The sequence below is a fragment of the Callithrix jacchus genome, chromosome 18 (assembly GCF_049354715.1).
Source record: "Callithrix jacchus isolate 240 chromosome 18, calJac240_pri, whole genome shotgun sequence".
In the NCBI taxonomy this organism is placed as follows: Eukaryota; Metazoa; Chordata; class Mammalia; order Primates; family Cebidae; genus Callithrix; species Callithrix jacchus.
Window position 1 is genome coordinate 18,467,973 of NC_133519.1, and position 72,089 is coordinate 18,540,061.

The 72,089-nt window shown below is 41.4% G+C and overlaps 2 protein-coding genes and 2 pseudogenes across 4 annotated transcripts; 3 read left to right on the top strand and 1 right to left on the bottom strand.

Annotated features, from left to right (window-relative positions):
• Positions 1 to 10,545: 10,545 nt before the first annotated feature.
• On the top strand, positions 10,546 to 14,254 carry LOC100398733 (T-cell surface glycoprotein CD1a-like; annotated as a pseudogene). The gene is made up of 6 exons (XR_013529212.1): positions 10,546 to 10,748; positions 11,096 to 11,360; positions 12,014 to 12,292; positions 12,786 to 13,064; positions 13,423 to 13,516; positions 13,685 to 14,254. The product of XR_013529212.1 is annotated as a T-cell surface glycoprotein CD1a-like (transcript).
• Positions 14,255 to 20,329: 6,075 nt separating this feature from the next.
• Positions 20,330 to 23,891, top strand: LOC100398240 (T-cell surface glycoprotein CD1a-like; annotated as a pseudogene). The gene is made up of 4 exons (XR_013529213.1): positions 20,330 to 20,396; positions 21,652 to 21,930; positions 22,423 to 23,153; positions 23,322 to 23,891. The product of XR_013529213.1 is annotated as a T-cell surface glycoprotein CD1a-like (transcript).
• Positions 23,892 to 43,472: 19,581 nt separating this feature from the next.
• Positions 43,473 to 46,039, top strand: CD1C (CD1c molecule). Its single transcript, XM_078355331.1, is given in 6 exon segments — positions 43,473 to 43,582; positions 43,858 to 44,148; positions 44,829 to 45,110; positions 45,327 to 45,349; positions 45,352 to 45,607; positions 45,942 to 46,039. Coding segments are annotated over 6 exon segments (1,011 nt in total). The 5' UTR covers positions 43,473 to 43,521.
• Positions 46,040 to 60,130: 14,091 nt separating this feature from the next.
• On the bottom strand, positions 60,131 to 64,460 carry CD1B (CD1b molecule). The gene is made up of 6 exons (XM_002760142.5): positions 64,295 to 64,460; positions 63,727 to 63,993; positions 62,784 to 63,062; positions 62,309 to 62,587; positions 61,859 to 61,952; positions 60,131 to 61,187 (listed from the first exon to the last, which is right to left on the bottom strand). Exons 1-6 carry the CDS (start codon positions 64,353 to 64,355, stop codon positions 61,166 to 61,168), a joined length of 1,002 nt encoding a protein of 333 aa, XP_002760188.3. The 5' UTR covers positions 64,356 to 64,460; the 3' UTR covers positions 60,131 to 61,165.
• Between the last annotated feature and the right edge of the window lie 7,629 nt (positions 64,461 to 72,089).

The window sequence follows — 72,089 nt, forward strand, 5'->3', positions numbered from 1 at the left end:
TTGATTTGGCTCTCTTTAAGTCTGTTATTGGTGTAGAGGAATGCTTGTGATTTTTGCACATTGATTTTATTTCCTGAGACTTTGCTGAAGTTGCTTATCAGTTTCAGGAGTTTTTGGGCTGAGGCGATGGGGTCTTCTAGGTATACTATCATGTCGTCTGCAAATAGAGACAATTTGGCTTCCACCTTTCCTATTTGAATACTCTTTATTTCTTTTTCTTGCCTGATTGCTGTGGCTAGAACTTCCAGTACTATATTGAATAGGAGTGGTGTCAGAGGGCAACCTTGTCTAGTGCCGGATTTCAAAGGGAATGCTTCCAGTTTTTGCCCATTCAGTATGATATTGGCTGTTGGTTTGTCATAAATAGCTTTTATTACTTTGAGATACGTTCCATCGATACCGAGTTTATTGAGGGTTTTTAGCATAAAGGGCTGTTGAATTTTGTCAAATGCCTTCTCTGCATCAATTGAGATAATCATGTGGTTTTTGTTTTTGGTTCTGTTTATGTGGTGAATTTCGTTGATAGACTTGAGTATGTTGAACCAGCCTTGCATCCCTGGGATGAATCCTACTTGATCATGATGAATAAATTTTTTGATTTGCTGTTGCAATCGGCTTGCCAATATTTTATTGAAGGTTTTTGCATCTATGTTCATCATGGATATTGGCCTGAAGTTTTCTTTTCTTGTTGAGTCTCTGCTGGGTTTTGGTATCAGGATGATATTGGTCTCGTAGAATGATTTGGGTAGGATTCTTTCGTTTTGTATTATTTGGAATAGTTTCAGAAGAAATGGTACCAGCTCCTCTTTGTGTGTCTGGTAGAATTCGGCTGTGAACCCGTCTGGACCTGGGCTTTTTTTGTGTGGTAGGCTCTTAATTGCTGCCTTGACTTCTGCCCTTGTTATTGGTATATTCATAGTTTCAGCTTCTTCCTGGTTTAGGCTTGGGAGGACACAGGAGTCCAGGAATTTATCCATTTCTTCCAGGTTTACTAGTTTATGTGCATAGAGTTGTTTGTAATATTCTCTGATAATGGTTTGAATTTCTGTGGAATCTGTGGTGATTTCCCCTTTATCATTTTTTATTGCATCTATTTGATTGTTCTCTCTTTTATTTTTAATCAATCTGGCTAGTGGTCTGTCTATTTTGTTGATCTTTTAAAAAAACCAGCTCTTGGGTTTATTGATTTTTTGGAGGATTTTTCGTGTCTCAATCTCCTTCAGTTCAGCTCTGATCTTAGTTATTTCTTGTCTTCTGCTGGGTTTTGAGTTTTTTTTGATCTTGCTCCTCTAGCTCTTTCAATTTTGATGATAGGGTGTCAATTTTGGATCTCTCCATTCTCCTCATATGGGCACTTATTGCTATATACTTTCCTCTAGAGACAGCTTTAAATGTGTCCCAGAGATTCTGGCATGTTGTGTCTTCGTTCTCATTGGTTTCGAAGAACTTCTTTATTTCTGCCTTCATTTTGTTTTTTATCCAGTCAACATTCAGGAGCCAGTTGTTCAGTTTCCATAAAGCTGTGTGGTTCTGGGTTGGTTTCTTTATTGTGAGTTCTAACTTGATTGCACTATGGTCTGAGAGGCTGTTTGTTATGATTTCAGTTGTTTTGCATTTGCTGAGCAGTGCTTTACTTCCAATTATGTGGTCAATTTTAGAGTAGATATGATGTGGTGCTGAGAAGAATGCATATTCTGTGGATTTGGGGTGGAGAGTTCTGTAAATGTCTATCAGGTTTGCTTGCTCCAGGTCTGAGTTCAAGCCCTGGATATCCTTGTTGATTTTCTGTCTGGTTGATCTGTCTAATATTGACAGTGGAGTGTTAAAGTCTCCCACTATTATTGTGTGGGAATCTAAGTGTCTTTGTAAGTCGTTAAGAACTTGCCTTATGTATCTGGGTGCTCCTGTATTGGGTCCATATATGTTTAGGATCGTTAGCTCTTCTTGTTGTATCTATCCTTTTACCATTATGTAATGGCCTTCTTTGTCTCTTTTGATCTTTGTTTCTTTAAAATCTATTTTATCAGAGATGAGGATTGCAACTCCTGCTTTCTTTTGCTCTCCATTTGCTTGGTAAATCTTTCTCCATCCCTTTATTTTGAGCCTTTGTGTATCCTTGCATGTGAGATGGGTTTCCTGGATACAGCACACTGATGGGTTTTGGATTTTTATCCAATTTGCCAGTCTGTGTCTTTTGATTGGTGCATTTAGTCCATTTACATTTAGGGTTAATATTGTTATGTGTGAATTTGATACTGCCATTTTGATGCTAGCTGGCTGTTTTGCCCATTCGTTGTTGTAGATTCTTCAATATGTTGATGTTCTTTAGCATTTAGTGTGATTTTGGAATGGCTGGTACTGGTTGTTCCTTTCTATGTGTAGTGCCTCTTTCAGGAGCTCTTGTAAAGCAGGGCTGGTGGTGACAAAATCTCTGAGTGCTTGCTTGTTCGCAAAGGATTTTATTTTTCCTTCACTTCTGAAGCTCAGTTTTGCTGGATATGAAATTCTGGGTTGAAAGTTCTTTTCTTTAAGGATGTTGAATATTGGCCCCCACTCTCTTCTGGCTTGTAGAGTTTCTGCCGAGAGATCTGCTGTGAGTCTGATGAGCTTCCCTTTGTGGGTGACCCGACCTTTCTCTCTGGCTGCCCTTAGTATTTTCTCCTTTATTTCAACCTTGTTGAATCTGACAATTATGTGCCTTGGGGTTGCTCTTCTTGCGGAATATCTCTGTGGTGTTCTCTGTATTTCCTGCATTTGAGTGTTGGCCTGTCTTGCTAGGTGGGGGAAATTTTCCTGGATGATGTCCTGAAGAGTATTTTCCAGCTTGGATTCATTCTCTTCATCACATTCGGGTAAACCTATCAAACGTAGGTTAGGTCTCTTCACATAGTCCCACATTTCTTGGAGACTTTGTTCATTCCTTTTTGCGCTTTTTTCTCTAATCTTGGTTTCTCATTTTATTTCATTGAATTGATCCTCGACTTCTGATATTCTTTCTTCTGCTTGGTCAATTCGGCTATTGAAACTTGTGCATGTTTTGCGAAGTTCTTGTATTGTGTTTTTCAGCTCCTTTAATTCATTCATATTCCTCTCTAAGGTATCCATTTTTGTTATCATTTCCTCAAATCTTTTTTCAAGGTTCTTAGTTTCTTTACGTTGATTTAAAACATGTTCTTTTAGCTCACAAAAGTTTCTCATTATCCACCTTATGAAGTCTAATTCCGTCATTTCGTCACAGTCATTCTCCGTCCAGCTTTGTTCCCTTGCTGGTGAGGAGTTTTGGTCCTTTCTAGGTGGCGAGGTGTTCTTGTTTTGGGTGTTTTCCTCCTTTTTGCGCTGGTTTTTTCCCATATTTGTGGATTTATCCACCTGTCGTCTGTGTAGTTACTGACTTTTTGATTGGATCTCTGAGTGGACACCCAGATTGTTGATGATGGAGTGTTTCTGTTACTTGGTTTTCCTTCTACCAGTCTAGCCCCTTCGCTCTACGGCCGCTGAGGTCCACTCCAGGCCCTGCTTGTCTGGGGTGCACCTGTAGCGGCTGCGGAACAGCGAGGGATGCTACCAGCTTCTTTTTCTGCTATCTTTGTCCCAGGATGATGTCTGCCAAATGTCAGTCTTATGGATATAGAGGGGTCAGGGAGTTGCTTGAGGAGACAGTCTGTAGGAGCTCAAGTGCTGAGCTGTGAGCTCTGTTGTTCATTCAGGGCTGCTAGGCTGCTATGTTTATTCCTACTGCAACCTAACTCGTAAGAAAACCCCTTTTTTTTCCTCAGATGCTCTGTCGGGGGGGGGGGTCGGGGCTTTCCTTGTGAGTGTCCGCCTCACTGTCCTGCCCAGCTAGGAGGCAGTCTAGTCACTTTTTGCCTGCCGAGGCTCCGCCCTGCTGGTGTGAGGTTCGCCCTTTTCCTGCAGGCTCCGCCCTTCTGCTGTGGTCTCCGCCCTGTTGCCTCGGGCTACGCCCTGCGGCCGAGTCTCTCTGTTGTACAGCGGCAGGCTGCATCAGCAATGGGCGTGTACCTCAGTAGGGGCTGATTGCCTCGGGAATGGCTGACGCCCCTCCCCCGCGGAGCTGCACTTTAAAAAAAAAACCTATTCACCGGGAGCGTTTGGAATCACCGTTTTGTTTGTCGCACTGCGCTCCCCCAAACGCTGAGTCCCTGGGATTTCCTGGGCTGGGTCACAGTTCAAGGCCCGTTCAGTCTCAAGTTCAGCCCTCTCAGGTCTTAGTTTGCCAGTTCAACAGGGCACCTGTAACAGTACGCTTTTGTATGGAGCGCTGTGGAGCGCCTCTGCGCTCCGGCGCGGGCCGGAGCCTCACCGGCTGCCGGCTACGCCAGCGGAGACCTCTGCCTGGCGTCCCGCTCTTTTTTATACCTGGGAAATTCCCCGTTCTGTGGGCAACTAAGATCCGTCTGGAAATGCTTCCCCGACTCACCCTCTCCGTGCGTCCAGCGAGAGCTTCAATCTTTCTTTTCTTTTTTATCAGCCTGGCTAGTGGTCTGTCTATGCTGTTGATCTTTTTCAAAAAACCAGCTCTTGGATTTATTAATTTTTTTGAAGTGTTTTTCGTGTCTCTATCTCCTTCAGTTCTGCTCAGATCTTAGTTATTTCTTGTCTTCTGCTAGGTTTCGAATTTTTTTTATCTTGCTCCTCTAGCTCTGTCAATTTTGACGATAGGGTGTCAATTTTGGATCTCTCCACTCTTCTCATATGGGCACCTATTGCTATATGTTTTCCTCTAGAGACTGCTTTAAGTGTGTCCCAGAGATTCTGGTATGTTGTGTCTTTATTCTCGTTGGTTTTGAAGAACTTCTTTATTTCTGCCTTCATTTCATTGTTTATCCAGTCAACATTCAAGAGCCAGTTGTTCAGTTTCCATGAAGCTGTGCAGTTCTGAGTTAGTTTTTGAATTCTGAGTTCTAACTATATTGCTCTATGGTCTGAGAGACTTTTTGTTATAATTTCAGTTGTTTTGCATTTGCTGAGGAGTGCATGACTTCCAAGTATGTGGTCAATTTTCTAGTAGGTGTGATGTGGTGCTGAGAAGAATGTATATTCTGTGGATTTGGGGTGGAGAGTTCTGTAAATGTCCATCAGTTTTGCTTGCTCCAGGTCTTAGTTCAAGCCCTGAATATCCTTGTTAATTTTCTGTCTGGTTGATCTGTCTAGTATTGACAGTGGAGTGTTAAAGTCTCCCACTATTATTATGTGGGAGTCTAAGTCTCTTTGTAAGTCATTAAGAACTTGCCTTATATATCTGGGTGCTTCTGTATCGGGTCCATATATATTTAGGATCGTTAGCTCTTCTTGTTGTATCAATCCTTTTACCATTATGTAATGACCTTCGTTGTCTCTTTTGATCTTTGTTGCTTTCAAGTCTATTTTATCAGAGATAAGAATTGCAACTCCTGCTTTTTTTGCTCTCCATTTACTTGGTAAATCTTCCTCCATCGCTTTATTTTGAGCCTTTGTGTATCCTTGCATTTGAGATGGGTTTCCTGGATACAGCACACTGATGGGTTTTGGTTTTTTATCCAACTTGCCAGTCTGTGTCTTTTGATTGGTGCATTTAGCCCATTTACATTTAGGATTAATACTGTTATGTGTGAATTTGATACTGCCATTTTGATGCTAAGTGGCTGTTTTGCCCATCAGTTGATGCAGATTCTTCATTTTGTTGATGCCCTATAGCATTTGGTATGTTTTTGGAATGGCTGGTACTGGTTGTTTCTTTCTATGTGTAGTGCCTCTTTCAGGAGCTCTTGTAAAGCAGGCCTGGTGGTGACAAAATCTCTGAGTACTTGCTTGTTTGCAAAGATTTTATTTTTTTTTTACTTATGAAGCTCAGTTTTGCTGGATATGAAATTCTCAGTTGAAAGTTCTTTTCTATAAGGATGTTGAATATTGGCCCCCACTCTCTTCTGGCTTGTAGAGTTTCTGCTGAGAGATCTGCTGTGAGTCTGATGGGCTTTCCTTTGTGGGTGACCCGACTTTTCTCTCTGGCTGTCCTTAGCATTTTCTCCTTCATTTCAACCTTGATTAATTTGATGATTATGTACCTTGGGGTTGCTGTCCTTGCAGAATATCTTTGTGGTGTTCTCTGTATTTCCTGGACTTGAATATTGGCCTTCCTTGCTAGGTTGGGGAAATTTTCCTGGATAATATCCTGAAGAGTATTTTCCAGCTTGGATTCATTCTCTTCGTCACATTCTGGTACACCTATCAAAGGTAGGTTAGGTCTCTTCAATAGTCCCACATTTCTTGGAGACTTTTTTCATTCCTTTTTGTGCTTTGTTCTTTAATCTTTGTTTCACGTTATATTTCATTGAGTTGATCTTTGACTTCTAATATTCTTTCTTCTGCTTGGTCAGTTTGGCTGTTGAAACTTGTGCATGCTTTGCAAGGTTCTCTTTTTGTGTTTTTCAGCTTCTTCAGTTCACTCATATTCCTCTCTAAGTTGTGCGTTTCTGTTATCATTTCCTCGAATCTTTTTTCAAATCTTTTTTCAAGGTTCTTAGTTTCTTTGCATTGATTTGGAACATGTTCTTTTAGCTCACAGAAGTTTCTCATTATCCACCTTCTGAAGTCTGATTCTGTCATTTTGTCACACTCATTCTCCGTCCATCTTTGTTCCCGTGCTGGTGAGGAGTTTTGTTCCTTTGTAGGAGATCAGGTGTTGTGGTTTTGGGTGTTTTCCTTCTTTTTGAGCTGGTTTCTTCCTATCTTTGTCGATTTATCCACCTGTTGTTTGAGCAGTTGCTGACTTTTCGATTGGGTCTCTGAGTGGACACCCAGATTGTTGATGATGAGGTATTTCTGTTACTTAGTTTTCCTTCTAACAGTCTAGCCCCTCTCCTGTAGGACTGCTGAGGTCCACTTTTGGCCCTGCTTGTCTGGGGTACACCTGTAGCAGCTGTGGAACAGTGAGGGATGCTACCAGTTTCTTCTGCTATTTTCGTCCTAGAATGATGCCCGCCAAATGTCAGTCTGATCAGTCCTTTTTGAGGTGACTCTTTGAATATACAGGGGTCAGGGAGCTGCTTGAGGAGATGTTCTGTATTTTATAGGAGCTCAAGTGCTGAGATGTGAGCTCTGTTGTTCATTCTGGGCTGTTAGGTAGGTGTGTTTAAGTCTGCTGCAGCAGAACTTATAAAACCCCCTTTTTTTCCTCAGATGCTCTGTCTCGGGCAGTTAGGGCTTTCTTTATGAGTATCTGTTGCACTGTCCTCCCCAGCTAGGAGGCAGTCTAGTTACTATTTGCCTGTCGAGGCTCCGCCCTGCTACTGTGGGGTCTGCCGTGTTGCCATGGGCTCTGCCCTGCTGCCATGGGCTCTGCCCTACTGTTGTGGGTTGTGCCCTGTTGCCATGGGCTCTGCCCTATTGGCGGAGTCTCTCTGTTATGGCGGGTTGCCTCGGCAATGGCAGGCTGTGTCAGCAATGGGAGTGTACCTCAGTAGGGGCGGAATGCCTCAATAATGGTGGACGCCCCTTTCCCACTGAGCTGCACTATCCTGGATTCAGCTGTGCCCACAGTGAAACTCTCAACCCTGAGCGTTTCAAATCACCATTTTGTTTGTCCCTGTGGGGGTGGGACCCGCCGAGACTGATCACCTGGATCTCTGCCTCAGAGCCCTTTTTCTTTTTCTTTTTTTTAAGTTGAACAGTTGAGTCTCTCTCAGGTGTTTCAGTCACCTGCTGATAGGGCACCAGGATCTGTGTAATTTCCCGTGCAGTTACCCACTGAGCCGGCTCAAATGTTGCTTCCCAGGTATCTCCTGGTCTGGCTCACTGTCCAAGTCCTGTTTAATCAGATGGATATGCTAATCTGCCTTCCAAATTCTCAGATTGCTGATTTAACAGGGCACCCAGACCAGTGCGTTTTGTGCAGAATGCTGCTGCACAGTGGCGCCAGCCGAAAGGCTGCGCTGGCATCCCATGTCTCTCCAACACCTGGGAATTTCCTTATTCTGTGGGCAACAAAGATTTGTGTGGAAATGCGGCTTGGACTGACCCTCTGTGACTTCACTGAGAGCTGCAATTTTGAGTTGTTCCTATCATGCCATATTTTTCCCTCCTCCACAATTAATTCTTAAAGGTATAAATAATGATTGCTGGGGTGGGGGCTGGAGGCGACCGGCTGGCTGCTGAGGCTGATGGCTGGCTGTCTGCATTTACAGCGTGGGGCTGTCTCTCCAGCTGGGATAGGAGATGGTGGTGGCAGCAGAGAAAGGTAGGAGGCCTGATTGCTCTTCTTATGGCTGGTATAGCATCTGGCACCTGTCCCAACTAAACAAGGGTTTGTGTTTCATCTGTCCTTGGAGGAGTGTCTCTCTCTTTATATTCTGAGTTAATTGGTTGCCTTGATATTTCAGTTCTTTGATAAAATCGTGTTGTGATTTTGACATTCTAGCTTCAAAAAATTATAAGTATTAAAATGAAGCTCTTTCCAGCTTTTTGCATGTTATATTAACTTTAAAAAATTTATCTGTAACCTCAGCCCTTTGGGAGGCTGAGGCAGGTGGATCACCTGAGGTCAGGAGTTTGAGACCAACATGGTGAAACCCTGTCTTTATTAAAAATACAAAAGTAAGCCAAGCATGGTGTCCCATGCTTGTAATCTCAGCTACTCAGGAGGTCAATGTAGGAGAATTGCTCGCAACCAGAAGGTAGAGGTTGCAGTGAGCCGAGATTGTGCCACTGCACTCCAGTCTGGGTGACAGAGTGAGACTCTGATTCAAAAAAAAAAAAATTATTTGCAGGCTAGGAATGATGGCTCATGCCACTAATCCCAGCACTTTGAGAGCCTGAGACAGAAAGATTGCGTGAAGCCATGAACTTGAGGTTACAGTAGCTATGATCATTCCACTGCAATTCAGCCTGAGTAACAGAGTGGAACCCTGTCTCAAGAAATTTGTTTTCACTTATTCATTTCAGATTTTTTAACCCCCGAAATAAATAGTTAAAACGCATTTATATGGATGATACCTACAGAGAACAAACATATATTTAGAAGCACTTGAACAGTTAAAGCAGCATAAAGAGGAATGTAAATCTGTCCAGCAGAGACCATTTATGACAAAACATCTCTGAAACATACAAGTAGGACTGATAAGAAGGGATCCTGGGATACAGACTTTGGAATACTCCATTAACTTCACTGCTCACAAGTTCTGACTAGTTTCTTATAAGAGGAAATTTATAGCAAAATCCTACACATTAGTCTCACGCTAGTAACTTGTACTTTTTTCCTAAATAAAACTGTATAACTCTCATCTAACTACATAGAATTTCAAATAATCTTTATATCTTTGAAAAGATTTATGTTGAATATCACCCCCAGAATTAAAAAAATGAATGCATAAACTGAATTCCTTCATTCATTTGACAAACATTCACTGAGTACATGGCAAGTGGTAGGTGCTTAGTTAGGTGGGGAGACAGTGTGATAACGGCTTGGAACTAACACTCCAAGTCAACCACTGAAGTAAAAATTCTGAGCTGGCTAACATTAGTTAAGAGTCCCCAGTTTAGCATTTTCTCCTTCATTTCAATGAGACCACATGGACATGGGACTACAAACTGGGGTCTATTGTGGGGAATAAAGAAGGGACAGTGGTGGGGGAGTTGGGGAGAGATAGCATGTAAAGAAATGCAAGATAAAGGTGAAGGGGAGAAAGGCAGCAAATCACACTGCCACATGTGTACCTATGCAACTATCTTGCATGTCCTTCACATGTACCCCTAAACCTAAAATGAAATAAAAAAAATAAATAAAAGAAAGATTCCCCAGTTTAGAAAATATTATTTCAAGCAGGCTTGTTTTTATCCAGAGAGTGTATAAAATATAATAAAACTCTGTACACCAAGATTTATCATTCTTGGTGTGTGTTTCTTCCTAAGTAAAGTAAAAGCTCCTTGAAAAAAGTGATTGTGTTGTCAGCCATGAAGCTCTCATATTCTTTGGTGTAGTAAGATGCTTGGCTCCAGGCAGGTGCTGAGAGAGACTGTTGGGTCAGTGAATGTATATCAGTGAACATCAAACAGAGGACATTTTCTTCATACGTTTTAGTGCTCCTGTGTTTTTTTGTGATGGTAACTGGCTCTTCTCCAAGAATAATGGAGAGAAGGTGTTAGTTTACACTGTCACACGGGGCAGTCACAGGGGATTCTGAAACAGCAAAAGAACTGATGTTAAGTCAGAAATGTGAAGGTAGTGGGGTGGGGGGATGAGACAAGGGAAGAGAATACATGGGAAAGTATTGGAAAGGACAGAGTGATCAAAAAGCGCAGGGACATGGGAACATTGGGCAGCACACTGGGAGCCATTTAGTTTTATACTTTTATTGTATGAATGGGAAAAAAACGTTCTTTGTGGTTAAGTGGCTTCTCAATGCCACGTAAGACTCGTTCCAGAGAAGTTGAATTCAGGGAAGGTGAACTGATTGGAAGTTGGTAACAAAGAGAAAAGCTGCAAACTAGAGAAGAAAGTCAGAACCAGAGGGAAATGAGAGACTGAGTAGGCATCTCCTGGTTTGTGAAGGAGCAGATTTTCTTTGTTGCAGTCAGGGGAGGTTTGTCTGCTGGTTGCAGAAAGAAGTCAGACTAGAGATACCGTGGGGTTGGTTTGTTTGGAATGGAAATCAAAGACCAATTTTTGCGAGAGAAGGAAGTAACATCTGCAAATGACATGCTGTTTCTGCTGCTTCCATTGCTAGCTGTTCTCCCAGGTGGTGAAAATGCAGACGGTAAGAACTCTGAGAACTTTGACAACTGCCCAGTTGGGTGGATGATGTCTGTGTGTGTGTGTGTGTGTGTGCGCGCACACACACGGGAATGCGCGCGCACTTCCTAGCACATACTTGGAAAGTGAGAGGGCCAGTCTGGTTCCACTCTGATGTTCATGTCTCCAGGTCCCCGCGCTCTTATGAAGGAAGGTGCTTGATAATGCATGGGACACTGTGGCAAACAAGCATCTGCTAAGATTATGATGGATCCCCTCTTCTCCAGATTCTGAATTCCCCCACTCTGGCACCTTCTCTCTCCATTCTGTTTCTCAATGCCTTTCTCACATTCTAGTGTACTTTCACCACAGGGTTCAAGGAGCCTGTCTCCTTCCGTGTCATCCAAATCTCATCCCTTTACAACCATTCCTGGGAACGAAATCTGGTCTCAGGTTGGCTGGGTGATTTGAAGACACATCTGGGACAGCAATTCCAGCACCATCATTTTCTTGTGGCCCTGGTCCAGGGGAAACTTCAGCAGTGAGGAGTGGATGGACCTGGAAACTTTATTCTGTATACACTTTATTCAGTTTTCTGAGGAATTTCATGGACCCACCAGTGAATCAATATTTGAATGTGAGTACAGTTTTCCCCAAGGGGACTGAAGAGTTGGGAGAGAGGGGATGTCTCAATGTTTCTTATTCCTGTAGGAAACAGCCTGACTCTTTTCTGTAGCTTATTCTATTCCTCCCACCATAAAACAGCAATTGCAAACTTTTGGGCAAGGTCTATCATCCAGACCCTAATTCTTCAAACACTTCTGCCACTTATGAACTCCTGTTTCATTGATTGCAGGGTTGTGCTTTATTACCTTTTCCACAGGTATCCCATGGTTACGCTTTTTTCTGCCTAAATACAGCTAAATGCCTCCAGCTTTCTCACTTTGTCATTCATTCTCTTCAGCAGTCTCTGCATAGACTCATTGGAACCCGTTGCGTGCCGTTCAACCTAAGTTGTTATAATCCCAGTTCTCTTACACCAAGCCCTTCCTCAACTACAGCATTCAATCATTGTCTTTAATTTTCCCTCTTCCTCATGTTACTAATCTTTTCCTCCACCTTTTCCCCTTTGCTCCCACAAATTTCCCTTTCTCTGAATCCCTGACCAAATCACATTTTATTCCATCCCATCAAACCCTGAAGACTCCCCCCTTCTCCTTCTACAATCTTTGCTTCTACACATTTCATTTTATGTTTTTTGTCCCTCTTTTGTCTATTTCATAACCCCAGATCCTTTTGAGATACAGATGACAGAAGGCTGTGAGGTGCACTCTGGAAAGCTCTCAGGAAACTTCTTTCAGGTAGCTTACCAAGAATCAGATTTCATGAGCTTCCAGTACGAGCCATGCCTGCCATCTCCACTGGCTGAAAATGCAACGAAGCGTGTCTGCAAAGGGTTCTATCAGCATCAGTTTGACAAGAACAGAATAAGCCATCTCATCATTGACACCTGCCCACGATTCCTCTTGGGTCTTCTTGATGCAGGAAAGCCACATCTCCAGCGGCAAGGTCAGTCCTATACCCTTCCTCCAAGAACTTTTGATTTGAAAAGAATACCCTGCCACCACCCCCTACAAATTCAGAATAAGGAGGAGCTGCCCAGAAGTGGGAGAGGCTGGGTGCAGTGGCTCATGTCTGTAATCCCAGTGCTTCGGGAAGTTGAGGCTGGAGTACCACTTAAGGGCAGGAGTCCCAGCCCAGCCTGAGCAACATAGTGAGACCACTGTCTCTGAGAAATAAAAATAAATTAGCTGGTCAAGGTGGCACACACCTGTAGTCCCAGTTACTCAAGAGGCTTTGGCAGGAGGATGGCTTGAGCACAAGTGTTTGAGATTACAATGAGCTATAATTTAAAATTATGCTACTACACTCCAGCAGAATGACAGAGACTCTGTCTCAATAAAAAGAGAAATAGGAAAGATGTGTATATCTAAACTTCTAAACTGATGTGGTGATATGAAACTCCAAGTCTGTAACTGAATATCTCTTCTGTCCTTTGCAGTGAAGCCTGAGGCCTGGCTGTCCCGTGGTCCCAGTCCAGGCCCTGGCCATCTGCTGATGGTGTGCCATGTCTCAGGATTCTACCCAAAGCCTGTGTGGGTGAGGTGGATGCAGGGTGAGCAGGAGCAGCCGGGCACTCAGCGAGGGGACATCCGGCCCAATGCTGATGGGACATGGTATCTCCAAGCAACCCTGGAGGTGGCCGCTGGGGAGCCAGCTGACCTGTCCTGTCGGGTGAAGCACAGCAGTTTAGAGGGCCAGGACATCGTCCTCTACTGGGGTGAGAAGGAGCTGGGGCCCAGGCTGGAAATGCCAGGAGGTGGTCCTCAGCATAGAGGGAGGGCAAGCTGAAAATTCTAGAATACTTGGGATAATAACCCCAACATGAATAAAAACAGGTAATCTAAGCAATACAAGTTTTGAAAATGAGGGCCCTGTAGACACAGGAGGATGCTGAGGGTTAGTTGAAAACTCCATCTCTGAGCAGGGATGAGAGAAAAGATAGAATGTAAGGAGATTGGTAAGGTGGACACTCAACTGAAAAAAGGAAGCCCAGGGTAATGCAGTGAAACAGGAAGTGGATGAGGGAAAATGGGGTGGATTTAAAATAACATCCTTGAATCTCCCCAAATTCACAGAACGTCACAATTCCGTGGGCTTGATCATCTTGGCGGTGATAGTGCCTTTACTTCTTCTGATAGTGTGTCTTGCACTTTGGTTCAGGAAACGCTGGTGAGTTCTTTGCATGTGTCTTCCCTACTCCTACCCCCACCCCACTTGTCTTCCCATGTTTCTTGTTTCTCTCTCCTCTGTTCTTCTCTCCCCAGCCCCCTTCCCTCTTACTCCTCAATGCTCACCTCTACCTTATTCAGAGTGGCTTCTACCTCTGTTCTCATCCAGTTTCCGTTAAGACACGTCATGAGCCTTCTCGTCACTGTTCTCCTTTTGGGATGAGAAACCAGCAGCCCAAGGGCTCAGGACACAGCTGAACATGTCATGGTGATGACGTCGTTTCCACTCTCCTTGTTAATTTTGCTTGTTTCTGTTTAATGATCATTTGTCAATATATGCTCAATTTAATTTTGCAGGATTTGTTGTTCTGACCTGGGTTTTGGGACTTTAAAATTCAAATTTTATCTGTAAATGGAATGGGGTCCTAAAAAACTCCACATGCTCGACCACTAATGTATCATCAGGCCCTTTTAGATTCCCTTCCTCCAGAGGCCTTCCCTGACTCACAGGTGGGAAGCAGTCTCGCCCTGCTCTGAACTCCCGCCACATTTCAGTCGTGTTTGCTGACTGTACTCCTCACTTCCTCTCCTTCATTGCAGTTATTTAGGTCCTGCTTTTCCTTCTAATTTTTCAGCTACTTCAATGCAAAGTACATGTGTTTTACATCTACGTATTCCTGGTGAAGGATCTTGCCTGCATGAAACATGTTCTCAATAAAACTGTTGAATTTATGCTCAATTTGCAGTCTTTTCTGATTCCTTTCCCTCCTGGTACTTGGAAGTTATCTAGTCATTTGAAATTTTTCTGGTGTAAAGTCTGCTCACTTGGAGGAGGTTTTACACATCCCTAGTTCTATAGTGTTTTAGCTCCAGAGGAGAAACACCATTTTGCCTCTCATCCTACTGTCACTGAACTATAGAGAGCTATTAGATTAATTTACTGTTCCAAAGATGCAGGCAGGATGCGAGTCTTTAGTATTCAGTGGTTCAGAGACGAGTAGCAGAGTTATCACACTGGAGCTTGATAGAAAGGTCGAAATTGGACCTCACTTTAGATTTACTGAATTATAATTTGCATTTTGGAAAACCAGCAGAATACTCAACAAGTTTATTAGAATTTGAGTGACACTCATGCGTGTGATGCCTGAGATATAGTACAAGTGTGTCACTGAAGAGAAAATGACCCAGCAATCCCATTACTGGGTATATCTTCAAATACTCAGTAATGGGTATAAATTGTTCTATTATAAAGACACATGCCCACGTATGTTCATTGTGGCACTGTTCACAATAGCAAAGGCTTGGAACCAACCCCAATGTCTGTCAATGACAGATTTGATAAAGATTATGGCACATATACACCATGGAATATTACACAGCCATAAAAAACAATGAATTTGTGTCCTTCGTAGGGACAAGGATGAATCTGGAAACCATCATTCTCAGCAAACTGTTACAAGAACAGAAAACCAAACACCAAATGTTCTTACTCATAGGCAGATGTTGAACAATGAGAGCACATGGACACAGGGAGGGGAGCACCACACACGTGGTCAGTTGGAGGTGTTAGGGGAGGGACAGCAGGGAGTGGGGAGGTTACACATAAATTTTTGTGGGCAAATTAGCAAATGTAACATTTTTGAATAATGATGATTTACTATTGACCCCAAATAAAAGTATTTGTCAAGATATTCATTACTAGACTTCAATTATGAATTAATTTAAAAAATATTTGTCATGATTCTGTGTTGTGCCATTTCATTTTTTGTTATTTCTCAGTTTTCTAGTATAGTTACCTATTTGAGTTGAACTTTGGGAAAGGGACTTGGCTCTAATTTGTTTAGGAAACTGAGAAGAGGCGCCCAAGGCAAGGGAAACATCCAGGCAGACCAGGTGCCGTTGGAAGCAGCTGCATATATGAAAATTTTTGGAAAACGAAGTTGTGATGGGAGAAAGAAAATAAAAATATGGGATAGAGGAGAGCAAAGAATGGGACTGCTGCAGTCTTTCTATCTGGGTTAGACATGATTGGTTCCAACCCATTTCGGTTTCAATCCGCCTTGCCACATTTGCATAGCAGTCATCTGGCTGATCAGCCTAAGGCAATCATGGGAACTCCTCCTTCACAATGTGATAGGCTAAAGGATGGGAGGTAATCTGGGATTTAAGCCAACCACCGTATAGATCCCACTTATGCTTGTTCAGAGTGGTGGTTCACGGCCAGGGACCTGTTCTAACATGACATCGTTTACATGATGCGTGATTCTTGTGTTTGACAATAGGGAAAAGTGATCCTGTCTCTTGTCCTGCATGGTGTAGTGTGAGGAATAAAGCTTGAAACAGCTCAAGTCATTTTTGTGAGCACTAGAGAAATCACACAGGGAAGAATGTAGAGGAGACAGGTGTGGTTGGGACTTACTACCTTGCAGTAGCTGCTCTCATATTCAGGCCCACATCATGAGGTAGGATGTATCTGGTCTATATCTCTGACCCTAATATTTCAGAAGACCCTGGTGAGGTTCATGGAAGAGGGATGAGAGACTGATGTGAATTTCCTTGTTTCTATGACTCCCGGGGCTTCTATAGACTCATGCTAGCCTTTAGTAAGTTGTTTGAAATTTTAGCTGATTGCTCTTCTTATGGCTGGTATAGCATCTGACACTTGTCCCACGTAAACAAGGGTTGGTGTTTCATCTGTCCTTGGAGGAGTGTCTCTCTCTTTATATTCTGGGTTAATTGATTGCCTTGATATTTCAGTTCTTTGATAAATTCACATTGTGATTTTGACATTCCAGCTTCAAAAAATTGTAAGTATTAAAATGAAGCTGTTTCCAGCTTTTTGCATGCTTATATTAACTTTAAAAAAATTACCTGTAATCCCAGCCTTTTGGGAGGCTGAGGCAGGTGGATCACCTGAGGTCAGGAGTTTGAGACCAACATGGTGAAACCCTGACTCTATTAAAAATGCAAAAGTAAGCCAGGCGTGGTGTCCCATGCTTGTAATCTCAGCTACTCAGGAGGCCAAGGTAGGAGAATTGCTCGCACCCAGAAGGCAGAGGTTGCAGTGAGCCGAGATCATACCATTGCACTCCGGTCTGGGTGACAGAGTGAGACTCTGATTAAAAAAAAAAAAATTATTTGCAGGCCAGGAATGGTGTCTCATGCCAATAATCCCAGTGCTTTGAGAGCCTGAGACAGAAAGATTGCTTGAAGCCATGAACTTGAGGTTACAGTAGCTGTGATCGTTCCACTGCAATTCAGCCTGAGTAACAGAGTGCAACCCTGTCTCGAGAATTTTTTTTTCACCTATTCATTTCAGATTCTTTTAACCCCCCAAATAAATGGCTTAAACACATTTATATAAATGATACCTACAAAGAACAAACATATATATTTAGAAGCACTTGAACAGTTAAAGCAGCATAAAAGAGGAATGTAAATCTGTCCAGCAGAGACTGTTTATGGCAAAACAACTCTGAAACATACAAGTAGGACTGATAAGAAGGGATCCTGGGATACAGACTTTGGAATACTCCATTAACTTCACTGCTCACAAGTTCTGACTAGTTTCTTATAAGTTATAGGAAATTTATAGCAGGATCCTACACATAAGTCTCACACTAGTAACTTTTACTTTTCTTTTTTCTTTTATTATTTTTTTTTATTGCATTTTAGGTTTTGGAATACATGTGCAGAACATGCAAGATAGTTGCATAGGTACACACGTGGCAGTGTGATTTGCTGTCTTCCTCCCCTTCACCCACATCTGGCATTTCTCCGCATGCTATCCCTCCCCAGGTCCTCCCCACCACTGTTCCTCTCCTATTCCCCCCAATAGACCCCAGTGTGTAGTGCTCCCCTCCCTGTGCCCATGTGTTCTCATTGTTCATCACCCGCCAATGAGTGGGAATATGCGGTATTTCATTTTCTGTTGTTGTGTCAGTTTGCAGAGAATGATGTTCTCCAGCTTCATCCATGTTCCTACAAAGGACACGAACTCATCGTTTTTGATGGCTGCATAATATTCCATGGTGTATATGTGCCACATTTTTCCAGTCCAGTCTATCTCCGATGGGCATTTGGGTTGGTTCCAGGTCTTTGCTATTGTAAACAGTGCTGCAATGAAAATTCGTGTGCATGTGCTTTTATAGTAGAATCATTTACAGTCCTTTTGGATATATACCCAGTTATGGGATTGCTGGGTCAAATGGAATCTCTATTTCTAGGTCCTTGAGGAATCACCACACTGTCTTCCACAATGGTTGAACAAATTTACACTCCCACCAACAGTGTAAAATTGTTCCTATTTCTCCACATCTCTCCAGCATCTGTTGTCTCCAGATTTTAATGATCGCCATTCTAACTGGCGTGAGATGATATCTCAAGGTAGTTTTGAATTGCGTTTCTCTGATGACCAGTGATGATGAGCATTTTTCATGTTTGTTGGCCTCATGTATGTCTTGTTTTGTAAAGTGTCTGTTCATATCCTTTACCCATTTTTGAATGGGCTTGTTTGTTTTTTTCTTGTAATTCTGTTTGAGTTCTTTGTAAATTCTGGATATCAGCCCTTTGACAGATGGGCAAACTGCAAAAATGTTTTCCAATTCTGTTGGTTGTCGATTCACTCTAGTGACTATTTCTTTTGCCGTGCAGAAGCTGTGGAGTTTAATTAGGTCCCATTTGTCTATTTTGGCTTTTGTTGCCAATGCTTTTGGTGTTTTGGTCGTGAAGTCCTTGCCTACTCCTATGTCCTGAATGGTTTTGCCTAGATTTTCTTCTAGGGTTTTTATGGTGCCAGGTCTTACGTTTAAGTCTTTAATCCATCTGGAGTTAATTTTAGTGTAAGGTGTCAGGAAGGGGTCCAGTTTCTGCTTTCTGCACATGGCTAGCTAGTTTTCCCAACGCCATTTATTAAACAGGGAATCTTTTCCCCATTGCTTGTTTTTGTCAGGTTTATCCAAGATTGTATGGTTGTAGATATGTTGTGTTGCCTCCGATGCCTCTGTTCTGTTTCATTGGTCTATATTTCTGTTTGGTTCCAGTACCATGCTGTGTTGATTACTGTAGCCTTGCAGTATAGTTTGAAGTGTGGTAGTGTGATACCTCCTGCTGTGTTTTTTTTGCTTAGAATTGACTTGGCTATGCGGGCTCTCTTTTAAGGTGGTTTTATTGGTGTGTAGGAATGCTTGTGATTTTTGCACATTGATTTTATATCCTGAGACTTTGCTGAAGCTGCTTATCAGTTTCGGGAGTTTTTGGGCTGAGACGATGGGGTCTTCTAGATATACTATCATGTCATCTGCAAATAGAGACAATTTGGCTTCCACCTTTCCTATTTGTATACCCTTTATTTCTTTTTCTTGCCTGAATGGTCTGGCTAGAACTTCCAGTACTATCTTGAATAGGAGTGGTGAGAGAGGGCATCCTTGTCTAGTGCCAGATTTCAAAGGGAATGCTTCCAGTTTTTGTTTATTCAGTATGATATTGGCTGTTGGTTTGTCTTAAATAGCTTTTATTATTTTGAGATACATTCCATCAATACCAAGTTTATTGAGGGTTTTTAGAATAAAGTGCTGTTGAATTTTGTCAAATGCCTTCTCTGCATCAATTGAGACAATCATGTGGTTTTTGTTTACTTGTACTTTTCTCCTAAATAAAACTGTATGACTCTCATCTCACTACATAGGATTACAAGTAATCTTTATGATATCTTTAAAAAGTTTTATGTTGAATATCTCCTCCATCATTAAAAAATGAATGCATACACTGAATTTCTTCATTCATTTGACAAACATTCGCTGAGTACCCGGCAAGTGGTAGGTACTTAGTTAGGTGGGGAGACAGTATGATAATGGCTTGGAACCAACACTCCAAGTCAACCACTGAAGTTAAAATTCTGGGCTGGCTAACATTAGTTAAGAGTCCCCAGTTTTGAAAATATTATTTCAAGCAGGCTTGTTTTTATCCAGAGAGTGTATAAGATATAGTAAAACTCCATACACCAAGATTTATCATTGTTGGCGTGTGTTTCTTCCTAAGTAGAGTAAAATCTTCTTGAAAAAAGCGATTGTGTTGTCAGCCATGAAGCTCTCACATTCTTCAGTGTAGCAAGATGCTTGGCTCCAGGCAGGCGCTGAGAGAGACTGTTGGGTCAGTGAATGCATATCAGTGAAAATCAAACAGAGGACAATTTCTTTATATGTTTTAGTGTTCCTGTGTTTTTTTGTGATGGTTACTGTCTAGCCTCTAAGAATAATGGAGAAAACGTGTTAGTTTATACTGTCACACAGGGCAGTCACAGGGGATTCTGAAAAAGCAAAAGAACCGATGTTAAACCAGAAATGAATGTACTGGAGTGGGGGAATGAGACAAGGGAAGAGAATACATGGGAAAGTATTGGAAAGGACAGAGTGATCAAAAGAGCAGGGACATGGGAACATTGGGCAGCACACTGGGAGCCATTTAGTTTTATGCTCTTATTGTATGAATGGAAAAAAAATGTCCTTAGTGGTTAAGTGGCTTCCCAATGCCACGTAAGACTTGTTCCAGAGAAGTTGAATTAGAGGAAGGTGAACAGGTTGGAAGTTAGTGACAAGGAGAAAAGCTGAAAACTAGGGAACAAAGTCAGAACCAGAGAAAAATGAGAGACTGACTAGGTGTCTCCGGTTTTGTGAAGGAGTGGATTTTCTTTGTTGCAGTCAGGGGAGGTTTGTCTGCTGGTTGCAGAAACAAGTCAGACTAGAGATACCGTGGGGTTGGTTTGTTTGGAACGGAAATCAAAGACCAATTTTTGTGAGAGAAGGAAGTAACATCTGCAAATGACATGCTGTTTCTGCTGCTTCCATTGCTAGCTGTTCTCCCAGGTGGTGAAAATGCAGACGGTAAGAACTCTGAGAACTCTGACAACTGCCAGGTTGGGTGGATGATGTCTGTGTGTGTGTGTGTGTGTGTGTGTGTGTGTGTGTGCACGCACTTCCTAACACACACCTGGAAAGTGAGAGTGTCAGTCTGGTTCCACTTTGACTGTCCATTACTCCAGGTCCCTGCGCTCTTATGAAGGAAGGTGGTTGATAATGCATGGGACAGTGTGGGAAGCAAGGATCTGCTAAGATTATGATGGATCCCCTCTTCTCCAGATTCTGAATTCCCCCAATCTGGCACCTTCTCTCTCCATTCTATTTCTCAATGTCTTTCTTACATTCTAGTGTACTTTCACCACAGGGTTCAAGGAGCCTGTCTCCTTCCATGTCATCCAAATCTCATGCTTTTACAACCATTCCTGGGAACGAAACCTGGGCTCAGGTTGGCTGGGTGATTTGCAGACTCACACCTGGGACAGTAATTCTGGCACCATCATTTTCCTGTGGCTCTGGTCTAGGGGAAACTTCAGCAATGAGGAGTGGATGGACCTGGAAACGTTATTCCATAAACACTTCATTCGTTTTTTTGAGGCAGTTTATGGACTCGCCAGTGTATTAATATTTAAATGTGAGTACAGTTTTCCCCATAAGGACTGAAGAGTTGGGAGAGAGGGGATGTCTCAATGTTCCTTATTCCTGTAGGAAACAGCCTGACTCTTTTCTGTAGCTTATTCTATTCCTCCCACCATAAAACTGCAATTGCAAACTTTTGGGCAAGGTCTATCATCCACACCCTAATTCTTCAAACACTTCTGCCACTTATGAACTCCTGTTTCATTGATTGCAGGGTTGTGCTTTATTACCTTTTCCACAGGTATCCTTTTTTGGTTACGCTTTTTTCTGCCTAAATACAGCTAAATGCCTCCAGCTTTCTCACTTTGTCATTCACTCTCTTCAGCAGTCTCTGCATAGACTCATTGGAACTCGTTGCGTGCTGTTCAACCTAAGTTGTTATAATCCCGGTTCTCTTATGCCAAGCCTTCCTGACCTACAGCATTCACGTCATTGTCTTTAATTTTCCCTCTTACCCATGTTACTAATCTTTTCCTCCACCTATAGCTCCCACAAATTCCCCTTTCTCTGAATCCCTGACCAAATCAAATTTTTTTCCATCCCATCAATCCCTAAAGACTCCCCCTTCTGCTTCTACAATCCTTGCTTCTATGCATTTCATTTTATGTTTTTTGTCCCTCTTTCCTCTAATTCATAACCCCAGATCCTTTTGAGGTACAGATGACAGCAGGCTGTGAGGTGCACTCTGGGAAGCTCTCAGGAAGCTTCTTTCGGGTAGCTTACCAAGGATCAGATTTCATGAGCTTCCAGTACGAGTCATGCCTGCCATCTCCACTTGCTGGAAATGCAACCAAGCATGTCTGCAAAGGGTTCTAACAGCATCAGTGTGACGAGGATGGAATACATCATCTCATCAGTGACACCTGCCCACGATTCCTCTTGGGTCTTCTTGATGCAGGAAAGCCACATCTCCAGCGGCAAGGTCAGTCCTATACCCTTTCTCCAAGAACTTTTGATTTGAAAAGCATACCCTGCCACCACCCCCTTCAAATTCAGAATAAGGAGGAGTTGCCCAGAAGTGGGAGAGGTTGGGTGCAGTGGCTCACCTCTGTAATCCCAGTGCTTTGGGAAGTTGAGGCTGGAGGACCACTTAAGGGCAGGAGTCCCAGCCCAGCCTGAGCAACATAGTGAGACCACCATCTCTGAAAAATAAAAATAAATTAGCTGGTCATGGTGGTGCACACCTGTAGTCCCAGTTACTCAAGAGGCTTAGGCAGAAGGATGGCTTGAGCACAAGTGTTTGAGATTACAATGAGCTATAATTTAAAATTAAGCTACTGCACTCCAGCAGAGTGACAGAGACCCTGTCTCAATAAAAAGAGAAATGGGAAAGATGTGTATATGTAAACTTCTAAACTGATGTGTGATATGAAACTCCAAGTCTGTAACTGAATATCTCTTCTGTCCTTTGCAGTGAAGCCTGAGGCCTGGCTGTCCCGTGGCCCCAGTCCAGGCCCTGGCCATCTGCAGCTGGTGTGCCATGTCTCAGGATTCTACCCAAAGCCTGTGTGGGTGAGGTGGATGCGGGGTGAGCAGGACCAGCCAGGCACTCAGCAAGGGGACTTCCTGCCCAATGGTGATGGGACATGGTATCTCCAAGCAACCCTGGAGGTGGCCGCTGGGGAGGCAGCTGACCTGTCCTGTCGGGTGAAGCACAGCAGTTTAGAGGGCCAGGATATTGTCCTCTACTGGGGTGAGAAGGAGCTGGGGCCCAGGCTGGAAATGCCAGGAGGTAGCCCTCAGCATAGAGGGAGGGCAAGCTGAAAATTTTAGGATACTTGGGATGATAACCCCAACATGAATTAAAACAGGTAATCTAAGCAATACAAGTGTTGAAAATGAGGGCCCTGTAGATACAGTAGGATGCTGAGGGTAAGATGAAAACTCCATCTCTGAGCAGAGATGAGAGGAAAACATAGAATGTAAGGAGATTGGTAAGGTGGACACTCAACTGAAAAAGGAAGCCCAGGGTAATGCAGTGAAACAGGAAGTGGATGAGGGAAAATGGGGTGGATTTAAAATAACATCCTTGAATCTCCCCAAATTCACAGAATGTCACAATTCCGTGGGCTTGATCATCTTGGCGGTGATAGTGCCTTTACTTCTTCTGATAGTGTGTCTTGCACTTTGGTTCAGGAAACGCTGGTGAGTTCTTTGCATGTGTCTTTCCTACTCCTACCCCCACCCCACTTGTCTTCCCATGTTTCTTGTTTCTCTCTCCTCTGTTCTTCTCTCCCCAGCCCCCTTCCCTCTTACTCCTCAATGCTCACCTCTACCTTATTCAGAGTGACTTCTATCTCTGTTCCCATCCAGTTTCCATTAAGACACGTCACAAGCCTTCTCGTCACTGTTCTCCTTTTGGGATGAGAAACCAGCAGCGCAAGGGCTCAGGACACAGCTGAACATGTCGTGGTGATGACGTCGTTTCCAGTCTCCTTGTACAACTTGTAAATTTTCTGGTTTCTGCTTAATGATCATTTGTCAATATATGCTCAATTTAATTTTGCAGGATTTGTTGTTCTGACCTGGGTTTTGGGACTTTAAAATTATCTCCTAATGGAATGGGGTCCTAGCAACCTCCACATGTTCAACCATTAATGGGTCATCAGGCCCTTTTAGATGTCCCTTTCTTCATCAGGCCTTCCCTGACTCACAGGTGGGAAGCAGTCTCGCCCTGGTCTGAACTCTCACTGCATTTCAGCTGGTCTTTGCTAACTGTACTTCTCACTTCCTCTCCTTTGCTGTAGTTATTTAGGTTCCCCTTTTTCTTGTAATTTTCCAGCTCCTTCAATGGAAAATACATGTGTTTTCAAAATATGCATCCTTGGTGAAGGATTTTGCCTGCATGAAACACGTTCTCATTAAAACTCTGTGTTGAATTTATGCCATATTTGTAGTTTTTTCTTATTCTTTTCCTTCCTGGTGCTTTTGAAGTAATTGAGACCTTTGATATTCTTTGGGTTAAAAGTCTTCTTACTTGCAGGAAACTTTACACATTCCTAGTTTCATAGTTTTTTTAGCTCCAGAGGAGAAACACAATTTTTCCTCTTCTTACTACTATCATTCAACTATAAAGAGGTATTACAGTTAATTCACTGTTCCAAGTATGCACGGCAGGATACATGCATCTACTATTCAGTGGCTTAGGGACAAGCAGCAGAGTTATCACATTGGAGCTTGATAGAAAGATAGAATTTGGGCCTCGCCATAGATTTGCTGAATTATAATTTGCGTTTTGGAAAATGAGCAGGTTACTCAACAAGTCTATTAAAATTGGAGAGACAGTCATGTGGGTGATATGTGAGATGTAGTACTAATGTGTCACTGAAGAGAAAATGATCAAAAAAGGGAACAAGCGTGTTGCTTGTCAAGACTGAAGTGAGATCAAGGCAAGTAGTGTACCCACTGTACATGCTCATTATTCACGGCAGTTATGACCATGCAGTTGCTGCAAACACTGAATTCACGAGCACTGAGCCATAGTCCCCAGGGGAAGTACGGATGTTCAGTTCTAGTGAGATTTGTCACATTTTTGTTAACTGATGAATGCATAAGCTTGTTTTATGTATGTTTCTTTTAAAAATCATCTTATTTTATATATGTATATATTTACAATTACTTCGTTATATGCAGTAATTCTGTAAAATTCTGTAAAACACTATCTGAGAAATGTTTAATATTTTCCTGACCTTGGTTAACATGATCACAAATTTATTTGGTGATAAATAAATAAATTTGCTTAAAAAAAGTTTGTCATTTCATGACTCCACAAATGTAGCTATTTTCCCAAAGCTTCAGCATAGTACATAGATATTACTTTCCCAAGCAGCCTCACCCACACATGGGTGAATTTCCTCCTTCCATTTCCTGCGTTTACTAAACTGTTGATTTATTAACATTGAACTCACAGTCAGAAACCCTGTACCGGTAACAAAGCTTTTCTAACACACGTCTTTTTCTCTGTAAGGCAAGTCACGGCCTTCTTATGCTTAGGAAAATGAGACAGCACTTAAGCACTACACTTGGGAACTTTTTAAGATTGTGAAGTCACCACCAAAAAACACAAATCTGTGAAAAAGTTGGCATTACCGAGGTCACAGAAAGGGCACCTTTTTACTGTGTGAGAGCTGGAACATGAAGGCAGAGCACCACCTTTTTTGCCCGTAGTTGAGAACATGTTCTTTGGGGGACTCAAATTTTGTACCTCTCTGCACGTGTTCATGAGTGATTGTGAAACTGCTATGAATATAGATCTAATGGTTACAAATGAATTTTAACAAGCAGACAAATTAGCAAATACCACATTTTTGAATGATGAGGATTGTCTATTGACCCCCAAATGACAGTATTTGTTAAGATATCCATCACTAGACTTCAATTACTTTAGGATTCATGAGCTAATTCAATGAATATTTCCTATGATTCTGCTGTTTGCCATTTTCATTCTTGTTGTTTCTTTCTCAGTTTCCTAGTATAGTAATTTATTTGAGATGAACTTGGGGAGAGGGATTTAGCTCTAATTTTTTTAGGAAACTAAGGAGAGGGGCCCAAGGCAAGGGAAACATCCATGCAGACCAAGTGCAGTGGGAAATAGCTGCATATACAGAAATTTTTGGAAAATGAAGTTGTGATGGGAGAAGAAGAAAAGAAAAATATGGGCTAGAGGAGAGTAAAGAATGGGACTGCTGCAGTCTTCTATCTGGGTTATACATGATTGGTTCCAATCCATTTGGGTTTCAGGACTCATCTGTCTTTTGGTTGGTCAATACCACTTTCAGTTCTAGTGATCAGCCTAAGGCAATCATGAGAACTAATCCTTCACAATGTGATAGGCTAAAGGGTGGAAGGTAACTTGAGATTTAAGCCAATCATTGCACAGTTTCCGCTTACCCTTGCTCACAGTGGTGGTTCAGGGCTACGGATCTGTTTTTAAATGACATTGTTTATATGATGCTTATTCTTGTGTTTGACAGTGGGGAAAAGAGATGCTCTCTCTTGTTCTAGATTTTGTGGTGTGAGATATGAAGCCTAAAACTGCTTAAGTCATTTTTTTTCAGCACCAGAGAAATTGCACAGGCCAGAAGGTAGAGGCAACAGTCCCTGAGAAGAGCCAGATCAAACTGTATCCAAAGCCTGCATGAACCCTGGACTTCTCAGTGATGTTAGATGATACATTTCCTTTACATTCCTTTCACCCATCAATTTGGGTTTTCTCTTGTTTGTGATTGAAAGCATCCTCTCTGATGTACATGGACCCCAGGGGACACTTAGCTGATTTCACTTTTGGTTGAAGCATTCCTCTTTAATTCCCTATTACTCCTCCTTCCTTCTTGGGATTGGCTATAATTGAAAATTGATTTTTTTTCTTTCATAGTTTGAGCATTCTTTATCTGAAGTGCTTGGAATCAGAAGTGTTTAAGATTTCAGATTTTTAAAAAACTTTTAGAATATTTGTATATACCCACCCGCTGAGCATCTCTAATTGGGACATCTGAAATTTGAAATGCTCCAATGACTGTTTTCCTTCAGCATCATGTCAGTGCTCAAAATGTTTTAAATTCTGGAGTATTTTGCATTTCAGATGCTCACATTAGGAATACTTGGCCTTTCATTTTTTTCTTATATGTGTCATTATCTTTTTCAAACTCTTACATTGTCCTGTTTTTAACTATGCCTTCTGGATTAATTCCTCTCCTGAACTTTTCTTATACTTCTGGCCGGGAATGAAAGTGCTGGTTCTGCGTTGAGTGAATGACTTTGGAACAGTTCCTTGATCTTCATTCTTTTCTTCGGTTAAATGGGGGCAAAAATATACACTCTTAGGATTTTCATAGGAATGCAAAAGCAATTTAGTGTTATTAAAACGCTAGGAGTTTGGTCTATGCCTGGCTGCTTGCCACATAGAAAACCAGTAACTGAGGCAGTAAGTATTGCCAGGGAAGAGTGTTTTAATTGAGTTGCACAGCAGAGAAGATAAGAAATCAATCTCACATTTACTTCCTTGATTGACTAAAATTAGGGATTTATATGGCAGGGAAGTAATGGAATCCTGTGTGGCAAAATAGGAATTAGGGAGAGGTAAGGAAGAGGAGTTGTTGCTTAAGCACTTGCTAAAGTGGGTGACAGGTGCGGGGTCTGGCATCTCATTGTCCAGATGCAATAATTTAGGTTTCGTTTTTTTTGACAAGGTTTTGGTTCCTTGGCCAGGAATGTATTGCTAGTGGTTTGGCTGTTGTGGGCTAGGGGAGTCTCAAGAGCCCTCCTAAGCAGCTGTTGGGAAGGTCTTCAAGAAAGTGCTGAATGCAATGCCTCAATACATGAAGCGTATAGTAAAACACCTGTATTGTAATTAGAGTTGTACACATCAAATAATAACACTTTTTTTATAGTTGAGACTTTTATTGGTTGTGTTGAAGTTCAGTACACAGATATTTCAATTCTTAAGTACTGAAAATCTAAAAAACCATATATTTGCTCCTGAAAAAGTAGAAATGAAGCTGGAAAAGGCAGCAGGAGTCCCAGTGTGGTGGCTCAGGCCTGTAATCCCAGCACTTTGGGAGGCTGAGGTGGGCAGATCACCTGAGGTCAGGAGTTTGAGACCAGCCTGGCCAATATGGTGAAACCCTGTCCCTACTAAATATACAAAAATTAGCCGGTCATGGTGGTGGGTGCCTGTAATCCCAACTACTTGGAAGGCTTAGACAGGAGAATCACTTCAACCTGGGAGGTGGAGGTGCAGTGAGCCAAGATCTTTCTACTACACTCCAGCCTTGGTGATGAGCAAGACTCCATCTCAAAAAAAAAAAAAAAAAAAAAAAAAATGCAACAGGAAAGAACATATCTTCAGACAAAAAGTTACAAACAAAAGAGGAAAGGAAAAGGGAGCAAAGGGAAAACAGGCCAACATGGGTAATCAAGAAACTAAAGAAGATTTACTTTAGAAAACAAAGAAACTAAAACCAATAGTCCAGCCTCTGAAGTTGCAGAGAAAGAAGCCAAGTCTGATTAGTATTATATTCCATGTCTCATCTGCCGTCCCTGTCTCCTTTCTTGTACAACCCAGTGGAATATTCTGTAAATGCACAGTTTTTGATAGCTCTAGAAACATTTTTAAGAAGGAGCGAATCACAACCCACTTTTTTTTTTTTTTTTGAGACGGAGTTTCACTCTTGTTACCCAGGCTGGAGTGCAATGGCGCGATCTCGGCTCACCACAACCTCTGCCTCCTGGGTTCAGGCAATTCTCCTGCCTCAGCCTCCTGAGTAGCTGGGATTACAGGCACGTGCCGCCCTGCCCAGCTAATTTTTTTGTATTTTTAGTAGAGACGTGGTTTTACCATGTTGACCAGGATGGTCTTGATCTCTCGACCTCATGATCCACCCGCCTCAGCCTCCCAAAGTGCTGGGATTACAGGCATGAGCCACCGCCCCCAGCCCACATCCCGTTTTTTAAATGCAAGTGTTTTTTTTTTTAAAAGGTGAAATCATTCTCTGATTGTTTATTTTTTGGTAGAACCAGAAAATAATATGGAATACCGAATGATGGGAGGCTTTGACTGTCTTGGGTGTCAGCTTCATATTCCGTGGATGGGGGATTAGTTTTTATATTCTACAATACAAAACTTACTAGCTGGCAATACAGAATCACAGTCGTGCCTCTAATGTCTTGAACATTGTAAATTACGTCCAGTCCCATGTTGTTTTTTAATAGAATTGTTTCATAAAGAAAACCACTCCTCGATCATGGCTCTCCCTGTCAGAATTGTGTGTACTCTGTAACATCTTCGGTCATGGTAGTCTCATTTTTCTAATAACTTTGTTAATGTGCTGTGAAATACTAAAAATTTGACTATGTAGTGTATATGCTATGCAATTGTGAATTCGTGGGATGTCTGTAACAATTTATCAACATGTTAAGACACTGGTATTTGATAGTCTCTTAAGGAAAATTTGCTTCCAAATTTTAAGCTGTAAAGTCACTGGAATAACTTTAAAAAATAATTACAATACATGGCTTTTTACATTTTCAGTACATATGTTAAGAATTGAAATATCTGTGTACCAACCTTCAACACAACTAATAAAATCTCAATTGTAAAAGAAAAAAGGTGGTGTTATTTGATGTGTACAACTCTAATTGCAACACAAGTATTGTACTGTATGCTTCGTGTAGTGATGCATGGCATTCAGCACTTTCTTGAAGACCTTCCCAACAGTCTAGTCTGTTCTCTCTGTGTATGTATACACAATCAACAAACATCTCCAACTTTATATATGGTTGTATATCTCATGTATGTTATATATACCCTTGTTAAAATTTCAAATACTTTCCTCAATTGTCTACATATTAACTTTGCCAGTGTTACCTTGTTGAAGAGAAATTCTTAATTTTATAAAATAAAACTGAGCGATTTTTTTTTTGAGACAGAATTTCACTTCTGTCATCCAACCTGGAGTGCAGTGGCACAGTCTCAGCTCACTGCAACCTCCATCTCCTGGTTTTAAGCTATTCTCCTGCCTCAGCCACCTGAGTAGCTAGAATTACAGGTTCCTGTGACAACACCCAGCTAATTTTTGTATTTCTGGTAGAGACAGGGAGTGGGAGAAAATATTCATAAACTATGCATCTGACAAAGGACTAGTATCCAAATCTACATATAACTCAAATAAGTCAGCAAGCAAATGACCAATAATTATACCAAAAAGTGGGCAAATAACATGAATAGACAATTCTCAAAAGAAGACATACGAAGAGTCAACAAACATGGAAAAAATGCTGAACTTCTCTAATCATCAGAGAACTGAAAATTAAAACCACAGTGAGATACCTCCTTACTCCTGCAATGATAGTCATAATTAAAAAGTAAAAAAACAATAGATGTTGGTGCAATGCGGTAAAAAGGGAAAACTTCTACACTGCTGGTGGGGAAATAAGTTAGTACAACCACTATGGAAAACAGTATAGAGATTCCTTAAAGAACTCAAAGAAGAGGGACTGAGATTCAAGATGGCACTGTAGGAGCAGCTCAGGATTGCAGTTCCCAGTGAAAGTGCAGAGGGTGAGTGGACACCACATTTCCAGATGAATCTCTTTATTGCCCACAGACCAGGAGATTTCCAGGCGGAGAAGACCCATGGGTTACCAGCACGGCTGTTTCGGCCTGCGTGGCTGTTTCGGCCACTGGTCTGGTTGCCCTGTTAAACTGGTAATTGGAAATCCAGGAAGGCAGATTAGCCCATTCATCTGATTAAATGGGACTCAAACATAAAGCAGGCCAGGAGCTTCCCGGGCAGCCACGTTGTTTCAGCCAGCGCAGTGGGTCACCACATGGAATATCACACAGATCCCAGTGCCCTTTCAGCAGGCAACTGAAACACCTGGGAAAGAGTCAACCATTCAACTTAAAAAAAAAAAAGGGCTCTGAGACAGGGAGCCAGGTGATCAGGCTCGGCAGGTCCCACACCCACAAAAACAAAAAAACAAAAACAGCAATTGGAAATGCTCAGGGTTGAGAGTTTCATGGCAAGCACAGCTAAACCTGGGATGGTCCAGCTCTGTGGGTAAGAAGCGTCTGCCATTACCGAGGCACTCCACCCCTATGGAGGTAGTCTGCCATTGCTGATGCAGCCTGCCATTGCTGAGGCAACCCGCTGTCGCTGAGGCAACCCACCATAACAGAGAGAGTCTGCCATTACAGAGGTGGTCCACCATTGCCAAGGCAGTTCTAACCACACCCATATAAACTGGACTGCAGGGAAATACACATGGCAGCAGGGCAAAGCCAATGGCAGCAGGGTGGACCCCACAGCATATCAGCAAAGCCTCTGCAGGCAGACAGTGACTAGGCTGCCTCCTTGCTGGGCAGGACAGCCATGGGAGAAAAAAAAAAGGTAGCAGTGCAACAGATACTCATAAATAAAGCCCTAACTCCCTGGAACAGAGCCCCTGGGGGAAAAAAAGGGGGGTTATGAGTTCTGCTGCAGCAGACTTAAACATACCTGCCTAGCAGCTCTGAATGAACAATAAAGCTCACAACTCAGCACTTGAGCTCCTGTAAAGAACAGACTGCCTCCTCAAGCAGCTCCCTGACCCCTGTATATCAAAAGAGTCACCTCACAAAGGACTGATCAGACTGACATTTGGCAGGCATCATTCTGGGACAAAGATACCAGAAGAATAATCTGACAGCAACCCTTACTGTTCTGCAGCTGCTGCGGGTGATCCCCAGGCAAGCAGGGCCTGGAGTAAACTTCAGCAGTTCTAAAGCAGAGGGGCTAGACTGTTAGAAGGAAAACCAAGAAACAGAAATAACTTCATCATCAACAATCTGTATGTCCACTCAGAGACCCAATCTGAAAATCAGCAACTACACAGATGACAGGTGGATAAATCCACAAAGATGGGAAGAATACAGCGCAAAAAGGAGGAAAACACCCAAAACCAGAACACCTGGCTTCCTACAAGGGATCACAACTCCGCACCAGCAAGGGAACAAAGCTGGACAGAGAATAAGTGTGATGAAATGACAGAATCAGATTTCAGAAGGTGGGTAATGAGAAACTTCTGTGAGCTAAAAGAACATGTTCTAACTCAATGCAAAGAAACTAAGAACCTTGAAAAAAAGATTTGATGAAATGATAACAAAAATGGAAGACTTAGAGAGGAATATGAGTGAATTGATGGAGCTGAAAAACACAACACAAGAACTTCACAAAGCATGCACAAGTTTCAACAGCTGAATTGACCAAGCAGAAGAAAGGATGTCAGAGGTGGAAGATCAACTCAATGAAATAAAACAAGAAGGCAAGATTAGAAAAAAAAGTGCAAAAAGAAATGAACAAAGTCTCCAAGAAATGTGAGACTATGTGAAGAGATCTAATCTACGTTTGATAGGTGTACCTGAATGTGACGAAGAAAATAAATCCAAGCTGGAAAATACTCTTCAGGATGTTATCCAGGAAAATTTCCCCAACCTAGCAAGTCAGGCCAATATTCAAGTGCAGAAAATACAGAGAACACCATAAAGATATTCCTCAAGAAGAGCAACCCCAAGGCACATAATCTTCAGATTCACCAGGGTTGAAATGAAAGAGAAAATGCTAAGGGGAGAGAAAGGTTGGGTTACCCACAAAGGGAAGCCCATCAGACTCACAGCAGATCTCTTGGCAGAAACCCTACAAACCAGAAGAGAGTGGGGGCCAATATGCAACATTCTTAAAGAAAAGAACTTTCAACCCAGAATTTCATATCCAGCCAAACTAAGCTTCATAAGAGAAAGAAAAATAAAATCCTATGTGAATAAGCAAGTACGCAGAGATTTTGTCACCACCAGGCCTGCTTAAGAGCTCCTGAAAGAGGCACTATACATAAAAAGGAACAACCAGTACCAGCCACTCCAAAAACATACCAAATGCTAAAGGGCATCAACAAAATGAAGAATCTGCATCAACTAATGGGCAAAACAGCCAGCTAGCATCAAAATGGCAGTATCAAATTTACACATAACAATATTAACCCTAAATGTAAATCGGCTAAATGCACCAATGAAAAGGCACAGACTGGCAAATTGGATAAAAAGCCAAAACCCATCAGTGTGCTGTATCCAGGAAACCCATCTCACATGCAAGGATACACAAAGGCTCAAAATAAAGGGATGGAGGAAGATTTACCAAGCAAATGGAGAGCAAAATAAAGCAGAAGTTGCAATTCTCATCTCTGATAAAATAGACTTTAAAGCAACAAAGATCAAAAGAGACAAAGAAGGACATTACATAATGGTAAAAGGATCAATACAAGAAGAGCTAACGATCCTAAATATATATGGACCCAATACAGGAGCACCCAGATATATAAGGCAAGTTCTTAATGACTTACAAAGAAACTTAAACTCCCACACAATAATAGTGGGAGACTTTAACACTCCACTGTCAATATTAGACAGATCAACCAGACAGAAAATCAACAAGGATATCCAGGGCTTGAACTCAGACCTGGAACAAGCAAACCTGATAGACATTTACAGAACTCTCCACCCCAAATCCACAGGATATACATTCTTCTCAGCACCACATCACACCTACTCTAAAATTGACCACATAATTGGAAGTAAATAACTCCTCAGCAAATGCAAAAGAACTGAAATCATAACAAACAGTCTCTCTGACCACAGTGCAATCAAGTTAGAACTCAGAATTCAGAAACTAACTCAGAACCACACAGCTTCATGGAAACTGAAAAACTGGCTCTTGAATGTTGACTGGATAAAAACAATGAAATAAAGGCAGAAATAAAGAAGTTCTTCAAAACCAACAAGAACAAAGACACAACATACCAGAATCTCTGGGACACATTTAAAGCAGTCTCTAGAGAAAAATATATAGCAATAAGTGCCCACATAAGAAGAGTGGAGAGATCCAAAATTGACACCCTATCATCAAAATTGAAAGAGCTAGAGGAGCAAGATAAAAAAAACTCAACACCTAGCAGGAGACAAGAAATAACTAAGATCAGAGCAGAACTGAAGGAGATAGAGACACGAAAACCCTTCAAAAAATCAACAAATCCAAGAGCTGGTTTTTCAAAAAGATCAACAAAATAGACCACTAGCCAGATTAATTAAAAGAAAAAGAGAGAATAACCAAATAGATGCAATAAAAAATGATAAAGGGGAAATCACTGCAGATTCCACAGAAGTTCAAACCTTCATCAGAGAATATTACAAACAATTCTATGCACATAAACTAGTAAACCTGGAAGAAATGGATAAATTCCTGGACACTTGTGTCCTCCCAAGCCTAAACCAGGAGAAAGCTGAAACTATGAATAGACTTCAAGGTCTGAAGTTGAGGCAGCAATTAAGAGCCTACCACACAAAGAAAGCCCAGGTCCAGATGGGTTCACAGCCGAATTCTACCAGGCACACAAAGAGGAGCTGGTACCATTCCTTCTGAAACTATTCCAAATAATCCAAAAAGAGGGAATTCTTCCCAAATCATTTTATGAGACCAACATCATCCTGATACCAAAACCCGGCAGAGACTCAACAAGAAAAGAAAACTTCAGGCCAATATCCATGATGAACATAGACGCAAAAATCTTCAATAAAATACTGGCAAGCTGATTGAAACAGCACATCAAAAAACTTATTCATCACGATCAAGTAGGATTCATCCCGGGGATGCAAGGCTGGTTCAACATACACAAGTCTATAAACGTAATTCACCACATCAACAGTACCAAAAACAAAAATCGCATGATTATCTCAATTGTCACAGAGAAGGCCTTTGACAAAATTCAACAGCCCTTTATGCTAAAAACCCTGAATAAACTCGGTATTTATGGAACGTATCTCAAAATAATAAAAGCTATTTATGACAAACCAACAGCCAATATCATATTGAATGGGCAAAAACTGGAAGCATTCCCTTTGAAATCCGGCACTAGACAAGGATGCCCTCTTTCATCTCTCCTATTCAATATAGTACTGGAAGTTCTAGCCAGAACAATCAGGCAAGAAAAAGAAATAAAGGGTATTCAAATAGGAAAGGTGGAAGCCAAATTGTCTCTATTTGCAGATGACATGATAGTATAACTAGAAGACCCCATCGCCTCAGCCCAAAAACTCCTGAAACTGATAAGCAACTTCAGCAAAGTCTCAGGATATAAAATCAATGTGCAAAAAATCACAAGCATTCCTATACACCAATACCAGACTGAAAGAGAGCAAAATCAAGAATGAACTGCCATTCACAATTGCTACAAAAAGGATAAAATACCTAGGAATACAACTTACAAGGAACATAAGGGACCTTTTCAAGGAAAACTACAAACCACTGCTCAACGAAATAAGAGAGGACACAAACAGATGGAGAAACATTCCATGTTCATGGTTAGGAAGAATCAATATCATGAAAATGGCTATACTGCCCAAAGTAATTTACAGAATCAAAGCTATCCCCATCAAGCTATCATTGACTTTCTTCACAGAACTGGAAAAAACCACCATGAACTTCATATGGAACCAAAAGAGAGCCTGCATAGCCAAGTCAATTCTAAGCAAAAAGAACACAGCGGAAGTCATCACACTACCGGACCTTAAAGTATACTACGAGGCTACAGTAATCAAAACAGCATGGTACTGGTACCAAAACAGAGATATAGACCAATGGAACAGAACAGAGCATCAGAGGCAACACAACCATACAATCTTGGATAAAGCTGACAAAAACAAGCCATAGGGAAAGGATTCCCTGTTTAATAAATGGCGTTGGGAAAACTGGCTAGCCATGCAGAAAGCAGAAACTGGACCCCTTCCTGACACCTTACACTAACACTAACTCCAGATGGACTAAACACTTAAACATAAGACCTGGCATCACAAAAACCCTAGAAGAAAATCTAGGCAAAACCATTCAGGACATAGGAGTAGGCAAGGACTTCATGAACAAAACACCAAAAGCATTGGCAACAAAAGCCAAAATAGACAAATGGGACCCAAAAAAACTCCACAGCTTCTGCATGGCAAAAGAAACAGTCATTAGACTGAATCGGCAACCAACAGAATGGGAATAAATTTTTGCAGTTTACCCATCTGACAAAGGGCTGATATCCAGAATCTACAAAGAACTCAAACAGATTTACAAGAAAAAAAAACAAGCCCATTCAAAAATGGGCAAAGGATATGAACAGACACTTTACAAAAGAAGACATACATGAGGCCAACAAACATATGAAAAAATGCTCATCATCACTCGTCATTAGAGAGATGCAAATCAAAAAACCACATGGAGATACCATCTCACACCAGTTAGAATGGCGATCATTAAAAAATCTGGAGACAACAGATGCTGGAGAGGATGTGGAGAAAAAGGAACACTTTTACACTGTTGGTGGGAGTGTAAATTAGTTCAACCATTGTGGAACACAGTGTGGAGCTTCCTCAAGGCCTTAGAAATAGAAATTCCATTTGACCCAGCAATCCCATTACTTGGTATATATCCAAAGGAGTATAAATCATTCTACTATAGGGACACAGGCACACAAATGTTCATTGCAGCACTGTTTACAATAGCAAAAACCTGGAACCAACCCAAATGCCCATTGATGATAGACTGGATTTGGAAAATGTGGCACATATACACCATGGAATATTATGCAGCAATCAGAAATGATGAAATCGTGTCCTTTGTAGGAACATGGATGAATCTGGAGAACATCATTCTCAGCAATCTGACACAAGACCAGAAAATGAAATACCGCATATTCTCACTCATAGGTGGGTGATGAACAATTAGAACACATGAGCACAGGGAGGGGAGCACTGCACACTGGGGTCTATTGGGGGGATTACGGGAGGGACAGTGGGGGGGCAGCTGGGGAGGCATAGCATGGGGAGAAATGCCAAATATGGGTGCAGCGGAGGAAGGCAGTAAAGCACACTGCCAAGTGTGTACCTGTGCAACTATCTTGCATGTTCTCCACATGTAACCCAAAACCTAAAATGCAATAAAAATAAATAAATAAAGAGGTGCCATGATACCCTATGCTCTGGTTAGATGTGGGTCACACGTTGTTAGAGGACCATGATGATTACGACAGTATCAGTTACATACTCACAATGTCTAGAAGATAGACAACAGGTTGTTTAGAAGAATTACCATTATTCCTGGTCCTGAGGCCACAAGGACATTTCTTCCATCAGCCCCTATAGAGGAGAAATTGCTTAACGCAGTAAACAATGTTTTCAGAAAAGTTCTTTCAGTAAACTTTATGAGGCCCATAGGTCTTTTTGTGATTAAGTCTGTTAAAGTAAGAAGAGAATGTCAGTCTATGACAAAGACTGGGAAAAGAATTTCTATCCAACATAACAGGACCTAGTTCAGACGTACAGCTTTCTGATGCTGTAGCAAAGCCAAGGGTAGATTTTGTCATCTGTCAGAAGGAATAGACTTCACAGCTCTCAAAGACACTATTTACGTTGAATTTGTTTGAATTATTTTTAAAGCAGCAGCAACTTTTAGGTTATGTACTCTAACATATACCTGATATAAAACTATTTTCTATCATCTGTTAAATACAGAACAGTAACTTTAACAATAGGCTGTCCTACAAGTAGAGTTGGCAGTTGGACATTTCTTGTGGCTTTTGCAAATCTACTCAAGACTTCTGCTTGAATCTTAGGCTGGCTTTCAGGAGGCTTATAGCACCCATACAGAGCACCAAGATTCTTCCTGCGATATAATTCTGTTTTTTTTTTTTTCCTAATACAAAGGTACTAGTTGACACAATTGCCACCCCCTTCATCCAAATGCACAACTAACTGTACTTCACAGAGAATGCCCGATAGGGCTTTCGACAGGAAAGTATTTGAAACAGATATGAATCTTAACATGAATATAAAGTCAGAAAAGAGAATAATATGGGTATAAAGTGAGAAAAGAAGCCAGGGGTCTTGGAGCTGTTTCCAGATAGCCCATTCTAGTAAAACTGGTTACTAACTATAGACCTACATAGCTAACTGGATAAATGGCTTGCCAAATGGGTGACATGGCAGGGAACACTGGCTGTCTCCCAGGATATGTTTGTCACTTCCTCTAGAATAGCTGAAACCTGCTCATTATTAGTAGGGCAGAATAAAAGCTATGTTTCTTGGCCACCCTTTGAGCTGGTTGTGGTCGTGTGATTACAATCCGACAAATGTGATGTATAACTTCTGCAGAAAGCAGCTCTGAAATCCTGGGATGTGGGTGTGCTCCTTGTTCCCTTCCTCTTATCGCTGGCTGAAAGGTGGATTTGATGGAAAGAACTCTGGCGGTCGTCTTAGAGTGTGGGATGACCACTGGAATGAGGACTGACTGTGGTAAAGACCAAACAAAACCAAAAAATGAAACTCCCCCAAAACAAAAAAGGAAGCTGGGAACTGAGTTCCTGACACCATGGAATGCCACATTTACCCTGCATTGCCTACTCCGGATTAGTTAAAATTAACTTTGGCTGTGAGCGACAGAAAATTCCAACTGACAATATCTTTAAAAAGATGTAGCCAGGTGCAGTAGGTCACCCGGTAATCCTAGCACTTTGGGAGGCCAAGGTGGGCAGAAGTGATCCTGAGTTCAGGAGTTCTAGATCAGCCTGGAGGCCAACAGGCTGAAACCCCACCTCTACTAAAAATATAAAAATTAGCCAGGCTCGGTGGTGGGTGCCTGTAATTTTGGCTATTCAGGAGGCTGAAGGAGAAGATTTGCTTGAACCTAGGAAGCAGAGGTTGCAGTGAACCAAGATTGCGCCACTACACTCCAGCTTGGGCAACAGCGAGACTCCGTCTCAAAAAAAAAAAAATGCAACCACATTTCTCTCTCTTATCCAGAGCATAAGGTGACCACAGGATTCCTTCCTGTCTTTTGGTTCAGTTTTTTTTCCCCCGGCTAGTTTTACTGAGGATACAGTAGATGATTTCTCATTCAACTTGCACTTTTATTTGATGGAGTCAACATGATTTCATGACCTATGTGGATACTGTGGTCAAAGCCCTCAGGAACTGACTCTTGGCAATGCCTTGCGAAGCTCAAGTGTTAGCTTCTATTTCCCTATCGAGTTTTTAGTTTCTTATTTTTTTGTTTCTTGCTGATTTTCTTATCTTGTGAGTTTAATGTATGCAAGTATAAATAATTTTTAAAAGTATAGCTTACCCAGTAGATCTATGTGTTTTGTAATTTGTTTGTTTTTTTGTATTTTATCTTGAGATATTAATGTCTTATCTGTGGTTCATATATTTACACACAGAAATCTAAGGATCAGGGGAAAGGCAATACTTTAGGCTTCAAAATTTAGTCAGGGTGCTGCTTAGAATGAATGGGCAGGGAGTTTAGGTAGAATTGGTGGTAAGATAGAAAGGAGACCCAGGGAACTCAAACAAAGGGTAAGTAGAAAGCAATATGAAATCATAAAAAAGTATGACAGTAAGAAAAAGAAGCAGAGAGGAGAAAGAAAATTCTATGTAAACAGAAATGAACAGAAGCACCGGCCAAGTCAAAGAATAATAAAGTTGAAATGGAATTAGAAAATATCAATTTTTTCCAATTTTGTCATTTTACAGTGGGGGATTGGTGCTTCTAGTAAGTGGTCCATCTAGGAGCTATGAAAACTGCTGTGACCTTTTTGCTGTTGTAGGTGGGAGTGGGTGGAGGATATAGGCTAGCCACAGGAACTATGCTTGTAGGCCAGAAAGAGGGAGTGAATCATTTGAATAAGAGTCGAGGGGGAAATGAAAGGCCTTGTAAGAGTCATGTGGTTGTGGAAGGCTTGAGGGGTTTCTCTAATAGGGAAGTAGGCACAGGGCAAGGTTTGTGCTGGAGGGAAAGTGATGACAGAGCAGTGTGAGACTATGTTGGGTGGGGACGTGATTTCAGAGTTCTGAGGAAAGCTCTCTCTCTCTCGGGGTGCAAAAGTCATCCACTGGAGTGGTCTTAGGGAGGTGACAGGCAAGAAGAGCCCAGGCAAAGGCAAACACAACATTTTTGGTCTGAGGAAAAGGACAAGAAAAGGGAAGTTGAGGAAGGCTGGCGACAGGAAAAGTACTGGGCTCCTTGGGGACAGCCCAGCCCCTCTCTTCAGGCAGGGTTCTAATTACGGGGTGTCCCACCCACTTCAGATTATTCTTTTACGATTTTGTGTGTTCAGAGAGATTAATAACCACTTACTCTTCTCCCCGTTGCATTTTATATCAATTTCAGATTCTTGCATCTATATTTACAAGTACTCACCAGAATGAAGAGTCTGCCAGTTTTCCTTCTTACACTACCTCCACCCTTCCTTCTTGGGGATTGATATATGTAAACTCTTGTGTATAAAACTGTCATACTTAGGAGTCTGGATTATTTTTCATGAAAGCAATTGGAATATTTTAGGCATGAGATAGATGTTCTCAGGATCACATTTCCAGTGGCAACTCTGGGGCAGAGTGCTGTGTGCAGCGTCATGGACTGTGGCACACAGGCTGGAACTGTGGCCGTGATTGCTCATCATGTGTGTCACATGATGAAAGCAGGACTGCATATCAGTCAGGTCAGGGAGGAAAAACCAGGTGGAGGGAGAGAAATGACGTGGTGACTGTGGGGAGCAAAGGAGAGGGAAGTTTCCAGAGAAGAAACGTTTCTAGGGGTCTATTTGGATGGGTATTGCCATGACAAAGGTGGGAGTGGTACTCACTCTTCTAGGTTCTGTCGGGGAATTTCCCCTAAATACTTTTTGTTTCTTGCCTCACCCCTTAATCTTTCCTCTGAAAACAGAGTGATTTATCTCACTGATAAATTCAGGAGGGAAACTGGGCAAGTTTATGTCAGCACCTCCTCCTGCCCTTTACCTCTGTGGGCCAGTTGCTCCCTGACGGCTCGGTCTTGCTCTCCTCCTCCAGGACCTAGCTCTCATGGGAACAGCCGCTCAGATGGGGAAACTTAGGGTTTTATCAGGATTGCCGGAACTAAGTAGTGTATTAGTTTCCCCGGACTGTTCTCACACAAAGCAATAAGCTGGGTGGCTTAAACAACAGGAAGTTATTTTCTAACAGCTCCAGAGGGTAGAAGTTCACAGTCTCCATCTGGAAGACTCAATTTCTAATGAGGGCTCTCTTCCTGGTTTGTACAGACAACCGCCTTCTCACTGTGTGCTCATACGGCCTTTCCGTGGTATATGCACACAGACATACATACACGTGCACATGTGTGCGTGCGTGCATGTGTGCACAGACACAGACACACACACACACAGAGGCAGAGACCTGGAAGAGCACTCCAGTGTCTCCTCTTATAAGGACGCCAACCTTATTGGAGCAGCGCCCTATCCTATAGACATGAGATTGACATTACTTCTTCGAGGCTACATCTCCAAATATAATCGCACTGAGAGTTAGGGCTTCAACATGTGAAGTTTTTTTCTTTGGGAGCGTGTGCAAACTTTCAGTCCATAACACTGAGAAGGCTCCTCCATTTAGGGTCCAGTACGAACAAGATCACTTGGATTACACACTTAAAGCAAATTATCTAGTGGCATTATCAGAAGTCAAGACTGACCACTAGATCCATCTGCCTCATGTTATTTTCTTCTTGTTTTCTTCTGAATTCAGGAGGGCAAAAAGGGTGATACTTACTGGGTTTTTATAATATTATCCAATATAGCTAGGTTACGTTGCAGTTATACATAAACTTTAGAACTTGGAGGCTTAACACAACAAGATTTATTTCTCATATAGGTAAACTGCATGTAGATCAGGCTGCTCCTCTCCATCTCATAGCCTTGCCATTTGGAAATTTGACCACCAAGCTGGTACTGCAGGGCAAGATGATCAGATGTGGTATTTTCAGTGGTCAGGATTGGAGCTGACTCATGCTTCCAGCACCACACATTCCATTGCCCAGAGCTCAGTCCATGACCTTAACCCAACCATTAGGAAATAGGAGGTTTGCATATTTCCTGTAGGCCCATGGGGGAAAAATGTGATAAGCACATAGTATGGTATCGGCTATTGTTTTCTAAAATCACAAACCAAGTATTTGCCATTAACAGCACAAGATGGACAAAGCTGACACCTGGTGCTTATGATTTGGGTAGGGCTTGAACTGGGTATTGCTCTAAAAGATTTTGTAGCTCATAGAAATTGCCAAATATTTGTGGCCATGATAGGAAGAGCTCACTGAGAACGACTTCCAGCCTCACTGTTAACATGGACAAATCTAAATAAGAAATAATGTGTATATCCAAGCATCATGTTTACACTGTAAATATGTAGAATAAAAATAAATCTGAAAAAGAAACAATGTCACAAATGGGATTTTTCTTTTTGAAACAGGGTCTTGATCTGTTACCTAGGCTGGAACACAGTGGCACAAACATGGCTCACTGCAGCCTTGACCTTCAGGGCTCAAAAGATCCTCCTACCTCTCTGCCTCCCATGTAGCTGGGACTACCCAGGTGTGCCACTACGTTCAGCTAACTTGTTAGTTTTTGTTGAGACAAGGTCTCACTTTGTTGCCTGGGCTGGTCTCAAACCCCTGGGCTCAAATGGCCTTCCCAGCTTGGTCTCCCCAGCTTGGTCTCCCAAAGTGCTGAGATCACAAGCATGAGCCACTGTGCCCAGGACAAATTCATGCTCAGCACAAATTCATGCTCAGACTTTAAGTGTCTGCTCCAATGCATTCAGTGAATAATTAATATGATTTAAGAAACACTATAATAATAAATATACTTCCTGGATCTCAAAAAGATTTTGTGGTCATTTTGTGGTTAACACATATTAACCAGCCAGGGTCACTGACAAATCACTGAATACTTCATATAAATTACTTAAATCAAATATTGACAAATGTTTCCCTTTTTATACAATATATTTTGATCAGATCACCAAATTTAACTTAAATATAGATTTTTGTGGTCCCCCATGTATGAGTCCTCTTGAAAAGCTGCATGTTCTGACTACCATAATCCTATACAATTCCATACAGTACAGAATTTAGTCCTTAGTTGAAATGCCTACTATTATTCCAGGACTTTAAATTATGAATTTCCCAGGCTGTCAAAATGCTTCTCTAGAGAATACATTCTAAGTAGATTTAAATCTGGTATTCTACACATTGAAATGAAAATCACAATGCATTTTAATTTTTTGTTTAAATGTCTTCTGCAGTTTAAAACTCTTTGATAGAAGAGATTACATTGTTAATCTCTGTATGTTTATATGCCCAGTAAGATACTGGTACCAACCATGTACTGTGTAATTTTTTAGAGAGTTACTATACAGATCAAATGCAATAGAAGGGCTTCTTCATGTTTGTTAAGGACCTATGGAATCTGAATGACTACAATTTTATCTCTAAGGTTAATATAGAGTAGCCTGTAGTTTATACAGCTGCACAGGGAAATCCTGGAAGATATAAAAAAGCAAGATCTCAAATTTATAAAAGAATCAGTGAGAATAAGGAAATAAGAAAGATGGATCAAAAAGGGCAAAATTGGAAAGAGAAAACTTTGAGGACATCCAAAAGGGGCAAACAAAGAATGGAGTGATGAGAAGAGGGGACACTATGGAGAGCAGAGGCAAAGTTAAGTGGAGAAACTGGAAGAAATGTGATCTGTTCAAGCAGGAACTGGAAAAAGAATGCAGTTTCTCCTTTATATCTTCCAAATGGTATGCAAGGTTCAGAGGATCAAGTGACTTTTCAATGCCACACACTTTGTCTAAGGCGGTTGAGGAAAGAAAGTAGATATGAAGGAGCTTAGTGGGAGAGCAGCTGGAATCCTAAGACAAGAGAAAAACTTCAGTTCAGAGCAGTTGAGGAAATGAGAGACCAAGTAGGAGGCCCAAGGTTGAGGGAAGCAGACCTTCTTAGGTGATGTTAGTGGCCTGTGGGGAAGATGGTCTGTTGGTAGAAGGAAGTCAGAATATACATACAGAGGGGTAAGTTTACTAAGAACAGAGATCAGCAAACAGCTTTGCTGAGAGAAAGGAACATCTGCAAATGACATGCTGTTTCTGCAGTTTCCGTTGCTAGCTGTTTTCCTCCCAGGTGGTGACAATGCAGGCGGTAAGAACGTCTCTGTCAGCTGCAAGGTTACATGTATCTGGGTAGACCATGGCGGGCTTTCCCACGGTGGATCAGGGAAGATGCCGGAATGCTTGCCATCTGAGCATACCTGTCTCTGGGTGTAGTTTACTGTTTTGGAGGATGGTGGCAGAGCATCGGGCTCTGTGTAAGGAACATGCTATAGCAAAAGTAGTCATTAACATTTCTCCGTGGTAACTGGTTCACTTTCCATTTCCTCTCCATTTTTCTTGCCTCTCTTTTTTTTTTCCTTATAGAACTTGGCCTTCTTCCACCAAGAGCAGCCCCGGAACACGTCTCATTCCATGTTATCCAGACCGCATCATTTGTCAACCAATCCTGGGCGCAATGTCAGGGCTCAGGATGGCTGGATGAGTTGCAAACTCATGGCTGGGAGCGTGAATCAAACAGAATAATTTTCCTGCATACCTGGTCCAAGGCCAACTTCAGCAATGAGGAGTTCTTACACCTAAACGTGTTATTTCGTATCTACACCATTGGATTAATGCGGGAGATTCAAGCCCATGCCAGTCAATATCCCATAGAATGTAAGTTCAATCAACTAAATTATGGGAATTCTTCAGGATGTTCTATTTCTGGGAAATATTCTCTCCTAATTTCTGGCCCATCCCACCATAAAATTCTGCATACATGAACCTTTGGGGGAATATTCCAGATGTTGACTCCCTCAAATTTCCTGGGCTTTTGCTATTTTTGGAATATTTTTTTCTTGTGCTTTGGTGTGTTCCTCCTGTGGTCTCCCTCTGTATAACACAATTCAGAGGTACGCAGTTGTCCCACTCTGTGCTTGACTTCCGTAAAATAAAATCTATTTCCTCATTCACTTTATTCAAAGATCTATGTCCACAGTTCAGCAACCATTCTGACTAATTTCATGCATCATGCATGAACTGCTATCCTCCCCCCTCCCTCACACAGGCTCCCCCTTCACCCCATATCCTACATTATGTGGCTCACCTATCATTTTCCCACACCTTCCTCAGCCACTTTTTTTTGGTGTTGTTAATTCAAGGCATTTATCTCTTATTGTCCCGCTTCCCTATCCCCAGCAATTTTTCTCTCTCGTTTCTGATCAAATATATTTTTGGCTCACTCTCACACCCATATAAAACCTTCTTGCCTCACTTCCTGATACAGCCCTAGGTGTTTATGTTGTTGTTTTCACGTTTTTGTTTGAACTCTTTTTCTCATTCCTCCCTTCCTCCAGATCCCTTCGAAGTACAGATGAATGCAGGCTGTGAGCTGCATTCTGGAGACAGCCCAAAAAGCTTCTTTCAGGTAGCTTTCAAAGGAGTAGATTTACTGAATTTCCAAAATACTACTACATGGGTGCCATCTCCAGACAGTGGGAGTTTGGCCCAAAGTGTCTGTGATCTACTGAATCAGTATGAAGGCATTAAGGAAACAGTATATACTCTCCTAAGAAGCACCTGCCCCCGATTTCTCTTGGGTCTCCTGGACTCGGGGAAGATGTATCTACATAGGCAAGGTCAGTAGTTTCAGTTCCTTCATCTAGGATTTTTCTGTTCAAGTCCTGCCCCTTATTCTCCCACCCTTCAAACTTAGGACAAGAAAGAAGACAAGAACAGAGGGATTGCTGGGTGATAGTTTCTTAGAGGCAGGAAAAAGATAACTGCGTATTAATGTGGATGTGTGGATGTGGATGTAAGTTTCTTCATCAGAATACTTTTTCTGCTCTCTGCAGTGAGGCCAGAGGCCTGGCTGTCCCCAGTCGCCCCAGCCTTGGGTCTGGCCGGCTGTTGCTGGCTTGTCATGTCTCTGGCTTCTACCCAAAGCCTGTTTGGGCAACATGGATGCGAAATGAACAGGGGCAACTGGGCACTGAATATGGTGATATTCTTCCTAATGCTGATGGAACATGGTATCTTCAGGTGACCCTGGATGTGGCATCTGAGGAGGCTGCTGGCCTGTCTTGTCGAGTGAGACACAGCAGTCTAGGAGGCAAGGACATCATCCTCTACTGGGGTAAAACTGAAGACTGGGAGTGTCGGTAGTGGTTCTTGAGCTTAGCGGGTAGGGGAGAGGAAATTTTGAGGATAGTAGACTTAGGTGAGGGATCGTAGAAAGAAATGAATAGGGCAATTTAAAAATAGAGGAGTAGGACCCGAGGGACACATGGATACTAGAGATTTAAGGGGAAGTGAGGAATCTGTCCTTGAGTAAATTGGGAACAGAGTGACTGAAATAGGATAATTGATGCAACTCATCCCATGCACATGTCAAGTAAGAAAATCAATAGATGGAGTAGGATCAGCAGTGAGTTTAAAATGGTATCCATGCATCTTTCTAATATGCGCAGGACACCACTTTTCCATGAATTGGATTGCCTTGGTAGTAGTGATGGTGACCTTGATGAGTCTAATAGTCCTTGTGTTATGGTTTAAGAAGCACTGGTGAGTTTTGTATTTCCTCCTCTCCTCTCAGTTTCTTATTTCACATTCCATTTTTATCTCTTTTAGCTTTTATCTATTGGCTACACCATCTTATCCTCAGTTATCACCTCCGACTTATTCAGGGTTTCTCCCATTTCTGTTCCTTCACAGCTCATATCCGGACATTCTATGAGACTCTTCCCTCTGACTCCCCCATTGTAAAAAGAACCCAGCAGCTCAAGAGCCCAAGACAACATAGTGATGCCATCCCTTCTACTCTCCATTTAAATTGTTTCTCTTTCTGCCTAATAAACATTTGTTACTATAAACCAAGTTAGAGTTTAGAATGGCTTTCTTGTAATCTCCATGTTTTTAATAGCGCTCAACCTTCAAAGCCTACTTCTGATGTCATTTCCTCCAGCGATCTTCCTTGACCCATACTGAACCCAGAGAACACTTCAACTGCTATGTGCATGCAACAGTTCCCACCCTGTGTTGCAGCTACCTGGGTCTTTCCCCCCACATTTTAAAGGTTTTTGGAGGAAAGAATCGTGATAAATGTGCCTTTCTAGCACACGATGTGCTCAGCGAAACACAAAACAAAACACCGTATCTAAGTTGGATTAACTGTCATGCTGGCAATTTTTCTCATTGTATTCCTTCTCAATGTTGTTGTGGCATTTGAAATATTGATAATTCTCTTTTCGTGTAAATGCTTCATACCTAGAAGAGGAATTCTACTTTCCTTTAGCTCCCTCATTTTCTCCCTAAACTCTCAAGGAAAAGTGCAGCCTTGCCCCTTGATACACTTATTCGCTAATCACAGAGAGTTACAAATACAAATAGAAGAGTGTGCAAGTTAGGTATGATTAGTGGTGCAGATATGTCACAGAATGCTCAAGAAAGAGGAGCAGGAGAGTTGGTCCTCAGGGTTGGGGTGGGTCAAGGGAACTGTTGCACCACATGTGGAAGACAAATTTCCTAAAGGAGTGTGCTATCTGAGATGGCCTTAGCTAAACTTTAGCTCCTTCAGGTTTCATTCACCAATTCAGCTCATATTTTTTAGGTATGGATTTGAGACAGGCACATACAGCTGCTAAACTGGCGGAGGATAAAACAAATGAGATGGTGTCCACTCTCCGGGAGCTGCAATGTTTGCTTCCTCAATCTGTCAATGTTTCTTTTTCATTGTTTTTATTTTTTTTTTGTTTCTTTAAAATATTTAAATAAATTTTATTGACATATAATTTATAGTAAAATTTTAGTCTTTACGTGTATAAAATAAAGTTCCATTAACTTTGACAATTATATAAGCTGATGTTAATAAAATCACAATCAAGATATAAAATTTCATAACCCCTCATATCTGTTTGTCATCGAGCACACCACCAACCTGGCGTCCTTGCAAATACTGATATACGTTATGCCACTGACGCTTAAATGTGTATTTTCTATGATCTTATTAAGATGGAAATAAACATATATACTTGTATTGGCTTTTTTTGTCTTCAGTTTGGCATTTGGTTGTAAGTAATTCATGCCGCTCAGTGTATGAGTAACCATTCCTTTTTACTGCTGAATAGAATTCCATGTATGGATATAACTTTTTTTGGAGGAGGAGGTGGCTTCCCAGATCTGGCAAGGTCTTTGTCTCCTTGTGCCCACTCGCCCAGCTTGGGTTCTGCCTCCACTGCTCATGTCCTCGGCTCCAGGAAGCCCTTTTTTTTTCTTTTTTTTTTTTTTTGAGACGGAGTTTTGCTCTCGTTACCCAGGCTGGAGTGCAATGGCGTGATCTCGGCTCACCGCAACCTCTGCCTCCTGGGTTCAGGCAATTCTCCTGCCTCAGCCTCCTGAGTAGCTGGGATTACAGGCATGTGCCACCATGCCCAGCTAATTTTTTGTATTTTTAGTAAAGACCGGATTTCATTGTGTTGACCAGGATGGTCTCGATCTCTTGACCTCGTGATCCATCCGCCTTGGCCTCCCAAAGTGCTGGGATTACAGGTGTGAGCCACCGCACCTGGCCTCCAGGAAGCCCTAAGTGACTCTGCCGTACCCATAGTCACCCTGTGACAGGCAGATACTGAGAGATCAGTGGAGAGGATGCTAGGATGCCCAGGAAATGGAAATAAAGCCAAAAGTATATACAAGTAAACTTATTTTTGGGAGGAGAGACAAGATGTTTGACTAGATACAGCCAGGAAGAGCTTCTCCTGCCAAGAGATAATACCATCAAGACGAGCAGCATACTTTGAGCAGATCACTGGAAAGAAGGCATTGAAAGTGGATGGAGGGAGAATGCAGACCCTGGGCTGAAGGGGGAAAGAAGCTGTGAACCCAACACAGGGTTGCCAAGCACCAGGACCTGTTCCTGGTCCTCAGTGGCTTCTAGGGAAAGGGTGAGTTCAATAGGCATGAAGTGGCCTGCTCTCACCGTGAACCTCTGGAATCCTAGTTACAGGAGACCCCGTGATCCACACAGACATTTGAGTTGGCAGAGAGAGCTGCTTACAGAGTTGGCAGGGACAGGACTCCAGCTTCTGTGTAAGCCAGAAGGTTTGGTGTGAGAAGAGCTACAGTGGAGCATGGTTAGGAATATCCATTTCCCAAGGCTTGCCATGTTCCTCTAGGTGGCTTTGACCACTTTGTTGACTATCAGACCTGGACAGAACAAGGTTACCTTGCTAGTTGAATGGGGCTAGCATGATCTGAGCACCCTCATGTCTGCTGGCTTCTCCCAGGATCCCTGTCTGTCCATATCTGCTCGCAGCACAGCCTCAGATGCTCAACTGAGGCAATTCTCAGAGGCCACTGCCATAGCTCTTTCACTGGCTCACCCCAACAAACCACCAGAGAGCTTCTGCTGCTGGCCTCACATCAGTATGCACCTGCTTGCAGCAACCCCAACTGCTTTGCTGGCATGCACACACAGACCTCTCTGCCTTGCCACCACTGGTGTGCACACATGCGTGAAGACCTCACCACTGCTCCCCTATCTCCACTGGCCCACATAGGTGCATGTACCCTGCCACACTACCATTCCTGATGTACAGGTGCATGGAATATGCTACCCTGCTGCCCTGCCACCACCAGCATGTATGTGAGTGTGTACCCCACCATTCCCACTGCTGCCAGTACATGCATGTGAGAGCAGACCCCACTGCCACTACTCTTTTGCTGGCAGCACCCCCACCCCAACCATGAGAGTATTGTTCTAGTGAACCAGGAACACCTTGGCCCCTCTGGTGAAGCAGGGGCTGAATCTCAAGAGGCCAAAGAACAAGGTTCTGGGCCTGGTCCCAGGACCTCAGGGTTAGAGCACATAGCCCAGGAGTGCTGAGCTGAGCCATGCCTGCCTGAAATCATCAAGAAATAAAGCTAGTTGATTGAACCAAACTTATAGCTAAACCTTCAAGGGCATCAAAGAATATAAAAGCAAAAATCCCCATCCAAAGGACAGCAACTTTAAAGGTTAAAGGAAAGTCAGCCCACATAGATGAGAAAGAACAAGTGGAAGAACTCAGGCAGCTCTAAAAGCCAGAGTGTCTTCTTACTTCCAAATGAACACACTAGCTCCCAACAGTGATTGCTAACAAGACTGCAATGTCTGAGATAAGAAACATAGAGTTGAGGATGGATCCAAGATGGCCGACCACTAACAGCTCAGGATTGTAGCTACCAGTGAAAGCTCAGAGAACGAGAGGACGCCACATCTTTAGACAAATTTTCGTCACTCACCGATTAGCCGATTCCCAGTGGAGGAGCCCCACGGGTGGCCAGCGCGACTCTTGTGGCCGCCGCAGCGGTTTTGCTGGTGTCTCGGCACAGCAGCTCTTCATGCAGAGCCAACGGGACTGCTTCCCCTACTGACTGGAGTTTGGAGCTCCGGGAAGTCAGAGCCACTTGTTGCGGACTCAAGAGGGAAGCCAGACCAGAGATTCCCGGGCAGAAGAGCACCATCAGTCTTATCGATGCTATTTAGGCTGCCACAGTGGGTTGCTCGGATCCCAGCACTGGGAATCAATAAGTCAGACATCGACTCAGAAACCTAATTAGAGAGGCGGTTCATCTACAATGAAGGGAAGAAAACAGCCTAAGAAGGCCGAGTATACTCAAAATCAGAACCCATCAGCAACGGAACAAGCCCTGATGGAAAAGGAATCATCAGCAACCGAACAAGCCCTGATGGAAAAGGACTCATCAGTAATGGAACAAGCCCTGATGGAAAAGGACTGTGTTCCATTATCTGAAGTTGGCTTTAAAAGGTGGATGATAAGAAACTTCTGGGAGTTAAAGGAACTCGTTCTAACCCAATGTAAAGAAACTAAGAACTTGGAAAAAAGGTTAGATGAAATGTTGAAAAGAATAGACAATATAGAGAGGAATACAAATGAACTTATGGAGTTGAAAAATACAACACGAGAACTTAGTGAAATATGTACAAGCTTAAACAGCCGAATGGATCAAGCAGAAGAAAGGGTATCAGAGGTCGAAGACCAACTTAATGAAACAAAACGACAAGACAAGAATAGAGAAAAAAGGATAAAAAGGAATGAGCAAAGTTTCCAAGCAATATGGGACTATGTGAAAAGACCTAATATACACTTGATTGGTGTACCTGAATGTGACGGAGAGAATGAATTCAAGCTGGAAAATACTCTCCAGGACATTATCCAGGAAAATTTTCCTAATTTAGCAAAGCAGGACACTATTCAACCCCAGGCAATACAGAGAACACCACAAAGATATTCCTCAAGAAGACCAACTCCAAAGCACATAATCGTTAGATTCACCAAGATCGAAATGAAGGAGAAAATATTAAGGGCAGCCAGAGAGAAAGATCAAGTTACCCATAAAGGTAAGCCTATTAGGCTTACAGCAGATCTCTCAACGGAAGCCCTACAAGCTAGAAGAGAGTGGGGGCCAATATTCAATATACTTAATCAACAGAACTTTCAGCCCAGAATTTCATATCCTGCCAATTTAAGCTTTACATTTGAAGGAAAAATAAAATCTTTTAGGAACAAGCAAGTACTCAGAGAGTTTATTACCACCAGGCCTGCTTTACAAGAACTTCTAAAAGAAGCATTATACACAGAAAGGAACAACCAGTATGACCCTTTCTAAAAATACACCAAAAAGTAAAGAGCATTAACATAAAGAAGAATTTTTATCAATGAAAGGACAAAATAGCCAGTTAATATCAAATGGCAGCAACCCTAAATTTAAATCGACCAAATCTCCCAATCAAAAGATACAGACAAAATCTAACGGTATATCCAAAGATATACATAGACTCAAAATAAAGGGTTGGAAAAAAAAAAACGTACCAACCAAATGGAGAGCAAAAATAAATAAATAAAAAGCAGGAGTTGCAATTTTCACATTTGACAAAATAGATTTCAAAGCTACAAGGATACAAGGGTAAAAGGATTAATGTAATAATAAGAGATCTTAACACCCAGATACATAAGACACATAAGGAGATTTAGATTCAACGAGACAACAAATTGATAACGATATCCAGGACTTGAACTCAGAGCCAGAACAAATAAACACAATAGAGGTCTCCATTTTAAAGACATAAAATATGCATTAACCACTTTAAACACTCAAAATATTGATTGGCCATTATCGAAACCCATTCTAGGAATAAAGTAATATTCCCTTTTCCCTCTTTTTCTTTTTTTCCCCTTCTTTTTCTCTTTTTCCCTCAAAAACAAAAACAAAAACAAAAAGACACAGGGTCTTGCTCCGTCACCCAGGTTGGAGCGCAGTGGCACAATCATAGCTAACTGCAGGCTCAAATTCCTGGGCTCAGTGATCCTCCTGCCTCAGCCTCCCAAGTAACTGGCACTACAGGCTCATGCTGCCACACCCAGCATTTTATTATTATTATTATTTCTTGTAGAGACAGGTTCTTGCTGTGTTGCCCAGGCTGGTGTCAAACTCCTGGCCTCAGAGCACTGAGATTACAGGTATGAGCCACCATGCCTGGCAGTTATTTTATTTTATTTTTTTTAGACAGCTCTAATGAACAGAATGGGGGGTAGGAGTTGAGTGCTAATGTTAATGCCAAGCCTTTACTGAACTTCTACTCTGTGCCATGTAGTATAGTCAGTGTTTCAACTCAGTAGCTCACATGATCCCCACAACCTATGAGGCAGATATATTCATTTATTATCTCTAGTTGACAGATGAGGAAACGGAGACAGTAATATTAAAGGATTTGCTTAGGATTCTTTAGCTACTCAGAATCCTTAGCTAACTAAGTCAAGGAATTGAGATAAAACCAGCACTGAGACTGATTCATAGACCATTACTAAGCATTGAGATGAGAGACAATGAGGGTAGGAACTGGTGGTGGGTAGCCCAGGAGCGACTAGAAAAAGAAAAAAAAAAAAAAAGAAACATAGGTTTTAGAATCTGGATGGTAATGAAAATCATTAGATTTTGGAGAAAGTGGAAACCCAATCTAAATAATCTAAGGAATCCAGTAAAATGATACAATAAATGAGAGAATTGCCATTTTAAGAAAGAAATAAACTGATTTGATAGAGCTAAAAAATTCACTAAATAATTTTATAATACAACTGCAATATTAAAAGCATAATAGACCATAATGAGGGAAGAATCTCACAGCTTAAAGACCAGTTCTTCTAATTAACTCAGTCATACAAAGGAAAGAAAAAATAATATAGAAGGATAAACAAAATCTGTAAGTAATATAAGACTATGTAAAGGGACAAAATCTATACTCACTGATATCCCTGAAAGAGAGAGAGAGAGAGAGACAGAGATTGAGAATGCAAACAACTCGAAAACATATTTAAGAATATTGTCCATGATCATTTTCTCAACTTTACTATAGAGATCAACATTCAAATTCAAGAAATTCAGAGGACCCCCTGCAAGATACTATACAAGACAACCATCCCCAAGATACATAATAATCAGATTATCCAAGGTTAATGTGAAAGAAACAACATTAATGGCAGCCAGAGAGGAGGAGCAGGTCACCTACAAAGGCAACCTGACCAAGCTAACTGCAGACCTTTCAGCAGAAACCTTAGAAGCTAGACGACATTGAGGGCCTATATTCAGCATCCTCAAAGAAAAGAAATTCTGACTAAAAATTTCATATCCAGCCAAAAGAAGATTTATATGTGAAAAAGAAATAAAATCCTTTTCAGCCAAGCAAATGCTATGGAAATTTATTCCCAGCAGACCTGCCTTACAAGAAGTCATTTAGGGGGTGCTAAACATGAAAATAAAAGACCCTTACCAACCACCACATCAATGTGCTTTAACAGACCAATGAAGCTGTAAAGGAACTACACAGTCAAGTCTGCATGACAACCAGCTAACAATGATGACGAGATCAGCTTTACACTTGTGAATATTTACCTCGAAGATAAATGAGCTAAACGCCTCACTTACAAGGCACGGAGTGGCAAGTTGGATAAAGAAATGAGACCCTGGCTCATGCCTGTAATCCTAACACTTTGAGGCTGAGGCAGGCAGATTGCTTGATTCTATGAGTGTGAGATGAACCTCAGCAACATGGCAAAACCCTACCTTTACAAAAAATATAAGAAAATTAGCCAAGAATGGTGGTACACACCTGTAGTCCCAGCTACTGAGGAGGCTGAGGTCGGAGGATCACCTGAGCCTGGGGAGGTGCAGGCTGCAGTGAGTCGTGATCATGACACTGGACTGCACTTCAGCCTAAGTGACAGAGTGAGACCTTGTCAAAAAAAAAAAAAGAGAAAAAGAAACAAGACTCAATTGTATGTTGTCTTCAAGATACCCATCTCACATGCAAGGACACCCATAGTCCAAAAGTAAAGAGATGGCAAAAAAAAAATCTGTCAAGCATACAGAACAGTAAAAAGAGCAGGGGTTGCTATTTCTTTCTGTTTGTTAGTTTTCCTTCTAACAGTCAGACCCCTCTGCTACAGTTCTTCTGCTGGAGGTCCACTCCAGACCCTGTTTGCCTGTATCACCAGCAGAGGCTGCAGAACAGCAAAGTTTGCTGGCTGTTCCTTCCTTTGGAAGCTTCGTTCCAGAGGGGCACCTGCCAGATGCCAGCTGGAGCTCTCCTGTATGAGATGTCTGTCAACCCCTGCTGGGAGGTGTCTCTCAGTCAGGAGGCATGGGGGTCAGAAACCCACTTGAGGGGGCAGTCAGTCCCTTAGCAGACCTTGTCAGCTGTGCTAGGAGATCCACTGTTCTCTTCAGCGCCGACCCACAGGAACGCTTAAATCTACTGAAGCTGTGCCCACAGCCGCCCCTTTCCCCAGGTGCTTTGTTCCCCCAGGTGTTTTGAGATGGGAGTTTGATTTGTAAGTCTCTGACTGGGGCTGCTACTTTTCTTTTAGAGATGCCTTGACCAGAGAGGAGGAATCTAGAGAGGCAGTCTGGCTACAGTGCCTTTGGTGAGCTGCGGTGGGCTCTGCCCAGTTCGAACCTCCCAGCAGCATTATTTATACTGGGGGCAGGGAAGCTGCCTACTCAAGCCTCAGTAATGATGGACACCCCTCCTCCCACCAAGCTTAAGCATCCCAGGTTGCCTTCAGACTGCTGTGCTGGCATCGTGAATTTCAAGCCAGTGGATCTTAGCTTGCTGGGCTCCATGGGGGTGGGATCTGCTGAGCTAGATCACTTAGCTTCTTGGGTTCAGCCCCCTTTTCAGGGAACTAAATGGTTCCGTCTCACTAGTGTTCCAAGTGCTACTGGGGTTTTAAAAAAACCTCCCGCAGCTAGCTTGGTGTCTGCCCAAAAGGCCACCAAGTTTTGTACATGGAACCCAGGACCCTGGTGGCATAGACACTGGAGGGAATCTCCTAATCTGTGGGGGGTGAAGGACATGGGAAAAGCATAGCACCTGGGTCACAGTCCATGAATCCTCTTGTCACAGGTTAGGGGAGGGAGGTCCCTGACCCCTTGTGCTTCCCAGGTGAGGGGACACTCCACCCTACTTCAACTCACTCTCTGTGGGGTACACCCAGTGTTCATGAGATGACCCAGTTACCTCATTTGGAAATGCAGAAATCACCCATCTTCTGTGTTGATCTCGCTGGGAGCTGGAGACCGAAGCTGTTCCTATTTGGCCATCTTGCCCAGAACCCCCACTTGTTTTGTTTTATTCTTTTATTTTTTTTTCTTCTTTGGCTGTATTTCAAATAGTCTATCTTTGATTTCACTGAGTCTTTTTTCTTCTTGATTAATTCTGCTGTTAATGCTCTGTATTGCATTTCTTATTTCATTCATTGTATTTTTTAGCCCTAAGATTTGTTTGATTTTTCATTATTTTTGTCTCTGTTAAACTTCTCTGATAAATTTCTGAATTGTCTTTCTTCTATTCGTTTTCCTTCTAACAGTCAGGCCCCTCTGCTGTTGTTCTCCTGGAGTTTGCTGGAGGTCCACCCCAGACCCTGTTTGCCTGTATCACCAGCAGAGGCTGCAAAACAGCAGCCTCTGTGTTTTACTGAAATTCACTACGTTTCCTTAATAAGCTATTTTGAATTCCTTGAGTGATAATACTTCTCCTCACTTTAGGGTTTGTCACTGGTATCTTGTTTTGTCTGTTTGGTGAGGTCATAATTCCCTAGTTGTTCTTGATGCTTGTGGATGTACATTGATGTGCTTGCTTTGAAGAGACGCATTTCTTTCAGTCTTCACAGTCTGGCTTTGTTTGTGCCTGTTTTTCTTCACTGGGCCTGTCGAGAATTTAAGCAAACCAAATATCAGAGCCCATGACTTCTGCAGCCATTTCAGCACTAGAGGGAACTCTAAGCCCAGGTTCACTGTGAGTCTCATGAGAGCTGTCAGATTGGCATGAAGCCCTTATGTTGAAGGACTGGGGAAGACCCAAGATAAGTACCCAATCTATGTGAGGAAGCTGGCCAGGGACCTAAGTCCAGATGCCTCTAATTGGCTCAGATGGGTGCACATTTTCCAGTAGATCCCTGCACATTTAGGACAATTCCCCAGTTGAATTCAGAGGTGATGGTTCTGAGACTGTCCCGTCAGGATCTGCTGTGAAAGGGTGGCTGACAAACTCACGTCAGTAGTCCAGATGTGTGTACTTCCCAGCTGTTTGCTGCATGGGCAGAGGAATTCCCTGAGTACAATGGGAAGGGCTGGAGCTAAGACCATGCATCCTCAGGATCCACTGTGGAATGGATGCTGGCAGCCCTCCCTGGTAGCTCAGGTGGTTACACAATCTCCCACAGTTCCATGTATGTGCAAGAGAATTTCTCAACTGCAGTTAGAGGAGCTGGAGTTGAGACCGTGTCCCCTCAGGATCTGCTTTGGGACAAAGGCTGGTGGTCCCATCAACAAGGTTCAGAAAAAATGGGTAATTGTCTGGCTGTGAGATAAGGGTAAGTCTTTCTCTGGGTAGTGTGAGCAGTAATAAAGTAAGATCACAGCTGAGTGGGTCTGGAGCCAAACTGCAGAGCAAGTTTCAGATTCACTGCCAATATTTAACGGGCAGATGAGTTTTCCTGCCAAGGCACTAGTGTGAGTGATTCATCCTAGACACATTGGTAGATGTTTTTTGTTCAAGACTCAAGGCCAAATGGGGCGGTAGCCAAGCCTTTGGTTAATGGGAATGTTTCCACGTTTTTATCATCGGCAGGTCTGCTATCCAGGTATTGGTCTGCAATCTCAAAAGTGCCCACATAGGGCTTAGGTTCAACTGCGTTTTCACAGGTTCCACCTGATTCCTGAGTCTTCCAAAGAGAGACTTGTCTGTGGATGAGTGGACAATTCTCAGAGTTGAGGGATATGAGTGGGTTACCTCCTGTTGCACCATCTTTCTGACACAGTGTTTGTATTTCTATTCTGACTGTATCGTGTATATTGTGGAATTAGGTGAATACATAATTACAGTGACTCATTGGTTACCAAGATTTTCTGTGTGGGAGAAAAAGAAGTAGAAGTGAGACTGATGAACAAAACATGTAGTTCTGAGTTTGGAGTGGGACTATAAATATGAGCTTGTGATGATATTTATCCTTAAAAAATTCCTACAGCCCATTTTATTTTTCTAGGTTTGTCCCCTTAGAAGGCCTAGGAATCAGGAATAACCTAGTAATTTCCATATCCACTAAAAAGATCCTTGCTAATTTCCAGTGTAGGGCAAGAAGTTTCAGTAAGAGGCTTGAGCAACTTTGCTACATCAGAAAGTAAGGCCGGGCGCGGTGGCTCAAGCCCATAATCCCAGCACTTTGGGAGGCTGAGGCAGGTGGATCACAAGGTTAAGAGATCGAGACCATCCTGGCCAACATGGTGAAACCCCGTCTCTACTAAAAAAAAAAAAAAAAATTAGCTGAGCGTGGTGGTCGCACGCCTGTAATCCCAGCTACTCGGGAGGCTGAGGCAGGAGAGTTGCTTGAACCTGGGAGGCGGAGGTTGCAGTGAGCCGAGATTGTGCCACTGCACTCCAGCTTGGAGCCTGGCAACAGAGTGAAACTCTGTCTCAAAAAACAAAACAAAACAAAAAGAACAGAAAGTAATAGAGTTTTTAATGACAGAGGCGTATTGATGGAGTTCAGAAAGAGTTGACTTGAAAAGGATCTCACTGTCACAGATAGGACATTTTGAGCTTCAATAAAGCAATTACTGTGATAGATCCAAGCATTTCAAATAAGCTGAAATTCATGAGTATACAATTATGCCAAAAAAATTGGTCACTTGGGGAGAATGCCATAAAAATCATTCATTCTCTTGAGAACTGGCAAATAAGTAGAAAGAATAAATCATGTATTCTTTGATTTCCTCAAGGTAATAAGATAGTTACTGAGGAGAATGTCTCTTTAGGAATAGTCTGAAAAATAAGTGAAGAATGTTTAATACTTTTCTTCTTTAACCCCTAGGCTATTTGTTCATAAGATGTGACTCAGGGCACCTTGAGGTCCCCGACTCATTTTCAGAGGAACCATAGTTCCCAATAATTCTTAACAACAATCCTTAAACAGGCTATTTACATTTTTAATTGTATTGCTCTCATGATTGTATGTTGTTCTCTAGAGACTACATGGACTATAATATTGCATCAGGTTGGATGCCAAAGCAGAAATGAAAATGTAGCTGTTTTCTTATTAAGCCAGAAATTAAAGAGAATTGCCAAAACGCAAAATAAATAATAAATAAATAAATACATGCAGCTATAAAGCCACACTTCTGACTACAGAATTGGAAAAAATTAAGAATAAAGATGTAATTTTTGTTGATATGTAATCCATGTTTAATTCTAGAGACATTTATAAATATTTTAATTATTAGTTTTTACTTCTAAGATATATCTAGCAATCTGTCTGGACAAACTATATATATATATGTATATCTATACACACACACACACACAATCTCCATGTAAACAAAATTTTTCTGGTATTCTCAATTTTTTTATTGTGGTAAAATTCAAATACATAAGATTTACCATTGTTGCAATTTTTTAAGTGTACAATTCTGTGTTCTTAAGTACATTCACACTGTTATGCCATTCTCAATAACTTTTACATGTGTAAAATGTGTAAAAGTTGAGACCTATTAATCTAGTAATGAATGAAGACCACCAAACCTTATACACCTCTTGTGATAAATACATAGTATAATAAAACCTGAATCTGATCACATCACATGTCAACTGATATATAGTAAATAAAGGGGACAAAGGGTCATGTTAAATGGCATTATAGCTATGTAATCAGCAAAATCCAAACTGGATGATTTTACAAGAAGAACGAAGCAATTTCTAGGATAAAAATGAGAGAAGAAACCTACAGATTAGAAAAGATTTATGGAAGATACCATTTAATTTTAATGCATGAATCTTACTTTTATTCCAATTTAATGAATAAAATGTTTAAAAGCAATTATGAGACAGTTGGAAGAAATTTGAATGCTGATAAACTAGATATTCAATGATATTAAGAAACCTTTAATTTAGAGATTTCATAATGTCATTTTGGCTACGTGTTAAAAAAGTCTATATATTACAGAAAGACACATTGAAATACTTAAGGAAGAAATGATACAATATCTGAAATTTATTTTAATCACGAGTGGATAATTATTTCAAAACTGTCTAATGAGTGAAGGGTGGTTTTTATACTGCTTTGTTTATCTTTTTATATACAAAATTGTTAATTAAAAAGCTGAAAAGGAGTCATTCTTTGCCTCATGGTCTTCAGTCACTTAGTAGCTGGTTTGGTCATCAGATTGACTGCTGCAGTGTCACAGTGCTTGCAGAATTACTACAAGCACAGTTCAAGTAACTCTTATTTTAGTTTTTTTTTTTTTTTTTTGAGACGGAGTTTCGCTCTTGTTACCCAGGCTGGAGTGCAATGGCGCGATCTCAGCTCACCACAACCTACGCCTCCTGGGTTCAGGCAATTCACCTGCCTCAACCTCCTCAGTAGCTGGGATTACAGGCACGCGCCACCATGCCCAGCTAATTTTTTGTATTTTTAGTAGAGACAGGGTTTCACCATGTTGACCAGGATGGTCTCGATCTCTTGAACTCATCATCCACCCGCCTTGGCCTCCCAAAGTGCTGGGTTATTTTACTTATTAATGCCTCCAAAGTACAGGAGGAGTGATGCTGGCAATTTTGATACGCCAAATAGAAGCTGTAAAGTGCTTCCTTCAAGTGAAAAGGTGAAAGTCCGCCATTTGATAAGCAAAGAAAAAAAATTGTATGCTGAAGTCGCTAAAATTTTCAGTAAGGATGAATTTTCTATCCGTGAAATTGTGAAGAAGGAAAAATAAATGTTGCTAATTTTGCTGTTGTACACCTCACAGTGCAAAAGCTATGACACAGTGCATGCATGGTAACTGCTTAGTTGAGATAATTAAGACATTAAACTTGTGGGTGGAAAACATAAACAGAAATGTGTTCCAACTGATGACAATTATGTTTAGCACTATCTGCAGGTTTTAGGCACCACTGGGAGTCTTGGAATGTGTCCCCTGTGGATAAGGGGGAATGACTGTATTTTAATATATTGGCCAAAATAGCACAGACACATGCACACACACACACACACACACACACACACACTCACACACACACACACTCACAGAAACAGTTGGGAAGCCCTTATAATTAGAGGCTGAAGGTCTATTTCTGAAGGTCGTTCATCCAGAAGTTATAGTTATAATCATGAGTAAATTAACAGTTACCAAGGTAAGGACTTTTAGAGGAAAATCTTAAGCCCCCCAAAAAACTACTGTTGCGGGTTGATAATTTGGGAAGAAAAAGAGTAAGAGTAGTAAGCCCAAGGTGGTTTTCTTCAAAGGAGTTTGGAGCAGAAACAAAGAAAGCATAATATTTTTTGGCTCAATGTAAACTATTTTAGCAAGAAGAGGAGGATCTACTATGTTAACTAACGAGAGAAAAAGGAAGAAATTAGATGACTCTGAAAGAAAACACTTAACTTGGCAGTTACAGCAACTCAGATTACTTTTACTGAGAAAATGAATTTGCAGCTAAGAGCTCTTGCCAGAGATCCACAAATAGGAAGCACTGTCCTCAAGGAACTTACAGATAGAAGGAGAGGTAACACAAAAATAACTCCAATGCTGTGGGTACAGAGTAGGTAGGTCTCTGCACGGTTCCTTTTATTATAGCACTAGGGAAGCCTTCCTGGAGGAGGAAACATCTCAGCTGAGCCTTGAGGGCTAGAAAGTCATTCAGGCAGAGACAGAGAAGAAATTACATCAAAAAAGCTCTACATCTTTACAAATACAGTGGTCCCAGCATAATTATATTTGGTTTACTTTGACAAATGATATTTAACCAGAAGCAAAAAAAGAAGTTTTATAATAGGAAGCCAAGGTTAAGTCACTATTAAGTCATATGTATTATATTTCATTTATTTTGAGACACACTCTTTCCAACATTTTAACATATGTAAAATCTGGGTGGATCATACTGTTAATACAGTCTCACAATAAATTTACAGTCTTAAGTACTTTTTTCTGCTGTTTTAAATTATAATTTATTTAAAAAATAGGAAAACTCTGATTTCATCAAATTTGATAATCATTTGATGAAATGTGATACGATTGACTCTTGGTCTCATATCTTGGGCTTCTTGGTACTTATTCCAAATGGGAGAGGAGACATGATGAAGGCTCATGGGATATTCTGATATGATCTGTTAAAAACAGAAGAACAAAAGAGCTCTGCATAAGAGATATTTGTACACCCATGTTCATAGCAATATTATTCATGATAGTTAAAAGTGAAAGCAACCCACGTGTCCATAGACAGATGAATGGATGAACAAAATATGTTATATGCATATGGTGGAATATTACTCAGTTTTAAAAAAGGAAGGAAACCCTGTCACATGCTACAACATGGATAAACCTCAAGGACATTACACTAAATGAAATATGACAGTCACAAAAAGACAAATGCTTTGTGATTCCACTTGTATAATGTACCTAGAGTAGTTGCATTCATAGAGATAGAAAGTAAAACAGTCTTAACCAGGGCCTAGAGAAGAGGGGGAAATGGGAACTTGCTATATAATAATAGAGTTTCAGTCTTGCCAGACGGAAGAGTTTTGGAGGTTGCTTGCACAACAATGTGAATACACTTAACACCACTGAACTGTACACTTAAAAATGGTAAAGATGGTAAACCTTATGTTACGTGTATTTTAACAGAATTTTTAAAATGTTCACGTAAAAGAGATGGGAGTTTGGGGAAAGGGCATGGTGAAAATATTGAGGATAAACTACTTAAATAGATAAAATGCTAAAAGAATGGAAGAGTGGACAGAGAAGAAATATTAGGGAAAAAAAACCACCCACAACTCACCGGCGCCTTATATACCATAATGCAAGGCATAGCAAAAGGATCAAGGAAGGCACCATTATTGCCCAGATGATCGAGCCAATGGAGGTGGGGTTTCCTGGCAATTGAGAGACAACAAAAGGATGCCACTTCAGATCCTATACACAGAATCCCTTGGCCCTCCTTTGCCCACCTACTTCCAATGTATGGTCATCTCCAACTTCTCTCTCATATTCCTGGACACCATATATCCATCCTTTCATCTTCTCTACCCAGTTTACAAGTCCTTAATTCCTTCCTTTTGGAGAACTTGGATTATCTATTTTTACTTCTGTTGGGATTGGGGTCCTGGAAATCAATCAACCTCTTTCTCTCCCTCTTTCACCTCTCAAGCTCTGTCTTTCCCCAGTGCCTCCCTCTATGCCTAAGGATCACTTCCTGGCATTTCCAGCTTGGGCCCCCGCTCTTTCTTACTCCAGTAGAGGATGATGTCTTGGCCCTCTAAACTGCTGTGCTTTACTCGACAAGACAGGCCAGCTGCCTCCCCAGCTGCCACATCCAGGGTTGCTCGGAGATACCATGTCCAGTTAGCATTGGGCAGGACGTCCCCTCGCTGAGTGCCCGGCTGCTCCTGCTCACCCCGCATCCACATCACCCACACGGGCTTTGGGTAGAATCCTGAGACATGGCACACAAGCAGCAGACGGCCAGGGCCAGGACTGGGGCCACTGGACAGCCAGGCCTCGGGCTTCACTAAGGCAGGAAGGGGCAGAGAAAATGTCATGTTATAACTCGCGTTCTGAGGTTATGGACTCAGAAACCTACAAACTTGAACAGCGACCCCACTGACTCCTTTGGGAACCAAATAACTTGTTAATTAAGCTCCTGATGTCTTCCTACTCTTGATCTTAGAGGAGGTGGTGGGAAGTGAAATAAGAGCAGAACTCACCTTTTCTTTGCAGATCTGCTTTTCCTGCATTGAGGACGCCCAAGAGATATCGGGGGCAGGTTTTATAGAGGAGGAGTTTCACAATTTCCATGATACCTTGATATTGCATGATTAGTGCACAGACCTTCTGTGCCCTGCTGCCACCTTCTGGGGAAGGCACACATGAAGCATTCTTGACACTCAGGAAATCCCTTCCTTCAAAAGCTCCCCTCAGGAAGCTTACTATGGCACCTCCAGAATGTAGCTCACAGCCTGCTATGCCCTGGATCTCAAAGGGGTCTATGTAGAAGGAAAACAGAGAGAAAGTTATTACGCATAAGTAAGAAAGGCATGAGAAAAGCACCTAGGACTTTAGATTTTGGTGGGGATGAAGTTCTTGGGTGTAAACTGATGATGAGCTAAAAACTAATTATAACATTTAGACATTTTCAGAAACAAAAGCATTGGGAAAAATGTGCATGCCGTGAAAACAAAGGTGTGTGATAAAGGTGTACCGTGAGTAAGACGGGAGAGGAGAGGCAGAGCGTGGTGCCGTCAGGAGTGTGGCATTCCAGAGTGAGCTTGAGGTTCTCAGCAAGAGGAGGGTGCGTGGAGGAGATTATTGAAGAGATGAATTAGGGGAGAAAGCCACACATTAGATGACTGAGGCACAGGGTGGGAGAAGTAAGGGCCCTTGAGGAGAAGTTTAACACAAGACAAACCAGCAGGTGGTTGCAAAGTGGGAGCCTAATTCTGAGAGTAAGAGAAGAGTGCACAGGTAGCAAGAATCTAAAATACGAGGTGTGAGTGTGAAGCTGGAGTGAGAGACTACTCTAGAAAAGCGTGTGCATGGAGTTGGGTAAAACAGAACGGAAGGGAGAAGGATCAGAGAGAGCAACACCTTGCAAAAAAGAGAGAAAAGAGAGTCCTTGAGAATCTTCTCAGTTCAGTGGACTGGACTCACATTTCATCTGGAAATCACCGGCAAAGTCTTGTACTTCTCGAGCGAATCCAAAGAGGTAGACTCGGAATATCTCCTCTATCTCAGCAATCTCCATATCACTGAAGTTACCTTTAGACCAAGGCTTCAGGAATATGGCAGTGCCCGAGTCACTGTCCCAGCCATGAATCTGCAAATCTTCCAACCAGCCTGAGCCTTGAGTTTGTGCCCAGGTACTGTTGGTAAAGGACGAGGTCTGGATGACATGAAAGGAGGTTGGCCCCTGGAACGCTGTGAAGAGTGGAAAAGCAGACGGTGAAGATAAACGGAGAAGCAGGAGGAAATTAGGAAGAATGGAAATGAAAATGATTCAGAAAACAGGAACCTAGAATCTAAAGAACACATAAAGCCCGACACATTTGACTGCCTTAGGGCTTCAGGCTACAGTCTCAACCACGAGAATGGTTGAAGAGGGCTGGAGACAGAAAGACCCAGACCTGTAGTGTCCAATTGCACCTAGGAAAGTGCTGTATGCTTTTTAAAAAAATCCACACCCCTGCACCAGTGCTGGGAGCTGCCAGAGTGATCTTACCAGGTTCACCGTCGCCACTGGGAAGGAGAACAGCTAACAGTTGAAATGGCAGTGGCAACATTTCACTGGGAGGTGCAACTTCTTACTGGCAGAGCTGGTATTTGATCTCTAATTTCAGCAAACCTTTTCCTCAGCACCCTGTAGTGACTTCTTCTCTCTTCCAACTGACGAATCTCTTCCTCATCCAAAATGTGCCTCCCACAGCTCTGAGCCTCTTATCCACTTTTTATTTCCCTCAAGCCCTGACTTTTAGACTTTCTCTGACCTCCCTGATTTCCAGCTGCTCTCCCTGTCCTCAGCTTCCTTCAAAGGGCTTTGGAAAAGCCCCCATACGACTCAGAATTTTCATTTCACCTTCCCAGTTCAGTGGACTAGACTCGCATTTCATCTGGAAATCACCAGCAAAGTCTTGTACTTCTCGAGCAAATCCAAAGGAGTAGACTCGGAATATCTCCTCTATCTCAGCAACCTCCTTATCACTGAAGTTACCTTTAGACAAAGGCTTCAGGAATATGGCAGTGCCCGAGTCCCCTTCCTTAGCCTTTATACCCACATCTATAGAATAAGACGATGATATTAAACAACTGCTAAGCTTTTAGTCTGCTTTAACCTAGGGATGCCTTTGGATTGTCCACTTAAGTTAGTCTTTCCGCTTCCCAGCTGTCTTATCTTCTCTGGCAATCTGTTACTGCCCCTTCCCAATGTTCTCAGGGCCTTTCTTATATTGTCCTCATTGTCTGATGTTCCTTACCTCACATTCTAAGCTGGCTGTGTGTGTGCGTGTGTGTGTGTGTGAGAGAGAGAGAGAGAGAGCTATAGAACTACAACCCAAATGCCAGAATCAAATAACATAAAGACTGCAGTTTATAACTCAAACAAAATTATACTAATTTTTTCTGGGAAAAAATATGATAATTGCTACTAGCATACGACCTTCTCTTCAGGAGCTTTGACCTGCGGAGTTCTGAGTAACAAATATTCATGAGATAAACAGAACTCTAGGAGCTATGCTCTGTGCACCTCCAGACTAAGCCAAAGACCTTTCTTCTTTTGTAATATCTCATAACAGCTGTCTACACTTGGACCTTCATATCACCACATGAGGCATTAACAATAGAGCAAAGAGGTCACTATTTTTTTATACGAAAAGTTCAGAGATGTTTGTTTTGAGATGTCACTTCCTACCTTCTTGTATGCCCATGAAAAATTTTAAGAAGAATTTTTGAATTTTCTCCAGTTAAGAAAAAGCCACATATTTGCATAGATCTATATATCATGCAGAAATGTAGTGTCAACCAATTCCAAATGTAGAGGGTTATCACTAACTAATTCTATCATGTTGGTAAGAAAATGCAGAGCAAGTAATGTAGTGTTCTCTATTCCTGGGAACAAATGGTTCACAACATTAATAAGACTAGCCTTCATCCAAGATCATCACTGCCTAATTGGTAGATACAGAGTAGCTCTCCAAGTTTCAATGTATGTATCTCTTAACAATATTTCCAGACTCCAGTACATAACAGAATTGAATCCACTTTTTGGATAACAGCCATAGACAACAGCAGAGACTCAACATTGGCTATCACTGACATGAACATTATTATTTTTGTCTTTATAAGCTTTTTATTTTGGGTAGAACACCCAATACAGGGTTCAGAATAAGCTGGTAGACAACCCGAGCTATTTTCCATTAAAATGAGTGAATTCTTGCAAGACTTCTAGAATTGAAGTGATACAAACTAAATCTGAAGTGTTCCTCGTTTAAAAAAATAATCCAAAAGTTAGTAGGTCACATGTGCAGAAAGATGAAACTGGACCTCTGCTTGATAATTTATACAAAAATTAACTCCAGATGGATTAAAGATTTAAGCATAAGACCTAACGCCATAAAAACCCTAGAAGAAAACCTAAGCAATACCATTCAGGACATAGGCATAGGCAAGGACTTCATGACTAAACTATCAAAAGTAATGGCAGCAAAAGCCAAAATAGCTATAAGGGATCTTAAGAGCTTCTGCACAGCAAAGGAACAATCATTAGAGTGAGCCAGCAACCAACAAAATGGGAAACATTTTTTGCAAGCTTTCCAGCTGACAAAGAGCTAATATCCAGAATCTACAAAGAACTCAAACAAATTTACTAGAAAAAAATACAAACAACCTCATCAAAAAGTGGGCGAAGGATATGAACAGACACTTTTCAAAAGAATACATTTATGCAGCCAACAAACATATTAAGAAATACTCATCATCACTGGTCATTAGAGAAATGCAAATCAAAACCACATTGAGATACCATCTAATGCCAGTAGGAATGGAGATCATTAAAAAAATCTAAAGACAACAGATGCTGGAGAGGGTATGGAGAAATAGGAACACTTTTACACTGTTGGCGGGAATGTAAATTAGTTCAACCATTGTGGAAGACAGTGTGGCTATTCCTCAAGGATCTAGAAATAGAAATACCATTTGACCCAGAAATACCATTACTAGGTATATACCCAAAGGATTATAAATCATTCTATTATAAAGACACATGCATACATATGTTTATTGCAGCACTGTTCAATAGCAAATACTTGGAACCAACCCAAATACTCATCAATGATAGACTGGATAAAGAAAATGTGGCACATATAAACCACGGAATACCATGCAGCCATAAAAAAGGATGAGCTCATGTCCTTTGCAGGGCCATGGATGAAGCTGGAAATCATCATTCTCAGCAAACTGACACAAGAACAGAAAACCAAACACTGCATGTTCTCACTGATAAGTGGGTGTTGAACAATGAGAACACATGGACACATGGAGGGGAACATCACACACTGGGGCCTGTTGGGGGGTGGGGGAGCTAGGGAAGAGATAGCAGGGGGTGGGGGGATTATGGAGGGATAGCATTAGGAGAAATATCTAATGCAGATGACAGGGCAATGGATGCAGCAAACCACCACCATGACAAGTGTATACCTATGTAACAAACCTGCACAATCTGCACTGTACCCCGGAACTTACAGTATAATAAATAAATAAATGACAAAAATTATCTGATAAAAGTAAAAAAGGCAGAAAGTTTTCAATAATTCTGTTTATCATTTTATTGATAAGAAATATAATAAAAGGTATAATAATTGAAACAAAACTAATGAAACTTTCATATTTAGAGCTGTCATTAGAAAATCTGAAAGGCTCTATAGATAAAATATTAAACTTGATAAGTTAAGTTAATTTAACATGGATACTGGTTGCAAGGTCAATTTATTTTTATGTATAACATACAGTAGGCATCTCCTTATTCGTGATTTTGTTTTCCACAGTTTTAATTACCCATGTCAATGGCAGTCTGAAAATATTAAATGGCCAATTCCAGAAATAAACTATCTATTAGTTTTCAATTGTGCAACATTCTAAGTAGTATGAGGAAATTTCATGCCAGCCTACTTCATCCTGACAAGGATGCAGGTCACCGCTTAACCCAACATGTCTACTCTGTGTATGCTTCCCAACCATTAGTCACTTAATAGCTGGCTCAGTTATCCACCTGTCCTGGTCTTGCAATGCTTGTGGTAAAGTAACCTTTATTTTACTTAATTACAGCCCCAAAGCACAGAAATATTGATGCTTGTAATTCAAATATGCCGAAGAGAAGCCATAAAGTGCTTCTTTTAAATGAAAAGGTGAAAGTTCTTGACTTAAAAATGAAAAAAAAAAAAGAATATGCTGAGGTTGCTATGATCTACATTAAAAAGGAATCTTCTTTCCATAAAACTGTGATGAGGAAAAAGGGAATTTGCACTAATTTTACTGTCACCCCTCAAATTGCAAAAGTTTTTACCAGAGTGTGTGATAAGTACTTAGTTAAGATTTTTAAAAGACATCAAATTTGTGGGTGGAGGACATGAACAGAAAGGGGCTCCAATTGACAGCACTCACATTCAGCAACCTGGGCATCCACCAGGGGTCTTGGAATGAATCCCCCGCAATTCAGAGGGGACTACCTACCTGCTACTTTGTATTCTTTGACCTACATCTCCTCATGTCTGCCCACCACCACCTGCTTCCTGCCACTGGTAATCACTGTTTTATACTCTGTTTCTGTGTACTCAACTCTTTTAAGATTTCACATATAAGTGAGATTATTCAATCAATATCTGAGAAAGCCTACGTCTTGAGGAGCTTATCAGAAGTGTATACGGTCTTTAGGCTCATAGGAGTACATGAGTCAGAAGCATCGATTAAAACTTCGATTTACAAAACCACATTGAGATATCATCTCACGCCAGTTAGAATGGCGATCATTAAAAAATCTGGAGACAACAGATGCTGGAGAGCATGTGGAGAAAAAGGAACACTTTTACACTGTTGGTGGGAGTGTAAATTAGTCCAACCATTGTGGAAGACAGTGTGGCGATTCCTCAAGGCCTTAGAAATAGAAATTTCATTTGACCCAGCAATCCCATTACTGGGTATATACCCAAAGGACTATAAATCATTCTACTATAAGGACACATGCACACGAATGTTTATTGCAGCACTGTTTACAATAGCAAAGACCTGGAAGCAACCCAAATGCCCACTGATGATAGACTGGATTGGGAAAATGTGGCACATATACACCATGGAATATTATGCAGCAATCAGAAATGATGAGTTCGTGTCGTTTGTAGGGACATGGATGAATCTGGAGAACATCATTCTCAGCAAACTGACACAAGAACAGAAAATGAATATTCTCGCTCATAGGCGGGTGATGAAAAATGAGAACACATGGACACAGAGAGGGGAGTACTAAACACTGGGTTCTATTGGGGGGAAAAGGGGAGGGCCAGTGGGAGGGGGAGGTGGGGAGGGATAGCCTGGGGAGAAACGCCAAATGTGGGTGAAGGGGTGAAAGCAAACAAAACACACTGCCATGTGTGTACCTATGCAACTGTATTGCATGCTCTGCACATGTACCCCAAAACCTAAAATGCAATTAAAAAAAAGAATAAAAAAAAATAAATAATAAAAAAAACAAAAAACTTCGATTTAGAAGTGTGCACGTGTTGATTTTTTAATTTAAAACAACTATTGGGACTACAGATAATCTTTCCCTAGAAGACAGGTTTCTAAGGCCAAGGAACAAGGGTACCAATGCACAGTAGAAATGGAAACCATGCCAGAGAACTGAACGAGCATAGTCACAGCATAGTGTGGAATTATGTGACACTGCCATGTGGACACTGTGGACAGTGCCATGTCCATTTCTGTACTTTTGAAACAGAAAGGAAATACGAAATACTGGATATGATTTGTGGGAAAGAATATAACTTGGAAACCTTGTTAATTTCTAGGCTTTTCAAACGATCTCAATTGCTGCACTTTTCAGGGAAAACATAGTGCATAAAGTAAATTTTTCTCTCAAATATGGCATTTGAAGAATTCCAAAATTTTGATTTTGTCTGGCAATTTTCTTAACTAAGTTTAAATTTACAGTCATCTTCTTGCAAAAGTTGCCAGAATCAAAATGGAGTCACTAAGTTTAAACAAACAACAATTAAAAAAAAAAAAAAGACAAAACTGGCAGAACTAGGGAGGACTACACCGAGAGGGTTCTCACGCTTGTATACCTAATTAGAACAACTAATTAGAACAAAGACTCCACAAAAACCACAACCTTGAAAAGGCCATCACAACCCCCCACCACACACACACAATGGTTCAAAGACATCTTCTCTGCCAGCAGCTGTCTGTTTAACCTCTGACTGGTGTGAGCCTTGTTACTGATATTTGTAGGTGAGGATAATTATTTCAAAACAAATATGTAATCCTCTTCATTTTTTTTTTCTTTAAAATTTTGCCTTCCTTTTTCAAAGTCAGCGCCCCTCCCTGCCTCAGTTCGCCCTCCCTGGGTTTCACCGACTGTCCAACCAGTTCTATTGAAATGAACCTGGTACCTTGGTTGGAAATGCAGAGATCACTCCTCTTCTGCATCTCTCTTGCTGGGAGCTGTGCTCCAGAGCTGTTCCTATTTGGCCATTTTGGCGGAGGTCTATTGTACAGTATTTTAATTGCTAACCGAGAGGATCTTAGATGTTCTCACTATAAAAAATGAGAAAACAAATGAAACGATGTGAAGTGATGGCTATATTAAAAACTTGATTGTGGCGATTACTCACAGTATGTACATATATCACAACATCAGGTTATGGACCTTAAGTGTACTCTATTTTTAAAAAATTAAGGCAGACTATAAATATGTAATTTATCATCTTTACCATTTTTAAATGTACAGCTCAGTGACAATGAATACATTTATTATTATACTCAATTTGTATCTGCTGGTTCTACCTCAATAAAGCTAAAAATATATTTAAATAAATGTTAAAGAAATTTAAGTATACACAAACAAGAAAATAAGTATGTAGAAATTCCAGTCTTTTCATAAAAATAAGCCAAAAGAATAAAACTCTTATTTAAATTTTTTGACAAAAAATTAGCAGATGGAACATTTTCTTACATTTCTACAAATGTACTCGAAAATTTTATTTTAACTCAATTTTAGTGATTTATCTCCCATAAATTTCTTACCTAGAAAGATTAATTTGTCCAAGGTCACATCTTGTAATATGTTTTGACAGAATTTTCCAGTTTTGTAAAAAGGGGATCTGTGAATGTCACTGTGGGGCATCCCTGGGAAAACATAGGAGGGGGAATTTCTTTTTAAAAGAGACCTGGCCACAAAGAGTAAGTATTTTTAGTAAAAAATGTGGTTAGGCACTGATGGAATTTTATAAAGCAGGAAGGAAATCATTGTGCCATATAATGTTCCAAAAATTAGAATGAATATATATATATATTTTTTTCTTTGGAATTTATCTTCTAGATAATTTTAATTTAGAAGGAATACCATTAAATATTTTGTTAATGATTGTTGGGTTGCTATTACACACTATTTATTTCTACTATGCCCAGTATTTTGCAGTTATCTGTGAATTTCAAAACCTCAAAATTAAAAACTAGGGTGTGGTTATCTTTACTTACATAATAGTACAATTTTTTGTGGAATAACAAAATTTCTTTGTTCTCTAATCATGCTTTGCTTTATTTTGCAAATGATTTAAAAATTCTTCTTCTTTCTTTTTGTTTTGAAACAGAGTCTCACTCTCTTGTCCAGGCTGGAGTGCCGCAGCACAATTTCAGCTCACTGCAACTTCTACCTCCCAGGCTCAAGCAGTTTTCTTGCCTCAGCCTCCAGAGTAGCTGGAATTACAGGCACACACCACAGCACCTGGCTAATTTTTGTGTTTTTAGTAGAGACAGGGTTTTGGCACGGTGGCCAGGCTGGTCTCAGATCTGTCTGCCTCAGCCTCCCAAAGTGCTGGGATTACAGGCATGAGCCACTGCGCCTGGCCTGATTTAAAAATTCTAATAAATACAGTTACTTGTAGCATTGATATTTGGCAAAGGTCATTCCAATCTTTTTACTATGTATTATGTTTTTTTGTAGGTTAGAATGTATTCTCTTAAATATTTATCTTAGTTTACTCTTCACAAGTTTATTATGAAACCAATTTTGGATTTACATAGAGATTTATAAATAAATTTACATAGAAACTTACAGCTTTGAACGTATTTGTAGAAAAGAAATACTATTGAAAATAAATGTAGACATTCAACTCAGGAAACAAGGAAACTTTTTATCTTTCTTTAACCTTAGAATTTAGAAGTGATACTAAGATGAAACTAGGTTTGGACCTTTTTCAATAATTCTGACCACCATTTTGTAAATCCAATGTATAAATAAAGTAGAGATT

Coding starts and splice junctions, on each gene's coding strand:
- CD1B (XM_002760142.5), bottom strand. CDS start 64,355: ATGTTGCCACTGCCATTTCAACTGTTAGCTGTTCTCCTTCCCAGTGGC. Junction 63,063..63,726: donor CGGTGATTTCCAGATGAAAT/GTGAGTCCAGTC, acceptor CCTTCTACATAG/ACCCCTTTGAGATCCAGGGC. Junction 62,588..62,783: donor AGCAGATCTGCAAAGAAAAG/GTGAGTTCTGCT, acceptor TTCCTGCCTTAG/TGAAGCCCGAGGCCTGGCTG.